Below are 72,089 nucleotides of genomic sequence, written 5' to 3'. Positions count from 1 at the left end.
GTCGATTCCGTCGCTGCCACAAACTCCACGCAATAGTGGAAAACAAAGCCACACGATAGCCCGAGCTGTTCTGCATTACGTCATCCAGCAAATCGAAAAAACTCCTGTGCTTCCTTGTATACAAATTAGCAAAGGTGATATGTGACCTCCAAACCGATTGAGCATGGGGACAAAGCCAGAGACAATGCAGTAAAGATTCAGGATGATCATCACACATCGTACAGGTATCATCCAACGGAATATGTCTGACCTTCAAATTTTGTTTAGTTGGCAGCGAATCCTTTGCAGCTCTCCAGATGAAGTGGCGAATTTTATTAGGGGTTTTAATCTTCCAAATGCCCTTCCAAACTCTCTCAGCATCAGATGGAGAAGACGAACTCGGGTTTTGGCTAATCCCCTCTACTGCCAACATACGATACGCACTCCTTACAGTATAGTTACCATCTGGGGTAAGTGGCCACACCAAAACATCTTCCCCATCCCCATCATGCACATAAATCCATTTGATCATCTCTGCCTCCCATGGTAGAAAGCATCTCTCCAACAAACCCGGATCCCACACTCTTGTATCTGGATAGAATAAATCATGCACTCTACTGATCTCTGCGCCTTGCCGAGGAGAAACAACCTTGCTCTGTCCCTATTCAGGTAGCCATCTATGGTTCCATATATCAATAGATAATCCGTTTCCCACCCTCCATATAGCACCTCTATTGATGACCTCACGGGCTTGCAAAATACTTCGCCATGCAAAGGAGCAATTAGGATGGACCGGAGCATCCAAAATATTACCATGAGGGAAATATTTAGCACTAAAAACTCGATAAAGCAAAGTATCCTTATTGTGAAATAATCGCCAGACCTGTTTAGCCAACAAAGCATTATTGAATTTCTGAATATCTCTAAACCCCATACCTCCAACAGATTTAGAAGAACACAAAGAACTCCAATTAACCCAGTGAATCTTCTTCGAGTCCCCATGCCCCCACCAAAACTTTCGAATCATGGCTTCTATATCTTTACACAGGCTTACTGGCAATTTAAAAACACTCATGGAATACGTGGGAATGGATTGAACTACTGCCTTGATCATGACCTCCTTACCAGCTTGTGAGAGAAGCTTCTCTTTCCACCCTTGCATTCTCGCCCATATTCTCTCTTTAATTTGTGTAAAACAAGCTTTCTTTACCCTACCAACAAAGGAAGGAAGCCCCAAATATTTCTCATAGTGTTGAATGGCAGGAACATCTAGAGAAGATTTAATTGCCTCTTGCATCTGAGCATCTGTATTCTTGCTAAAGAACAGGGTAGTTTTATCCTTGTTGATAGCTTGACCGGAAGCTCTTTCATAACAAGCTAAGATATCCTGGATTTTTTCACACTCCTCCAAGGTGGCTTTACAAAATAACACACAATCGTCTGCAAAAAAGAGATAAGTGAGTTTAGGTCCATTCCTACATATAGAAAAACCATGAATGTCCCCATGTGTGGCTGCACTCCTAAGAATGGCATTAAGACCTTCTGCACAAAACAAAAACAAATATGGCGAAAGAGGATCTCCTTGCCTCAACCCCCTAGTAGGCTGGATTACACCTTTTGGCTCACCATTAACTAGTATAGAATATGAAACTGTACTAACACATTCCATAATCAAAGCCACCCAAGACTCCTGAAAACCCATCTTCAACAGAATACTCTTCAAAAAAATCCACTCCACCCTGTCATATGCTTTACTCATATCCAATTTTAGTGCCATAAAACCATTCTTCCCCGTACAACTATTCTTCATGTGGTACAAAGTTTCAAAAGCAATAAGAATATTATCTGTAATCAATCTATCAGCAACGAAAGCACTCTGAGTTTCAGAGATAATAGAGTTTAGTATAGACTTAAGACAGTTAGCAATAACTTTACTAACTATCTTATAAATCACATTACAAAGACTAATAGGTCTAAACTCAGTTACTCTCTCAGGATTTTTAACTTTGGGAATCAGAGAAATAAAAGTATGATTAACAGATTTCAAAAGTGACCCACTATTTAAACTGGACAAAACAGCTTGAGAGACATCCATACCTACATCAGTCCAATATGTTTGATAGAAAAGTGAAGGCATACCATTAGGTCCAGGTGCTTTTAAGGGTGCCATCTCCTTTATAGCGCAGTCAACTTCTTCAGCTGTGTATGGTTTAGCCAGATCAACCCTCATCTCCTCAGTGACAACCTCGTGAACCCCATCCAAAATTCGGTCCAAGCCTTGTGGATTAGAGGATGTAAAAAGCTCCTCATAGAATCTATTCAAAATTCCTGAAAATACTGTCTCATCCTCCTGCCACACCCCATTCTCATCCCTCAACCCCTTGATAAAATTCCTTCGCTTCCTTTGGGTAGCAGTACCATGGAAAAATCTAGTATTTTGATCTCCATTTTGTAACCACTGAAGGCGTGATCGTTGCTGCCACATCTTCTCTTCTTTATCATACAAACATCTCAGCTCTGATTTCAATCTCTCCATTTCATCTGAATCCCCAGACCTGGTCGCTTCTTCCTCAGCTTTCCACAACAATTCCTTTGTCCGTTTAATTTTATGCACTACATTCCCAAAGTGGTCTCGACTCCATGCTTTTAAGAATTTCTTGCACCTTTTTAATTTTTTAGTTGCCACATACATTGGTGTACCATCCTGACGACACTCCCAAGCTCTTGAAACCACGTCATTACATGATGGTTCTGTCAACCACATGGCCTCAAACCGAAATGGTTTTCTTCTCCATCTTTGTCTCTCACCATTTGACACAAGAGACACCAATATGGGGCGGTGATCAGATGTGAAGCTATTTAAGTGATGAACCCGTCCTGTTGGAAACTTAGTTAGCCGTTCATAATTTACAACACTTCGATCTAGTCTCTCCCAAACCATCTCCCCACCTCGCCGGCCATGCCATGTGAAGTCTGGCCCTGTATAATCCAAGTCAACAAACCCGCATAAGTCCAGAGTATCTCTAAAAGCCTGCATGAGAGAATGAGCTCGTGGTACCCCTCCTTGTTTATCTTGGATCTGCAGCAATTCGTTAAAATCACCAAAACAACACCAAGGCATTTTCGGTTTTGAGCTCAACATCCGAAGCATTGCCCAACCTTCACTTCTTCTACTTGTATCAGGTTCCCCATAAAACCCAGTGAGTCGCCAGGCATCCTCCGAACCACCATGAACAATCACATCAATATGGTACTTCGAGAAACTATCCAACCAAACATTCTCACTAGCTTTCCACAAAAGAGCCAAACCACCACCTCTTCCATCACTCGGAACAGTAAAACAACCTTTAGAGTCTAAACTATCGCCAATGTGCTCCATCTGATCCTTTGTAGACCAAGTTTCAGACAAGAACACAATCTTGGGATCTTGTGCTTGGATAATATCCCCAAGCTCATCAACTGCACAGCGGTTCCCAAGCCCCCGGCAGTTCCAAGCTAAGAGTTTCATTGATTTCGGCGGGCTGGGACCCAGCCTCCACCGCTAAATTCTTTTCTGCCCACCCCTTTCTCTTCTTACTCCCCTCTGAAACTTCCAGATCCTCATCAAAGTCTCTCTTATTTCTTTTTGTTAGTACAATAGACCCCACTCCTTTTAGCAATCCTTCATCTTCCACATTGCCTGCATGTCCCACTTGCTTAGGTTTTCTCCGCACATTCCTGACTCTACCTCTAATATTTGCAATAGGTTTTTATGGTTTTTTAATATGTCAACATTGGGTATTTTGCAATTAAAGGAATAAGGTGAACATATTGTAACGATGCAGCACATGAATTTCACCAATTATTTTCTCCTCTTGATATTTAAACAATTCTTAGCTTATTGTACATAATTTAGTAGGCTACCGTGTACAGAATGAAATATACGCTAAACTTTTCTGCTTTATATTTGGAGCTAGGAGTCAAGAAATTCTCTTCAGGTATGTTCTATGTTGTCAATTTCAAGGCATGGCATATAGCTAGAACCAAGTTAGTTCTTTCAATACTTCACAAGCTGAGCAGTTGCATTGATAAATTATAATATGTTCTGGTTGTTTGCATTTTTTAAAAACAATATATGTTTCGGTGGTTTAAAACCCCATGAACAAGCTTTAGTTTTGTTAAGCAGCTACAGCAGAAGCACAAAGTTTATTTAAATAGATTTTTTATATTACTATATTTTTTGAAAATTGCTTTATTAGCCTCACTTAGAATTACAATATTTTTTTTTAAATGATATGAACAAATCATATACATTTTAAAAAAAAAAAAAAAAAAAAAAAAAACTTCTAATATGCAGTATCCATTGATCACAATCTACGTTCTTGGCAAAGAATGCGACATAATCTACATACAGGTGTGGACATAGAGAGGTATACATATTTGCAATGTTATGTAATTAGGACACATCAAGAAACTCTGTATGCTAGGTTAAAGACCCATTGCTTTCATGTAACAATGATAGAGGATGCTTAGCATATCTTGCCTGGAGTTTCTCAATTTATAGTTTTTTAATGCTTATGTTGCGATTGTTTTATATAAAACGCATGATTTGATAAGCTTTTCCTGTCATGAATTAAGCTTTTAAACTGTTTTTTTCAAGCTGGATTTTGTAGAATCTAAGTGCATAACATTTCATTTGGAATCAAACGACAATTGAGTTCTTGAGCAGATTTCTTACCATTGGTCCATATTTTTTTATAACAATAATTATCTAATCAAAATTAGTGTTAAAATTTGATGTCCAATTTTCTGGACTATTTGTAGTTTTATCTTAGCTTCATTTGATCAATGGCTTCGGATGAAAGTATTAATTCTAAAGATCTATAGATCCAAATCCAGTGAATCAATATCTGCTTCTCTTCGATCGTCCTTGTCACCTTGAATCTTAGAATTCAAGAAAGAGAAGCCACAGAATGGCAGCCTCTGCAGTAGCTGCAGTCAATGCAATTATAAATCTACTTGATAAGGTGCTACAGTTCGTCAAGAATAGGTCTAATGGCGATAGTGCTAACATTGAAGATGTAAAGCGTTTGTTTTGTACTTTGATAGCTTACCTGACCGACACAAAAGGAGTAGAAGCTACGGAAGGTTTGATGGTTCGAGTGGATCAATTGAGGTATATAGCATATGAGACTCACGATGCAATTACAGAGTTCCTGCATCATGTTCCTCAACATTGCCATGAACATTGGTTCACCAAAACCTGTCACGATAATCAAAGGAACTTGTGGGTATTGAGCAAAATAAAAAGGCACTTTTGAGTCTTGTTTGCAGTGAAGAATCAAAGGACATGGTAATTTCAGTAATCGGAGATGCTGGCTCAGTTAAAACCACTCTTATTCGTGAAGTCTATCAAATGATTAAGAAAGTTTTAATTGCAATGCTTGGGTTTCCGTCCTACCCTCTCGTGAGGACTTGTTAGAGAATCTTTGGGAGGCATTGGGTTTACCTGCTGAACCTGCAAAAACCAAAATGAAGAGGTTGCACTTTTATTTACAATCAAAAAGTTACCTCCTTGTTTTTGATGGTATTTGGACCAAAGATGAGTTGGATTGCATTAAAAATATAGTTCCTGATAACAATCTAGGTGGTAGAATACTCATCTCCACCCGTAATCGCAATTTAGCTTCTTATCGTGCGAGATCTAGTGATTGTTTCTATGATCTTAAACTCTTAACAGAGTTTGGGTCTTGGCAGCTCTTTTGTAACAAGACCTTCGGAAAGGATAGCTGCCCAGATTTATTGGTTGATTGTTCTGAGAAAATTGTGAAAAGAAGTGAAGGATCGCTGCATGTAATTGTTGCAGTTTCCAACTTCTTGTCAAAAAAGCCACATACTCCGACGGAGTTCCAGAATGTCCATGATAGCCTTAAGTATGAACCAGGAGATCATGTCGGTCATTCCTGCTATTCAATTTTATCTACGGGTTATTCCCTTTTGTCATCCATTCTTAAGTATTGTTCCTTGTCCTTTCGTTTTTTCCTTGAGGATTACTCTATCCCAAGTGAAGGACTGGTTTGGCTGTGGATAGGTAGTGGGAACATCAAGCAAAAACGAGGTAAAACTCTGGAGCAGATGGGGTATGAGCACTTAGAGGAGTTTGATAGGCCAAAAATGAATTGACCCCTTGTGATGAATTAAACAATTAATTTAGCTAAGTGAATTAATTAAGTTAATTAACATGCAAACGCATGGTAACACAAACAAATCACCAATAAACTAAGTATGCAACGGAAAATAATTTTGACACAGTGATTTGTTTACGAATGGGAAAAACTAACACAGCAAAAACCCCACCAAGTGATTTTAAGGTCATCACTCCCGAAATTTCACTATTATCACAACAAGCAGTTACAAGTAAAGGAATCTCAATACCTTATACCAACCTACAGTTGAACCCTTACCTCAATATCCAATTGGACTTATTCTGTATTAACAATTTCTCCTTTTGATGCACGGCTCCCAAGTACATGACTAACTAATTGCGCGGATCCCAATACGCGACTTCAATCACCAACTAGAGAAGATTGTTGGCTGCAAAGTTCTTCAATTCATCCCAACGATGAAGATCAAGAAGATACTTGGTCACAAAACCCTATGGTGCACAAACACAGCAACTTCTCCACAAGAAAGATGAACTGGGGCAAATTCTATCTCCAGTCACAATTTGCTTGAACAAACTTTGCTCAACACTTGTGCAACTTGTGAAGACTTTCACGGCCCTTAAAATAATCTTTTTATATGTTTAAGGTTGTGAGAAAAGAAAGTTCAAACACATAATCACGAATTAGAGTCAAAACAGAACTAGAATTATGTTTTTCATAAACCTCGATAGATACCCTATTTGTCGAGCTGCTGTCGAGCCACGGGGCTGAATAGCTCTACAGGTCTCGATAGATAGCTAGTTGTCAAGTTAGCTATCAAGCTTCAATGAACAGCACTTCTTCAGCTTGAATCTTGGACAGACTTGTATGACTTTAACACTTGATCTTGAAACATAGTTTCTTGAAGTATTAAACACATCCTAGATCTACCCAATTACAAGTAAAATACGTTTTGTCGAAAGATTAGCCAATTACATAAAATAGTGACATATGTTCCTTACAAGTGAATCACATATGTCCTAATAGAGCTATTTCAGATGAGCTTGGTTCAAGTAATCACAAGGGATTTTGATGGGCATGTAAAATGTTGTCGAGTTTCTAATCTTGCAATAGGTTTCATCATTTCCAAGTTTGAGAAGGATGACTTCTTTACTGTTCTTAGACCTCCACACACTAGTTTGGATGGTGGGAAGACTCGCCAACTATCTCTCCAGAATTGTTCCCTCTCTATATTACAAAACATGGATTTCTCTGATTTTCATACATTATCTGTGTTTGGGGGAGGCGATTCATCTGAATCAATACCCAAAAACCTTTTTTACAACTTCAGGTATTTGTCGACTCTATATTTGGAAAATGTAGCCTTGCATTGTATTCCTAAAAGAGTTTTCAAACTCACCCTTCTAAGGCACCTAAGTTTGAGGAATACCAGGATAAATTCAGTTCCAAAATCTATTAAGAAGCTTCAAAATTTAAGGATTTTCAAACCTGAAGAATCTCTTGTCATCGATTTGCCCAGGGAGATCATTAAAAACTTCACAGCTTGCTCTGTTTGTCTGTTAGTTGCAAAGGCATAATTGATGTTTTTGTAGGAGTGGAAGTGTTTCTAAGAAGTGGGTGTTTTACATCGTTACAAATCTTGTCACTTATCAAGGCAAGCTACAAAAACAAGAGCATTGTAAAAGAGTTGGGGAACTTGACTAATCTGACTGAACTTAGGATCACAGAACTCAAGAAAGAAGATGGAAACGGTTTTTGTGCATCCATTGAGATGATGGAACATCTTTCTTCTTTGGACGTGAACTCAGCAAGCAATGAGGAGTATCTTGACTTGGGCTATGTAATGAAGCTTCCTAAGCAGCTTAAAAATCTATATCTCGGAGGGAGGTTGGAGGAAATTCCAGCATGGATTTGTAAACCTAATAATTTGTTAAAACTAATTTTGAAACGATCAAAATTTCAAACGAACCCACTTAAGGGTGTTAGAAATTGAAAATTGCAGTCAATTAGACATGGTTGTGATTCTAGGAAGAGCAATGCCTAAACTTCAGAAGCTGATTGTAAAAAACTATGGCCTGGCCAAGGTTCACATAACAAAGAAAATGCATGCCAGCTGGAGGAAGTGCTTGTTCCACTAGACCTTCTATGTTTCCCGATTGCAATTAACTGAAAATAAGAAACATTGTGGTTGAAGCACCTTTGTGGTAAGGTTTCAAACTTCAATGTACAAAATTATTATTATCATTTATCCCTGTAGCATGTTGCCATAATTGCAGATCCATATTTTTTAATCAGACACACATACATATACATGCGTCTATATATATATAGATATAGATATAGATATAGAGTTGGCGTTCAAACAAGATGGATTGAAGAAATTTGTCGAATATTTTAGTGAAGCTATAGCCTACAATTATCAATATCATATATTTGAAGCAAAGATAAAGCTCCAGTCACATTACCAAAAAATGACCCTTATATTAGAATGTGGGATAACTATGAATAGACTTTAAAATCACAATCTCCACTACACACAATTCTCCATTTAAGTTGAATTTGACTTTGTTTGGATTTGATCAACTAGGAAGTGCATTTCATGCAAAATTCTAGATTAGCATTTTCAACTATTCATGAATCTTACTGCTTCATTATTTCTTCTATTCAATATAGAATAGAAGTTTAGTATATGTAGGATGGTGTTATTATTTGAATCTGTAAGCCAATTTAGAAGTGAAATTCCCCAATGTGTGTATGGTCCAAATTACTTTATTTGGTTTTGATTTTTTACAAGTGGATTTTGAGGATATTTGATGCTAATAAATCAGCCCAAATAAGTTATTGATTCCACTGGATTGTTTGTAGTGATGAAGTTCAAGACCTAGTTGATTTGGACAGGATTAGGCGATGCTTTGCTTGTAATTTGAGGGCCAAAATTGGGAATTAACATTGGTTTTCAAACAATATAATTAGTAGACAATGTTTTCAAACTATATTTTTTACTAGCATCTCGAGTGTAAAAGACTAGATTTAGGGCCTATAAAATATAAATCGAGTCTCAAAGACTTGGTTTCCATGGTCTGATCATGTTTGATGTGCGTTTTTTCCACGTGGCGCACATATGGAAATTGAGTCTCTAAGACTTGATTTATAAACCAAAAAAAAATTTAAGTCTCAAGTCTCTCATCTACAAGCCATTCACAGAAATACCCAAAAAAAAAAATTTAAGAAATCCCAGAGAGAGCTCGCCTCACCACGTCGGGTTGATGCTTGAGTTGCGCGGCCTAGGTCGCGTTGCTTAGGTCACGCGGCCTGGGTCGCGCTGCCTGGGTCACGCGACCTGGGTCGCGCGGCCTGGGTCGCAGTACTTGGGTCGCGCTGCCTAGGTCACACTGCCTGGGTCGTGCTTCCTGGGTCGCGCGGCCTGGGTCGTGCTGCCTGGGTCGTGCAGCCTAGGTCTGAGGGGAGGGGCTCCGATCTGTCAGAAACGATGTCGGATCCAGTGACTTTTTCGGACGGTGTTGCATTTGGAAGAAAAATATCTGAGCGGTGTTTTCTCCTTCATTTTCTCGCTTTTTATTTTTTGGTTTTTTCTAGATTCTTGCTCTTTTATTTCTCTCTTTGGGCTTATAAATCGAGTGTTAAATACTCAATTTCCAGGTGGTGACCTCCTGGAAATCGACCATGTGGAAAAAATGCCACATCAGATATGATTAGACTATGGAAATCGAGTCTTTGGGACTCGATTTATAGGCCCTAAATCAATTCTTTTAGACTTGAGATGCTAGTAAAAATCTAGTTTGAAAACAGTGCCTACTAATTATATTGTTTGGGAAATGGTGTTAATTTCCAATTTTGGCCTAGTTCGAGATAGAAAGGATTGGTACCCATGGGTCTTCCCACACTCTACAGTCAATTCCATCACCAATTTTCAAGCATGCTCCTTTTGGAGTAGGTATTTAACTCCCAGAATTGCTTTCCACTACCATGAGCTCCTTGAGGTACTTAGTCGCCCTGAAGGATGTGCCTCTCAAGTATTTAAATTTGAGCATTTTCACCCATGGTTTGTCCTTCCCAAGTTGCTCACCTTTGCTATCAGTGCTTTGTTTATATCTTCCATTCGGCAAAACCCCAAGTCTCCCACTACTTTAGATTTACACAAAAAATCTCAAAGCAATCCATTCATTTTAGAGCTAACAGAATTTTGAAAATAGAGAGAAGACGTAATATAAATTGGTGAGGCTACTGCCATTGTCCTTAAAAGACAATTCCCTGCTCTTTGGGATAGCACTTGTCCCTTTTATCCTTTGATTTAACTTTAAATCTTTTCCACAACTTCATTGAGAGTGTGGTTCCTTGACTTGTTATGACATAAGGGAAGGCCGAGCAATTTGAGTAAAATGGTGCTTTTCTGGTGTTAAGATGGGAAGCAAATCTCTGTGGCTTTTGAGGAATTGACATTTTTGCCAAAAATCATATGCCTTTGTCATTAACAGAATGACTCAATGATTATTGAAATTTCTCTATGGATTATGGTTTCTGTCCGCCTTAGCAAAGATTAGAAGATCGTCAGGGAATTTTAATGATTACACTATTGGAAGGCTCATTCCAGGAAGAGAAAAAAAGGACTAGCTTTGAAAGCTAGGGTGTAGGGAACTAGGGATTTTATAATGTTAATTGAATAGAAAGAGAGACAATGGGGGCTAGATGCATCCAACTGATGACCAAGCTGGATTCTCAATCAGGTATTGACTTTATTTATCTCTCTGTGCTCTTTATCTGAATAACCTTTCGGAGCCAATAATGGGTTATAACCACAAAATCTATTGCAAGTGATTAAAATTTTAAGTGATAGTGACTTAGGATTTAGATTGGTAAAATACTGGGCGTTGATAACATGTTAAGCTTTTTGTGAAGCTATGTCAATCTTGTGAGATAAGCTTGATGAAAACCAAAGTGACAACATTGTATGTTTTGGATGTCATATAAACAGCTTTTGGTTTGACAGTGGAGAGTACTAAACATGGTGGTGTTGAATTGTCATATGAATTCATAAATCTAGCTTGAATTTGACTTTTATTTGGATTTGAGCTGTTGGTAAAGCCTATTCTGTGTACATTAGAATTTGATAGAGAACCTTAATGTGTCACCCAGTAATTATATTCTCTTTTGATGACATCATTAGGTGGTGAAATTGCCAAAGACCTTGTAACTGAATTGGCACCTCTTCATGTATGAAGTGTTTAGAGGTTTAAGGGAGAAAGGGTTCGAGTTGCGGGGTTAGCAGCATGTTGTAATTATCTCTCAAAAAAAAAAAAAGTGGTGAAATTAATTCTGTTAGTATTATACCTATGATGTTTCTGTTATTCATATTTGAATCAAAACTTGATCGAGTGTCATCTGACCTTTACAAATCACACACACATATATTTATTTATTTATTTAAAGCCAAAGAGGAGTGAAAATCCATTTAGATTCTAAATTGGATTTTAAATGTGGGCTAATTTTGCGCCACCTGTCCAATTGAACTCTCTTAACTTTGGTGCCAAGGGAAACCGTAATAATAATATTCACTCACCTAGGTAAAATTATCATGCATTAATTTCAATACAATATTTTATTTCTCCAACTATTCTTGAAAGGAGAACCTCATAGCAATCGTGATCCCTCTTTCATTTGTTTATATAAATGGAAAGCATGCAACCCTTGAAAAATATTTAGTCACACTTCAATTCAATCAAGATTTAAGACTCTCCCTCTACCCTGAAAGTATCATTATGTATCGTAAAATTGAGTTCATTGTTTTCCTCATAATGATACCCTTTTTTTGGGGTATCATTATCAGTGTATTACATATATGATATATGTAATACACTGATTTTTTTAGACGTATTTTGAGCTAATGATTTTTTCAGTTTATGTTTAAAGAATGTATTTAAATAGAAATTGTCATTTGTGAATTACTATTTTGATGTGATATGCGTTCATGCTTCTGGGGCCAAACAATTTGTTGATTATACTCCATTGCTAAAAAATTCCCTGTATGACGTAGTAATACATATTTTGGATGTATTTATGATGTTAGAAATATTCAAATATCCATATAATTTTTTTTTCATTCCAATCTTATGTGAACATGTACGAAATCTTTAGACTTTGTTTTGATTATGTACACTAGCATAGTTATTGATGCAGGTGCAAAACATTACTTATTTTACAATTTGCATTTTCAGATTTTTGTATTTATCTCATAGGAAATTGGATAATTGTAGACTATTTGGATAGGAATTATATTTCAGATTATACAGGGATTAGTATTTGAGTTCAATTAGGATTAGTTTTGGTATATTGTTATCTTTATCTCATTATTTTCCAGTTCTAGTTTTATATAAGAGACTAGTTTATTTGTATTGGAAGATAGATGTGATTATTGAAATTCAGATTGGATATTTTCCAATTAGTTGAGCGTTGATTCCTAACAGTGCTGATTCTTAGGTTTATCCATTAATTTCCTTGTTCTTTTATTTTTCTTCTGCCTCAAGGGATTAGTATTTGAGTTCAGTTAGTATTAGTTTTGGTATGTTGTTATCTTTATCTCTTTATTTTCCAGTTCTAGCCAGGTTGATTCATTCAAAAAAAATTGAACCACCATGACCAACCCATGCCAATCACAGATCACCACAACAGTCACCCATTGGCCCAAAAAATTCCTGCTACCATCAGCTAAAAAAAAGCCGGGTTTGGAAAACCCGCAACCACACATGCAGATCAGACCCACAAGAAGTCAGTCCCACCGTCAGCCTCCATCTCCAACCTGCAAATCCAATCACTGATCCCATACTGAGTTGTCATCAAGTACCTGAAATATTGATATAGTCTCACGGGTTTCATACCAAAGGCTGTACAGAGGTATTAAAGAAGACCTGATTCATCGATCCGTGTCCCACAACTTGGAGTTTTCTAAAAAATATATACATACAGCCCAAAGCGTATCATTCCCAGAAGCCAACTTGTAAAGCCACTAGATTAGTTTGAAGATGGGGAAGATAGAGCAAGTCTGTGGCCAGTCCCAGTGACACCTCCACTCTGCATGATCAGGTTCAATTATCAATTTTTTGCTGAGATTTGTCCTTTTAGTGCACAATGGTGGCAGTCCAACCACCTATTTTTTTTATGGATTTTCAAATATTGGATATTTGAGGTGGAACAGTACTGTGCACAAATGCATTTATCAAATGACAAACAAAGATGTGGTTTGCCAAAACAAGAGTTGTTGGGAGAGCTTTAGAGTACTGGAATCATCATGAGAGCCTTCACTTTAGATGCCATTGGTCTCAAATTACATGGGAAGAAATGAAAGATCTTTCTATTGAATATTTCCCACAGTATTTTCACAAGGATCTACAGCAACCTTCTCACGGAAATTTACAAGATCAAAAAACAAGTATGAGGCAGTGCAACAATGCTCAGCTCACTCATGAAGTATCTACCATACGTCAAGATTTAGAAGATCTAATGCAAAAGGTTCAAGAATTGTCTCTTCAAATGAACCAAAAGGAGAATCAACGTGATTCAACTGGGGTATCAAAAATGACAAGTCACAATGAAATTACAGATTCCCACATAGAAGACAATGTTGGAAATGGAATCTTGGTAATGATGGGAGATCAAGTACCACAAGACCCTGATGTTGACAAAGAAGTAGAAGCTTCTATACTTGAAGAATCATCCATGGTGCATGCAGATCTACAGTTTGATAAAGTCGAAAAGGTTGATGTTCCAATTCCACTAATTGAGTTTGTGATTCCAGAAAAGTTTATTGAGGTGGAATACAATGTTTATCTATTTTCAATGCTTCCAAAGAAGACTCATCAAGTTTTATGTGTCAGAGTTTTCATACTTCAACGCGGTCGAGTTTTCTCCAACCAAGGGAGTATGATGCAGGGGAAAAAAATAACTTATTTTAGAATTTACATTTTCAGATTTTTGTATTTATCTCATAGGAAATTGGATAATTGAAGACTTTTATTTGTATAGAAATTAGATTTGCGATTAGATAGTGATTAGTATTTGAGTTCAATTAGGATTAGTTTTGGTATGTTGTTATCTTTATCTCTTTGATTTCTAGTTCTAGCTCGAGACTATTTTATTTGTATTGGAAGATTGACCTGATTAATGAAATTCAGATTGGATATTATTGCTAGAAACAGAGTAGGATTGGAAAATTTGTTATAGCTGGATTCAAGGTCAGCTGGGTTTCCTGTGATTGGAAATTTGTTGTAGCAAATGTTTGACCATGATTGTTTGAATACCTCTCTCTCTATATATATCACTCTAGTTGACAATTGGACTTCGACATTTGAAAGATAATTATTTTGTTTGCAAGTATTCATGTATTCCCTATTTGAAAGTTCTTCTATTTATCCTTATTACACATTAACTTATTTTACTCAATGTTATAAAAAGAAGGAAAAATACTTACTGTTAGCTTGGTTTGTCCTGTTGGGTGATGTATTTTGTTACTAAGTTGTTGAGCTCACCTCTTCCTATTTTAATATTTCAGATTGAGATTTAAAGCTCTGGGGGAAGAATTGACATAACCTTATATTCATGGAGTTGCCCAGGCTGGATTATTAGTTATTTATGCAATGCTGGGAAATTTTCATATTTGGAGACTTTTTGTCATTAGAGATTGCTATTATGTTATTATGTTCTTTTCTATACGGAATTGCTAAGATTACTTGTATTTTAGAGATTTTATTGTGGAGATACTTTGAACTTGATTCTTAACAAGGTTTGGCTTTGCTTAATATATTTGTGTTGGAATGATTTTGTATAGGTACTAGAGGTAGCTTCAGAGCCTTGTCTTTACAAGAGGCTTTCTGTTTGAATCACTAGATTGTCAATCTCCTTCAATTGTTTATCCATTGATTCCATTATACGATGGACATTTTGTTTTCTGTTGAAAATGAGAGAATGAAAGGTAGGTGTGATGGGTGGGGAGTGGCAATGTTCGAATAATATAGATTGGTCAATTTTGTGATGGGTGGAGAAAGATTGGGAAAGGTGAAAAGGATTTGGACCCAAATCGTGGAGAAGGGATATGGGGTTCCCAAGGAGTGCAACCTCTGTAGCTTATGGAACTTCTGCCTCTATGTCAGTGACTTCAGAAATTTTTGCAATAAACACATTCAGTAATAACTCCTATTCCAGTATTAGATAAACTTAATTCATTTAAACATCATTTTGAAACAAACATGCAGTAGTCCGGTGGGCTGAGAAACCCTTGCCCACCTATAAATTATTTGAACAAGCTTAGTAAAACACCATATCATCTCTACCTTTTCCCCTCTCCCGTTTCTGGTCGCCTGACTTTGTCATTCTAAATAGGAAGAAATTAAAAAGAAAAGAAGAAAAGAGTGATGGTCCCATTGGGTTCAACTCCGCTGGTCAATAATGGATATAGATGGCAGCGTGGCACAGAACCATTATCCTTCTACTGCCTGGAGCGGGTGGTAGTTGTTCTAAGAAGCTGCTAAGTCTTTCTTCTTCTTCATCATTTTTTTTTTCTTTTGCTAACTGCAGCCTAAGTCAATTGGTCAGGAATATATTAGCCCCTATATCCCAAGAAAACAGAGGCACCAAGGTCGATGCCCTACAATTGAATGATAAAAATTAAAAGCTATAGTCTTTACATAAGTTATGCATGTACTCTTCAGCCGACCCAACCAAGAGCAGTCTATGCATTGTGCTTACAGTGCCAACAAACCCCAGACTATTAAAATATACTAGTCGATGTCTCGCACAATGCGGATATTTTATATTTTTATTTTGAAATAATTTCTACGTATTTCTTATTGTCCTATAGCACTCATTTTATGTTCAATTATATTATTCATATCGAGGGGAAAAAAAAGAACCAAAAATTATTATGAATATACATAATAAAGAATATGAATATATATATATATATATATATATATATAGCCCAAATGAATTCACAATTTGGCTTCAAGAGTCTTCTACATTAGAAATTAAGACCAAAAAAAAAAAAAAAAAAATGAGGGAATTATTGTTTCTATCATATAAACCATTTATTTATTTTTAATAGATTCTACCATATAAAAGAAGATAGTGTAGAAATAATCCATTTTTGTGCAGATATAACATATTAGGTTGATTCTCTATGGATAACATATTTCAGTTAAAAAAATAGAATTTTTTTTTTTTTTTTGGAAACAATTACATAATAAATGCATAAGTTAAACCTTTAGAAAATAGCAACTTTGGTTGTCTCTTCCTGTGATAATGCTAAGGCAGTAGCCAAATTAGCTAAAACATCAGCTTGTCTATTTTCCTTCCTTGGTATATGCTCCAATGTGATGGTCTCAAAATTTGCTAGCAACTTCTTTGCATATCTGCAATAAGGGATAAGGTCTTCTTTCTTGACGTCATACTATTCCAAGATTTGGTTGATAATTAATTTGAAATCCCTAAAGATCTCAAGTTGCGATATGCCCATCTCAATGGCCATTTGTAGTCCAATAATCAATGCTTGATATTCAGCTATGTTGGTAGACCAAACTTCGATTAATAAGAACGAGTATATAAGTATTTGCCGTTGTGGAGAAACAAACACTACACCTGCCCTCGCTCATTCTTAACATGCAACCTCATTGAAAAACATCATCCATGGTGGCATTACTTCAATGTAAAACACGACTTCATCCGGGAAATCATTAGTGAACTCCCAATCAGATGTAACTAGGTGATTACCTTAGAAATCTACCAATGCTTTGTCCTTTGATAGCTTTCTGCAGAACGTATGCAAGGTCATATTGTTATAGTAGGACTGCCCATCGAGCTATACAACCCAATACCACTGGCCTAGAGAGGACATATTTAATCAGGTCCGCCTTTGCCATCAAATGGACCGTATATGCTTACATGTAGTGCTTCAATTTGTCTACAATAAAGAAAAGACAAGACACGTATTTTCAATAGGAGAATAATTTAGTTCAACCCTATTAAGAGTTTGACTCAAATAATAAAGAGCTTTTTCTTTCCCCTCTTCGTTTTCTTACACCATGAGAGAACCTAGGGATTTTTCTTGTGCCGCGATGTATAATACCAGAGGCTTTCTTGGGATGGAAGCACCTAAAACTGGAGGGTCAAGCAAGTATCTTTTGATGCTTGCTAAAGCATTGCTACAAGCCTCATCCCATTCGAAGTGCACATCCTTCTTCATCAACCTATTGAAAGGTTGGCATCGACCAACCAAGTTCGAGATAAATCATCATATGTAGGCAAGTCTTCCCTATAAGCCTCTAAGTTCTCACAAATTCTTGGGCTTCGGCATTTTTTGGATAGCTTCAATTTTGGACTGGTCAATTTCAATACCGCAATGCCTCATAATGAAACCAAATAATTTCCTAGATGTTATGCCGAAAGCGCATTTAAGGGGGTTCATTTTAAGCTGATACTTTCTTAGGTGATTTAGCACGAATCGCAGATCTACCAGATGGTCTTCCCTTCTTTTTGTTTTAACCACCAGATCATTGCCATAACATTCCACGTATTTATGAAGTACATTATCAAAGATTTTTGCATGGCCCATTGATAAGTAGCATCAGCGTTCTTTAGTCCAAAAGGCATTACTTTGTAACAGTCAATGCCTTTAGGAGTACGAAAAGCTGTAAGCTCTTCATCCTTAGGATTCATTCAAATTCGGTTGTAACTCGAAGAACCATTCATCAAAGACAAAGCTTCATGACTAGTAGTGGCATCAACCATGACCTTAGTGATGGGTAATGGAAAATCATCCTTGGGACATGCATTGTTCAAATCACAGAAGTCAACGCACACCCAGATTTGTCCATTCTTCTTTTTGACAAGGACGATGTTAGCGATCCATTCCGGGTACTGTGTTCATGAATGAAGCCCACCTTAATTAGCTTATTGACCTCGGTTTCTATTTGAGGGATAAGCTCCTGCCAAAAGCGTCTTTGGGCTTGTTTGACAGAGCGCATGCCCTTCTTTACCACCAAATGCTGTAAAGCAATACTTGGATTGAGCCTAGGCACTTCTTTGTAAGTCCAAGCAAACACATCTTTATATTCTACTAGGAGCTTGAGGTATCCTTCTTCTTCTTTAGGAGTGAGAAGCACATTGATGAAAGTTGGCTGGGGTTCTTCAATAGTTCTAAATTGATCTCTTTAAGTTCATCAATTGTAGCCTGTCCTCCATCTTCCAAGGTTGAGGGAGCTTCATCGACCTCTTCATTGGTTGTTTCGGCATCTGACAGTTTATCCTCTTCTACTATAATATGAAACGAGGATGATACCTCTTCAATTTGCTCATTGTGGACGAGTGACTGACTTGTGTGTACAATCATTTTGCCTTTTGACTTTGAGTGATCCTTCAGGGCTAATATCTAGGGTAGAGTTACGTTTCATACATGAAGGAATGCTTCTACGGTTCTCATTTGCTTTCTCCTCATTTTTAATCTCAAAGTTTATTGAGTTTTGAAAGCAACTATCAATGGGCCTTTTTGTTGCCCCCAATCGTTCAAAGACTGATCTACATTCAAGAGTGTCTCAATTTTGTATTAAACAAGCTGTATTCAACCTGTCAAACACTGTGATTTGTGACAATGAGGCCTCGATGCGATCGAACACCGAGACGCGCGATGAAGGGTGATCTTTTCTTTGATTCAAACTTTTACCGACCTCCACTGTTATTTATTGGGAACTTGAAGCATTGCTTCTTTTCTGGAGTATAACCTAATCCGGTCTTTGGGATAGGAATTTCATAGCCTTTAAGCCGCATTTTCCTTTGTATTTTGCTAAGGCCATGCACCTTCTCTCCGGTGACTTCTGGAATCAATTTCCTTAGGTCCCCTTATTTTGTGAAATCGTAGCCTGCTTTGGCTAACAGCCTATATACCTTTGGGTTGAACCATTCTTTCGCCCGTTCACTTGGTAGAATACCATGCTCTGTTAGATTTTGTGAAGACCTTACAAATCCATTTAGTGGCTTCAAAGGCAAAGGATTTGTGGATGAAGTTAAAGGCATGGCATGACTTTCTTTCAATATGGCTACATTCTCCATTGTGAGCTTTGTAGGAGGCCTTCCCATGTCTACTATAGATTGAAGGCATTCCGCGCGAATGGTGATTGTCATTTCTTGCAGCGTGATAATGGTATATAACGGAGGAATGGATGGTTGTTGGAAGGCGTTGAAATTTCCGCTCTTTTTGAATTACTAGTAGATTCACTAGAACAATCACTCCCACATTTTGGACCTTCCTTTGGGGAAGGAATATCCTTTCCAATGATGAATCTAACATGCTTCTTTTCACCCTACTTGCTTTCCATGGACGGGATTTCAACTGAGAGAACTTCATTAGGAGTGTCATCTACTACATAAAACTTTGTGTTAGCAAAGTGAGCTTCAGTCTCAATAAAAGGCTTTAAGTCGGCATTGACATTTTTTGTTTCACTTTGAAGGTACTTGAAACATTGATGCAAAATTGACGGCACTATTCCGTTTCCATGGATCCATGAATGTCCTAACAACATGTTGTAGGTTGTCTTGGCATCAATGACATGGAACGAAACGTTGCTTGTCAATTCCCTAATGATTAATTCCAAGTGTATCATGCTGATTGCGCATTGTCCTCGGTTAAAACCTTGAATGACCAAATGACTATGCGATAATTCCTCCATAGTAAGACCAAGTTGTTTCACTGTCATTTTTGGTATTATATTAACAACTAAACCTCCGTCAATGAGAATACGATCGATCTTTGTTCACGAGCATAACCAAAGACATAAAGTGAAACTTAAGTCTGGAGGGCACGTGTAACATTATTGCATTTGTTGAAGTGTGTTGGTATAAGGGTTGTACATCTTTGGCTTTTCAAGAGCTTGGGTGAGCACTTCTTTTGGTGAGGTGGAGGATTGCAAGGGTTCAACTTCATCAACCTGAGATTGGAGTTCCTTCAAAAATGACAAAGTCTCATTTGGACCACCATGGTCGACATCCTTTTTTTCATCATGAATTTCATAATGAGAGACCGTGTGAACGGCCTCTGTTAAGTCATTTTGAAAGAATTTTCAAGGGAAGAATTTTTCCAATGTGATGAGATTTTGAAGTTTTTGGGTTTGTTCTGAATCGTCATACATTTCTGTTCCCAGTTCTTCTTGCCTTTTATCACTCCTTCCTCTTGACCGAGGCTAAATCTAGTTTTGTGCTTCTCTAGACTCTTGGGTAATCAAATAAAAAGGGAATGTTCGTCTCTTCTTCCATCGTCCAGCTCTCATCCTCATCCATTGTTGACCTTTTATCATCATTTGAGTTATAATCAAATGCTTCTTGTGAGAGTTGAACTTGAACGGTTCTAGAGAACCAAATTGGATAAGAATGGTATTTGCCCCCTGCTTAGTAGTTGGAGTCATGAAACTAGGTAATCTATAAGCAAACATTGCAAGGTTTGACTTGGCAACCTTATCAAAATCCAAGTCGATTTTCCTTTCCTTGGCTAGCTTCATGATGAGTTTTTTAAGAACAAAGCATTTTTGGATTTGATGGCTTATGATGTGACAATACTGACAATAGTTTGGATCATCAACTTTTCCTGTCTCTTCCGGTCGTTTGCATTCTGGCAATTCAATTAATTTCAACTTGAGCAGTTCTTCTAGTATTTCGAGTATATCAACATTTGGGAAAGGATACACCTTTTGTTACCATTCCTTGTGTGACGAGCGACGCGTCTCATGTCGTTGGCCTCCTTCAGGCCTCTTCTCATTAGTCTTCACATTTCTTGTTGAAATTTTGATTGGGGCATGTTGATACCGTATTTTGTCCGCCCTTGGTTTGCGTGTCAGACCCCTGAATATCCTAAAATATTATTTTCTCTCTATGGGGCTATGAGAACATCTAGAATGATGTGGCATAACCCATTCGGGCACCGAAGCACCCGAAGTGACTTTTTCAGGACTTTTTCTACTAAAATGACCAAAATGCCCCTAGTCAGCCCTAGATTTAACTAAAGGTCAAACATGGTCTAGACTCTCACAAAACAAAATTTTTCACAGTTTTACTTCAAACCCGAGCTTCTCAGAGATTTTTAACAACTTTGACTTAGTTTGACCAAGTTTGACCTGAAGTCAATCTTAGTTGGGTCCAAAAACCCTAATTTTGATCTGGTTACTAGAACGGATTAAAAACAATGCCATTTTAAAGATTATCGAATTCTCATTCCAATGACTGTTCATGGATCAAAATCGAAGTTAGAACGGCCAAGATATCACAAAAACCGGGATGACGTACTAATTGTTGCACCTCAAACTTCTGGGAGCCATAACTTTTGATCCGACCATTGGATTTTTTAGTTCCAAACCTTTTTAGAAACTAAAAATCAATATCTATCCAACGGAGTCAAGATTAGCCTGATTAGAAGAGGATTGAGGCCGGAGGCCTTGCAATGCCCATCGCCTCAATTTTCGCACTCGGGGCTATAAATAGCCCTAAGCACGCCCCAGATAGGGGGATAGACATTTTTTTGAAATTTCCCTTCTGCCCAGCCTCCCTCTACATTTTTTTCTCTCTTCCAAACACTAAGAAACCTCCCAAAAACACTCCAAAAAACACATCAAAGTTTCTTGATTTTTGCATCTCCACCAAGAACACAAGGTATTATTTTTTTAACCCAATCTTCCTTTCCTTAGTTCTACATCTTGGATTTGGGGTTTAGGGGTGTGGACATAGCCTTTAACTATCATCCACACCCCTAACCTTCTAAATCTTTTTCCTAGCATGCTCTTGTTCTTTTTGCCATAATAATATGTTTTATTGCTTTCTTTGACATGTTTCTTGCTTTATATTGTTTCTAGCATGTTTTTAGCTTAGATCAATGTTCTTTTATGCTTGTTCACATGTTTATTTGTCCCAATCTACATGTTTTTGTTCTTTTATGCCATGTTTTATGCTTAGATCTATGTTTCTACATTCTTAGATGTTTAGATCTACATGCCTAGGGTTTTATGCCATGTTTCCTTGGTTTTGTCCCTCTTATTGATTTATGTTTATGATTAGGGTCATGTGCTCACATGCTTGATATCATGTTTATGGTTATGCTTTGCTCGGATCTATGTGTTCATGTGCTTTTTGCCATGTTTTATGTTTAGATCTGCATTCATACATGTTTATATGCTTGGATTCATGTTCTACCATGTAGATCTACATGCCTAGGGTTTTATGCCATGTTTCCTTGGTTTTGTCCCTCTTATTGATTTATGTTTATGATTAGGGTCATGTGCTCACATGCTTGATATCATGTTTATGGTTATGCTTTGCTCGGATCTATGTGTTCATGTGCTTTTTGCCATGTTTTATGTTTAGATCCGCATTCATACATGTTTATATGCTTGGATTCATGTTCTACCATGTTTATGTGCTAGCTTTCACATGTTCACACATGCATTGCCATGCCTATGCTTATATCTACATTTTTACTTGCTTGCGTGCTCGGATCTAGGTTTTCACATGCTTATATGTCCAGATTTATGTTTTCACATGCTTATGTGCTTGGACCTATGCTCTACTTGCTTTATGCCATCTTCCATATGCTTGTGTGTTCCATGCCATGTTTGTGTGCTTAAACCTAGTCTAAATCTGTCTTGCCATGTGTTATTGTAGCCCTTTTGTCGCTTTACCTTTCTTTCTTGTGTTTTGACCTATTGGTTAGGACCTGACCTAGACCCTATGGTCTTTGTCACTGTCCGTACACCTTGGCACAAATAAAAGGGTTTGGATCACCTCATTTTCATGTCTATGCTTGCTTGCTTCTATGCTCTATGCTCGTGTTAGCCTTTCTTGTTCTAGGCTTTGCCATGCTTGACGCCCTTAGCGGGTTTGTGGTTGTATGGTTACATCCAATGCCCATGAGACCTTGTTTGGATGTAACCATTCGGGATGCATTGCCATGATGTCAGTTGCTTCGTACATACCTTTCCCCTTTTCCACCCCGTGCGATGATATACTTGCCATGCTTGTTTGTGCCACCCATTAGCTTTCTTTGCATCTTTACACACTTGCTTACATGTTCATGCATGAGTCTTGCTTGCTAGTGTGTCGTCCATGCTTCAACACAATGAAGTCATAGACATTTGATCCAAACCTACATTTGTCCCTCGCGGACACCCCCATTTGTTTGCTTTCTTGCTTTTTTTTTTTTTTTGCTATCTCCTTTGCTTGTGAGTTAGCTTTCTTGCTTTTGTCACATGCTGTGCTTGCCATATCTATTTTGCTTGTTCACTTTGCGTCCTTTTGCTATTATCTTTGCATCTTTTCTTTCCATTGCTTGTTTTTTGGTTTCTTGATTTTACCTTTGCATGTACGCATATGGAGTGAGGACGTACAGAGCTAGGGCACGGTTTCCCAGGCACAAGCAAAAAGGACGAGGATGTGAGCACGTGGTTGAGCCAAGCGGCTGCAGTTAGTAGGTTTGGGGTGTAGCTTTCTCCCTTTTGGTTATCTACTCTTTTAAACCCCTTCCTTCCTCCTCCCTTTCTCCCTTAGATGGTTTGTATTCAATATATCATGCTTTGTACCATTCGTCCTCATCTCTAGAGTATGGTGACCCCTATTTACTTTCTTGCACTTATATTTTAGGCTATGCTCTAGGGATGTAGGCATTTACTTTTCTACTCTATGTGCTAGCATTGTGCATGTATATTTATACCTGTTTGCCCCTTTCTAGTGTGATTTTCAAGATCCATGTCACCTAAGGCTAGCAATGCCTAATTTCGACCACGAAAGTAAGGTGACCTCTCGCCGGATTCTCGTAGTGGAAATCTGGCACTTTGCTTCAATGCCTTAGGAAAGCGTAGATTAGGACCACACCCTTTCAAAACCAAACTTCAAAAGCTCCCATGCATGCAAAGCCCCAAAAACCAATGCCAAAATCATGTTTTACTGCCAATTTCCAAAAATTAAGGTTTTACCAAAACAAAGGACTGTCCTTGGACAGGTGTTGTGGGGTGCCTAACACCTTCCCCACACGTAACCAAACTTCCGGACCTAAAAATTAAGATTTTTTGTCACCCACGTTAGATTAGGAAAATGCCTGTTTTCTTAACCTAGGATCAATGATAAAATCAACTAAAAACACGTGACCAATTACACCTTAGAAAAACCCAATGATTGGTGGTGACTCCACTCACCTTTGTTAATCACCTAAAATTTGGCCCAAATTCCCGCCATAAAACGAAAGGTAGACCTACCTTCCTCCATCAAGAGAGAGAGCACTCGAAACTCCGCACGAACCATACACACACACATTGAGAAGGGCCTTCAACGAGCCCTACGCACATGCAAGCTGTCTCCACGGCAGGTGGTCAAACCATGGCCCATAGTGGTGGTGGTTTTCTTTTCCGCCGCCAAGGATTGAGGCCAAGCATCAACAGACTAGCGACTCCACTAGGGATATATGAGAGTTTAGCCTTTAGAGATTTTGATAGAACCATATTCTTTGGACATTGGGTTTTAAAAACATAGATTTAGGGTCATCAAATTTAGAGAAATGGCAAACCCTACCTACCATTGAGGGATTCACTCCTTTATTTCTTGCCTTACTTGTGGTTATAGGGCTAGCCTCATCATCAGCTCAGGAAGGAACCACTATTGTTCCCACTATCTGAGGTTTCAATCCTCTTATTTTGCCAAAGTCTTCCTTAGGAATCTCTGGGGTATCTAGCTCAAAGGCCCTTAAAGCCATGCTACCAAGTTTGGTGGTCATTAATCCGAAGACGTTCTCTATAGTGCCAAATTTGCAAACATAGGAGGGTGTTATCATTCACATGCTAAAGCCATTCCCTTATGAAGATAGTCATCATGTCCCCTAGAAATACGATGTGTCCTTGATATCCACTCGAACTGGCAAGGAGGAGGTTTGCTCCAATATTTCTTTAAGTTTATCTGGGCTTACTAGGAGTGGCCGCTGCTATACTCCTTAGGAGTTAGAAAAAAGAAGGAAAGAGGTTGGTAAGGGTACCGCCGAACCTATTAGGAACAAGGTCATAACCGAAGAAGCAAAGAGTTCTTGAAAGTCATTAGAAATTTAGAGTACATTGTGATTCAACAGCTAAACAAGTCACTAGCTCAAATCTCCATCTTGGCGTTTCTACTATCCTTTGAGGTCCGCCGTAATGCTCTCTTAAAAGTCTTGAAAGAGACCTGTGTTCCTACAAGTGCTATAGAATCCACCTTTTAGGGTATGGTTTCAACAGTGTTGGCCACCAACCAAATCTCCTTTACGGATGATGAATTACCACCTGAAGGTAGAGACCGCACTTTACCCATGCACATTATAGTAAAGTGTGAGGATATGATCATCGCCAGAGTACTAATTGATAATGGGTTGGCCCTGAATGTTTGCTTGATGTCCACTTTGGAGCGTTCGAATGTGGATACCTCTCTTATCTGCCCTACCACCATGATCATTAGAGCTTTTGATGGCACTTTCAAGGAGGTGCAAGGCGAGATTAAGCTAGCTATTGGAGTTTGGCCCTATGCTCTTCACGGTCAATTTCCAGGTCATCAAGGTGGATTCCCCTTATCCTAGGGAGGCCTTGGCTACACACCGTGCAAGCGCGGTTGCTTCTACCCTTCTTCAAAGACTCAAGTTCCCATCCGAGGATTTGATGGTCACCATTATGGCTGAAGAACCCTTAACTTTCTTTAAGGAGACTTTTGTCACCTACATAGGTGCTAATGCCTTTCCAGAAGCAACCTTTCGCAGTTTCTAGCTAGTCTCCATGATTTCTAGAGTTCTAGAACTTAAGTCAGTATGACCCTTCGCTACTAATGGCCGCCAAGGAGGCGCTCAAATTTGGCCATGAGTTAGGCCAAGGCTTTGGTGCTATAGGACATGGGAAGGCTTCTTTAATTAAGCTCCCTAACAACAAAGGAGGTTTCGGTCTAGGCTACCACCCCTCTGATGAAGAACTTTTTCAGGCTTCTAGGGGAAAGAAAAGGAAGTGCATTGGACAAGAAATGTCTATTCCCTACATTAGGGTCACTTTTTCGGCCCCCGCCGAAATCATCAGATCAAAAGTAGCTCAGGAATCATATGAGGAAGAATTAGATCAGGCTTGTCTCATCCATCTTTGTCCAGAGGAATTCTCAATGAATGTCATCATATTCCTAAGGGATGATCTAACTTCTACTATCAGGCCCTATGTGCCAGGTGTGACAATAGGCTGTTGGACCGCCAAGCCCTACTTTATGGTTACACCGGCTGAGTAAGGAGTATTCCATTATCGTGTGGTTGGGTCCTCTAATTGCCTGAAAGAGTTGGAATAGCGTATCTAGTTTGTTTTGCATGTTTATTTCTGTTTCCTGCATTCCTTGTTCGCATTTTCCAGTTCATTTTCCAAACAAAAATTGTTTTCCCTTTTTATCATTATTAGGCATGAACTTTGTTAATACCCTCTATCTACAATCCACTAATGAAATTATCTAGTGTATTATTCAGGAAATCCTTGCATTTATCTCTTTACTTTCTTTCTTATGAATATGTGTGTGCAAATTGTCTTATATTTCCTTGTATATGTGCCATTCTATAGGATCTATTCTAATTCCCAAGTGGGTACATTGTCTTATTGCCATAACAAGGATATTGATGACATGAATGAGACAATAGAATTGAAACATGGCATTGAAGGATTAGAGAAAATTTCGAGTTTGCCTCATGATATTTTGGAAGCCCTAAATAGAGAGAGCGAAGGGTCCAAGCCCAACATAGAAGAGACAGAATTGGTTAACTTGGCCAACGAAGGCGAGAATGAGAAACCCGTCAAGATTGGGGTAAACTTTCCTAAAGACACTAAGCTCGAGCTCAAAGTGCTACTCAAAGACTTCAAAGAGATCTTTGCTTGGTCCTACAAAGATATGCCAAGGTTAGATACTGAGATTGTCATGCACTGAGTTCCATTTAAACCTGAATGCCCTCCAATACAGCAAGCCCTTCGAATGATGAAATCTAAGATCATTTTGAAGATTAAAGAAGAGGTAGAAAAACAATTGAAAGCCAATTTCCTTAGCACGATAGCCTACTCAGATTGGGTTACCAACATTGTTCCCATGCTTAAGAAAGATGGGAAAGTACGCATGTGCGTTGATTACAGGGATTTGAATCGGGCCAGCCCCAAGGATAACTTTCTGTTGCCACAAATTGATACCCTAGTCGATAATACCGCTACCAAAAGGTTCTTCTTCTTTATGGATGGTTTCTCGAGCTATAACCATATCAAAATGGCTGAGGAGGACAAAGCTAATACAATATTTACCATACATTAGGGAACCTATGCATATGATGTCATGCAATTCGGCTTGAAGAATGCTAGTGCTACTTATTAGTGAGCCATGGTAACCTTGTTCCATGATATGATGCATAAAGAAATTGAAGTCTAAGTAGACGACATGATTGCCAAATCCCGCATTGCTGGGGATCATTTAGTGGATTTGAGAAAGCTATTCAAGCGCCTTATCAAGTAGAGATTGAGACTAAACCCTAACAAGTGGATCTTCAGAGCTAGTTCAAGGAAATTGCTTGGCTTTATAGTCAGCTAAAGAGGAATCGAAGTGGACCTAACTAAAGTCCAAGCCATCCAGGATATGCCGACACCACAAACCGAGAAACAAATTCATAGCTTTTTAGGCAAAGTCAATTACATAGCTCGCTTCATAGCGCAATTGACTGCCACATATGATCCGTTATTCAAGCTCTTGAAGAAAGATGCCAAGATAGAATGGACAGATAAGTGCCAGACGGCCTTTGACAAGATCAAGCAGTATTTGTTGAGCCCTCCTATTCTTGTTCCCCCAACACTGGGATATTCGTTGATCCTCTATCTAGTGGTACAAGAAACCTCCATGGGCTACATGTTAGGACAAGTAGCTAAGCCCGACCAAAAAGAAAGGACGATTTACTACTTAAGCAAGAAGTTCACCAGTTGCGAGATCAACTACATCGCCATTGAGAGGACATGTTACGCCTTAGCCTAGGCATCACACAAATTGCGGCAATGCATGCTCTATTTCACCTCGTGGCTCATTTCTTGCATGGATCCCATTAAGCACATCTTCGAAAAGCCAACTCTTACAGGGAAGATCTCTCATTGGTAAATGTTGCCCTTCAAGTTCGACATTGTGTTTGTAATAGGAAAGGCCATCAAGGGCTAGGCCATAGCTGATAACCTAGCAGATTAGCTACTAAATGATCTAGAACTCTCAGAATCCCTCTTCCTTGATGAGGATGTAATGGCATTAGAGCCAGAATAAGATAGTGTAGAACCGTGGCATTGGAAATGGAGTGAGAGTAGTCTTAGTTTCTCTCAAAGGCCAGCAAATCCTTGTTTCTATCGAGCTGAACTTCGGTTGCACCAACAATGTCACAAAATATGAAGCATGCATAGTCGGCCTACAAGTGGCCCTAGAGTTTAGAGCCTATGACTTGAGCGTCTTTGGAGATTCCCTATTGATCATCTCCCAAATCGAAGGAAAATGGCAAGCCCGAGACACCAAATTGATTTCGTATCAGAAGTGCGCCAGCTGTTTGATTTCAAAGTTCTGAAACATCACATTCACCTTCTTGCCCTAAGCATACAACCAGTTTGCAGACACCTTGGCTACCCTGGCTAGCATGGTCAAGTTATCAGAAGGAAATGATATCTGGCAACTGTGCATAGAAGTCCGTGGCATTCCAGCCTATAGAATAAACATTGAAGAATGCATGAGTGTTGAAGTCGAAGCCAACAGAAAATCATGGTACCATGATATCAAGGCTTATATCAAGAATGGTGAATACCCGCCTGATGCAATGAACAGTGAAAAGAAGTTTATCTAGTGCATGGCCTGCAAATTTTTCCTGAGTGGAGAAGTCTTTTACAAAAGGAACCACGATTCTACCTTGCTCCAATGTGTGGATGCCTCTAAAGCTAATCACTTGATGGAAGAGACGCATGAGGGCATACTTGAAGCTCATGCCAGTGGACCCTTGTTGGCCCACAAGATTATGGGAGCTAGTTATTACTGGCTCACCATGGAGAATGATTGCATTAAACACGTGAGGACATGCCATCATTGCCAAGCCTATTAAGACAGGAAGAATACTCCTTCTTAGCCATTGCATTCTTTAGCAGCGCCATGGCCCATCTCAACCTGGGGTATGGATGTCATCAAACCTATAATTTCGGAAGCTTCAAATGGTCACGAGTACATCTTAGTGGCCATTTATTATTTTACAAAGTGGGTGGAAGCCACTTCGTACAAGAGCGTCACTCAAGCTGTGGTAGCCCGATTCCTGAAACACAACATTATTTGCCACTACGGCATGATAGGGGAGCTCATTACAGATAATGGGATGAACCTAAATGGGAAAATGATCCAACAACTTTACCAACAATTCAAGATCGAGCACATAGATTTAGTCCCCTATCGCCCTCAGATGAATGGTGCAGTGGAAGCCGCCAACAAGAACAAAAAGAAGATCTTGGTGAAGATGATAGATACATACAAGGATTGGCACGAGTACTTGCCATTTGCTCTATGCACATATCGTACTTCTGTTCGTACTTCCACAGGTGCGACCCTGTATTCATTAGTATATGGCATGGAGGTTGTCCTCCTCGCAAAGTTGGAAATCCCATCTCTCTGGAGATTGTCTCAGACAAAGCTGTCATAAGTTGAATGGGCCCATTCCCAATATGAACAACTGAATATGATAGACGAGAAGCATATGACTGCAATGTGTCATGGACAATTGTTCCAACACCGTGCTGAGCAAGCATTCAACAAGAAAGGCAACCTAGTCTTGAAGAAGCACGACCAAGCTATGCCTGATCATAGGGGAAAGTTTGCCCTAACTTATGAGGGCCCATATATGGTAAAGAAGGTTTTTTTTGTGAGTAGCCTTGATTCTAGCCGACATGGATGGGCATGACTTCAATATGCCCACCAACTCTGACGCCGTCATACGGTACTTTGTATGAAAGAGCCTCATAGTGCATCTCATTTTTATATCAAAAACAACAACAACAACAAAAAAACAAAAAATATATGTAAAAAGGTAGATTGAAAACCAGAAAGGGTAGTCTACGTAATAGGAAAGCCAAAAGAAATAGTGCGTGAGAAAATACAAAAGGTAGATTAAAAACCTGAAAGGGCAGTCTAGGCAAAAATTAAGGCAATCAAAAAGTCAGTTGAACTACATGATGACTTGATCCTTCCTCGTGGAGGTACGTCGGCAACCATCTTGGTTTGGTCACATCTTAAAAGAAAAATCAGTTAGTTGTGCCTGCTTGAATTTCTGTTCAAGATTAGAAGATTAAAGGGATCCAACATCCAAGTCAAGATATGAAGACACCTCCAAGATTGCTCTCTATCTACAATACTGCCCCGACCCCGTGGTCTGCTCAAAGATGTTCTGGTTTATGCCAATGGGAAATGTATCTTAATGGGAAAAGGGAAAGATCCGTCAAAATAGGATGTATCCCTGGAAAAATAAGATATTGATATGCATAGATTTTTACATTTATCACTTATTTGTATAATCTCGCATTTTCAAAGCATTAGCCTGCATATTCATTAACATATCTGTATTGTGAAACAGAATGATACCAAAATAAGAAATCTCATCTTATATAAATATCTTTTCTAATGATCATCATAAATATCTCTCTACACCATCTCTCAGTTTCTAAGCATGCCTAGCAAACTAGACTATGCTTTAAGAATTCAAAATAAAAGTGGAAGGCCTTATGCAATTGCCTAGTAATTTACGAAGGACTTTTCCGTACATGGTGGAATACTAACTACCTAACTCATGTGCAACAACAAAGTAAACAAAAAAAGATATCAGTAGATCAAACATGGTCCAGGCGATCGGACATGGCCTAGCATAGCCTCCCAAAACCAGTGTGAAGAATTAGGTCATCCTGAGCATGAATGATGCGAAGCAGTCTGGCTACGTCAAAGCCCAAGTCTCTGGCTACCTCTCTAAGTCTGTCGTGCGAGTGCCGAAGATGGACCAACTTCTTCTCCATTATGGGATCAATAGTAGAGCTCTGCCTCTTAGTCTCTAGCAAAGCCTGCAAGGTGCCCACCTCTGCAATAGCAACTCTCAGGGCCTCCTCTTTCTCGACCAGCTCAGTTTGAAGGAGACGGAAAGCTTACTGTGGTGCTCTAAGCTTGTTTCCCTATCTCCCGTACTCTATGTCCAAAGCAGAATCAATATAAGACTTTGTCTGCAGTAGCTCTAATGCTAAATCTTTAGCCCGGTTGCTAGCCGCGACCTTGCCAGCCTCTAATGTAGCCCTTTCCACATTCCAAGTGTGATCTAAAGTGGAAAATCTCCAAGTAAGAGCCACAAGCTCGTCCTTCAAACCTGTGACTCGGGATCTCAACTACTCACACTCTGCCTCTATACTTGGAAGGGCTGGCCCCCTTTGATCAAGCTCTACCTTGAGAGCTGGAAGCTTACGCACTTGTACACTGCTCATCTTCTTGATATCCTTTATAAGCATATCAACTAGCTCTCTACTGCAATCTTAATCTCTGATAGCCTCTCTCAAGCACTCCCTCAGGTCTGCAAGGGCCCCCTCAACTCTAATCTCAATCTCTAAAGTATAATCTCTCAAAATATCAACCGGGAGTGGCATATTAGTCAAAACCCGTGATGACAAATCAAACACAAAGACGGGATCCCGCATGTCTCACCATACCCTAAACTCAGCGGAGAACCACTCCTAATCGTCCCCAAAATAGAGAGGGAAATCTATACTCAATCTGCGAGTCTCCCAAAACTCCGAGGCATGCCCTACTACTACTATGTCAGTGTCCACCAACCCATACTCACAAGTGATAGCAAAAGGATCACTGAGTCGAGGAATGTGCTGAATGCCCCCAAACTGCCTCATGGCTATACCGGGGAAATACCCAGTGCACCCCCAGATGCCCACCAAGAGAATACTGAGCAAGCCGACACAATAGGTTTGCCCCTACCACCTGGCAATACCCCACTTGACCCTCCAAGTCCAGTCAGTGGGGCTCAGGCTACACAGATATCTCAGCCAGCCATCAGTATCATTGGAAAAAGGAAGATCGAGGAATGCAGTAGACTGAACTTTATTCCTATGCACAAAGCCCATAGGTTGGTCCCTAGCGATGATGCTCAAGTGACTATAGAACCATAACTGTAGCATATGGATGCAACAGCCCAATCTACCCCAACCAGTCTCCCAACATAAGGAAAAAGACCTAATAGTCTTAGAAAGTAAAGCAGGAATGAAAGAGGTACCATGAGGTAGGGCACTCAGAGGAAGAACAACAAAACTGATAGCTCCTGATGGTGAAGGGAATACCACCATGCCAAAAAAGGCCACTAGGAAGGCCTGATGTTGATAGGATGCCCGTTGCTCCTCCAAATCCATAAAATTGTCTCGATGGCCAGCCAAGCACTCTGGTAATTAGAACCGATCATGTAGGAACTCGAAGGACATGCTCCTTCCTACCCTGCTACCATGCCAAGTCAATGCCTCCATAACAGGCCTCTTGAAAGCTAATCAAATCAGCAAGCTTCTTGCGGTATTGTGTCCGCATGAGTGGAATGAGAACAATGCTCACAGGAGTAGCAAAAGAGAGGAAGCAATCGTACTCCTCCAAAGTGGGCACCAAATCAATGTCCCCAATGGTAATGCACCTTAAAGCAGGATCCCAAAAGGAAGTGATGACCTCTAGCAAGTGCCAATCAAGTGTTGTGTGGAGCAAGGTGGTGGCGTTTCCAAGAAATTGCTAGAGGAGAGACTAGTCACCATGAGAAGAAAAGCCCCACCACTTCTTGAGCTTCTTCTCATGGTATTCCTCCCTCTCAAGCTCAACAAGGGTGTTATAGGAATGAGCACCAAGAACCTCCATGAGCAAAAAAAGAATGAAGATCCATGCAAAAAAACAATGAAGAATGGTGTTTTCTAAGTGTTTTGAGTGAAGAAAGGACAGGAGAAGACCCAAAAAAATTATGGAACCTAATGAGTTAGGGTTGGGTTGATACCTAGCTTTTATATACGAATCCCAAGGCAATGGCCATTAAAAGGCTGCTAGCTGCCTTACAATGGCCGTCGGACCTCGAGAAGTATGCTAGGGCTTTTTAGTCCCCCAAGCACAAACCCAGACACGTGCTGACACTTTCCCCCCTATTTGACATGTTTTGAACCACTTTGGTGCAAAGATTCCCTCATTTTAGTGCTCAGTGTAATGCGTAATCGGCCCAACAATGACCCGAATTATCGGAAACTCACATTCATGGAACCGAGGCCACATAAATCCTACACTAGGGTAGTTTATATTTGTGCATCTCATTCAACACCTTTAAACATCTTCAACCTCATTTTCAAAGCCCGACTCACCTGGTTTAAGGGTTGGTTCAGCTCCAATAACCAAAGTTTTCAACGAAAAAATGCAAGAGCCCGATCTTAGTAGTTTGATAGCTTTTCTAGCTTATTTCGAGGATGGAGGGAGTCATTTCCCATAGTGGTACTTTAAGAATCCCGTCCTTGGATTTCTAGCCCGCTTGGGTAATAACAAGAGCAATTAGTGCATACCACCTCGTTTGGAGTGTCCGTGCTCGTCATCAGTTTTATGAAAAATGTTATTTGATTGGCCATTAAATGGGACTGGCTCTGTTGTACCCGCCCTTGTTGGTTACGACCAACTTGTGGAGGAAGTCAACCGACCCCCATGGTTGAAGATATGTATTATGATCTGATTCTATGAATACCTAGCATTGTGGGGAATGTTAGATGCCTAGCACTATGGTGCTAGAAGCCTCCCAAATAAGTACAGACTTATCATATATGGATTAACCAATATGTTATGGACAACTATATTATGTTATTGATCATAAGAGAATTATTTTGTTTAAATGCATTATGAAAAGTTGAAAGCTCTCATGAAAAGAAGAAGTTTATGATGAAAAGAAAAGTTGTTCTTTAAAGATAAAAGTTTCTAAAGTTCTGTTGTGCTTTAAAGATAAAGAATCTGATAAAAATGTTTTAGTCTTCCGTAAAGATAAAGTTTTTTATGAAAGTACAATTTATGTTAAAAAGTTACCAATTATCTGATTTAAGTTAAAATGATTATTTTGTAATGAGAATACTAATATATTGATTTTAAACAACCAATATTATATTTGGTGATTTTGTAAGAAATGAAAGAAACTAAATCCGAAAGGTTTTGATAATATTATTCTGATAAGAAAAAGGAGAACAATTATTTTCCTATAAAAAACATATAAGTTATTATTATGAATAGTATAAAATACTATGCATGAAAAGATGTTTTCTTATATAAATAATCATAGAATGAAATGAATTGATTTACATGCATCCTTATTAAATTCTCATATATCTTACCTTTACTGAGCTGTGTGACTCATCCCTTCTACTTTTTCAGTCAATAGATTTATTTTGGAGCAAAGGGAGCCTTAGTCGAGTTTTGGAATGAGCTAGTTTTAGTTTTAATATATAGATCCCAAATTAGCATTTGATGTTTAGCTTTGTAGTATTGTGCATTTTAGGATCTAATGAAAGTTTTGTACCTTCAAGCATTAAGAGATGTATTATGTGAAATTTAGAATTTGAGTAACTGGTGGATTATGGTATTCTTTGAGTACAATGTAGATGCTCTGAAATATCAAGTGAAAAGTTATATCTCAAAAAGTATAGAAACAAGAATGAAAAGAAAGAGGGAAGCTTTTGTAAAAGTTTTTAAAAGTTAAGTTGGTTTTTATTAATATCAAGTGTAAACTTGATATTAGCATGCCAGTCATGGTTATAAATCCGGGTAACAAGTTTAGAGCGTAACATGTGTCCCCAGAATCAATTGTGAAATTTTAATTAAATCATTTTTGAATAGTAATTTTCTTTTGCATATCCATAATTACAATCTAACCCTCCTTAATATGCTCGAACAAATCTCTCTCTCCATCTCCTTATCAAACCCAAACGATTATCTTTGTAAGTTCTTCCTTTCATTGCTCTCTCTGTTAGCATTTTTTGTATTATTAATGTGTTTTATGATTAACTATTTGATTTAGTTTTACTTATTATTTCATTCAAAATGTACCTCCCTTTGTTTCTTTTCTTTTTTTCTTTTTTCTTTTGTTATGATGGTTTTTAAGGCAATGTTGTACATGATCTTAATGTTATTTGAGGATTTGGTATTTTTTTTATTGTTAATGCAAGTTAGACATGTATTTTTACCAGATTATCCTTGAATTTTTTCTCTACTTAAACTTAGGGGTGTAGGGGTATTTTGGAACCAAAAAAAAAAAAAAATCCAGTCCAAATAGGGGAACCTCTTAAATAATAGTATAGATAAAGACACACGTGTCCCCAAAATCAGTTGTGAAATTTTTACCCAAAATTAACACATTTTTGAATAGTACTTATCTTTTGCATAACCGTAATAATGGTCTAATCCTCCTCAATTTCCTCGAACAAATCTCTCTCTCCATCTCCTCTTCAAACCCTAACGATTATCTCTGTAAGTTCTTCATTTCATCGCTCTCTCTATTTTCTATTTTTGTATTATAAACGTGTTTTTTAATTAGCTATTTGATTTAGTTTTTCTTATTATTTCATTCACAACGTACCTCTCTATTGTGTTTTTTTTTTTATCTTTTTTTATGATGGTTTTTATGGCAATGCTATACATGATCTTATTGTTATTTAGGATTTGGTATTGTTTAATTGCTAGTGTAAGTTGGAAATGTATTTTTACCAGATCATCCTTTAATTTTTTCTCTATTTAAACCTAGGAGTGTAGGGGTATTTTGGAACCAAAAAAAAAAAAAATCCAATCCAAACAGGAAAAGCCCCTTAAATAGTAGTATAGATAAAAACACACATGTCCCCAAAATCAGTTGTGAAATTTTGACCGAAACAATTAACACATTTTTGAATAGTACTTTTCTTTTGCATATCCATAGTAACAGTTTGACCCTCCTCAATATGCTCGAACAAATCTCTCTCTCCATCTCCTCTTCAAACCCTAACGATTATCTCTATAAGTTCTTCCTTTCATTGCTCCCTCTGTTCGATTTTTCTATATTGTAAATGTGTTTTTTAATTAGCTATTTGATTTAGTTTTTCTTATTATTTCATTCCAAGATGTACCTCTTTTTTTTTTTTTTAATTTTTTTTAATTTTTAATTATGATGGTTTTTAAAGACACAGGTGTCCTTGAAAAAATTAACTCATTTTCAAATAGTACTTTCCTTTTGCATAATCGTAATAACGGTCTAACCCTCATCAATATCCTTGAACAAATCTCTCTCTCCATCTCCTCTTCAAACCCTAACGATTATCTTTGTAAGTTCTTCATTTCATCGCTCTCTCTATTTGCTATTTTTGTATTATAAACGTGTTTTTTAATTAGCTATTTGATTTACTTTTCTTATTATTTCATTCACAATGTACCTCTCTATTGTGTTTTTTTTTTTTTTTTATGATGGTTTTTAAGGCAATGCTATACATGATCTTATTGTTATTTAGGATTTGGTATTGTTTATGTATTTTTACCAGATCACACTACAAAAAATAAGCTTATTTGCGATGGTCAAAGTTCGTCGCAAAAGCACAAAAAGCCGTCGCAAATTTGTATTACTGACGACAAAAAGCCGTCGACGTCCGTCGGCTAAAGCCTTGTCGGTAATACTATATTGCCGACAAGGCCGTCGCTAACACTTATTTTCGACAGCAAAACTCCGTCATAAGTACTTAATAATTGCCGTCGCAAATTCAACTTTATACGAGGAAGTTGGATGACCAAATAGAGTTTGCGACGAACTAAGACTGTCGTTAATTTATTTTTTTCGACAACTAAAAGTTATCACAAATACTTGTCTTGTCGTCAAAAATAGAACTTCAAACGAGGAAGTTGGTCGACCAAATACCCTTTGCGATGAACAATGACCATCGTTAATGTATTTTTCGACGACTAAAAGCCATCGTAAATACCTAGTTTTTCATCAAAAATATAACATTAATGCAACCAATTACTTTTATTTTTTTTTATGAACTTTAGCTGTTATTAAAAACTATTTATCTCGTCACTCATACATTATTTGCAAAAAAAAAAAAAATAGCTCCGTCGAAAAAAAATTTATGATATTTTTATTTTATTTGATAATATCAAATATTTCTGTATATGGAATAATTAATATATAAATTACAAACACAAATCCATAATTGTTCATAAAAGTTTCTCCATTCAAATAACAAATACAAATCCATAATTGTTCAAAACTAATAAGTGCATTAAAAATGAAAATATTAAAAGGTCTACAGAATAGCATGTTGTTCAATAAAACATGAAGGCTTTATCATATCCTTTACTAAACTTGAAAGTATAAATATTGGAAGATCAATTATCATTTGAGTTAGTGTCATCCTCCATCTAAAAGTCATCTTCCTCCTCATAGTCATCTTGTGTCATTATTTACATTGTGATCTCCTCCATTCGCATTGGTCTGCAATATTTTAAATTAAACTAAATAAATATATAAGAACATTATAGTGCTCCAGTTAATGAGAACTTAAAAGAATACATCTGCCACCAATAACCATATTAATAGTACATCTCCATCACCCTTAACAATATATCCATCACCACAACAAGTCACATGAAATCACATATGTACCAACAATAGCAATTAATTGAAAATTATAATGAGCAAATTTATCACTTATTTTGACAACCTAAATAAAATAGCAAAAAAATTTAATGTTGATTATACTGAGAAAATATATGTGTAGTAGTTGCTTGCATATAATTAAAGCCCATCGATTTCAAAACATTTTTTATAATAAAAGCTATCATCTCGTTCAATTGACTGATTGTTCCCTCCAATAACCACTTATCATATCATAAGTTTATAGAAAATTTGGAAAAAAAAGTTTATAACTTTAGTATTTTTCATTTTTAATATAAATATAAATAAAATAATATAACTCTAGAGATTGTTAAAGTTAATAAGCCTTTTATATATATATATATATATATATATATTTATGTCTGAACTACATGTATTCGTTAGTCTAATATGATCTATCAATATATATTGCATATAAATAATAAAAGAATAATATAATCACCAATCCTATTATATAACTATAAGCTACTTTTGTCTTTACTTGGAACTTTACTAACAAAGAAGAGGCAAATTCAAACAAGGCAAACTCTAAAAGGCTAAAACACAAATTGAACAAAGCACTATTATCAAGTGAAAAACGCTTCTCATGAATCAACAGATTGGTTGAGGCCACCAATACACACAAACATTACACTATGGGCTAGTACCAAACTATCAAGAACTTTGCCTATAATACTAGATGATATATTATGAAAGAGGCATATCTAAACCAAACCCAAAATTTAGATAAATGAAATAAACAAGCAAATACATTTACAAAACCACAATACATTATCAAAAAAAAAAAATTTGGAAAAAAAAATCAAAAGATAAGGATCTAAGAAGACCAACCTTTTGGGTTTGATTATGATTGGGAGAAAGAGAGAAAATGAACAATAGATGGAGATAAGGGTTTTTTTTTTTTTTTTTTTTAAGTGAAATAGGAGTGTTAATATAGTGAGGGGGCAAGGGAGGGCGGAGGATTAAAAAAAAAAGGTGGGGGCGCTTGTTTTTTAGTAAAAGGGAGAAGGAAAGTGGTGGGAGCTAGGGTTTTGTCTTTTCCTCCCTTTTTCTTTTTTCTTTTTAAAATAAAAAGTGGGGGCGTTTGTTTTTTAGTGAAAGGGAGAAGGAAAGTGCTGGGAGCTATGGTTTTTGTCTTTTCCTCTTTTTTTTTTTTTTTTTTTTTTTTTTTTTTTTTTTTTATTTTTTTTTTTATACTTTTGTGAGAAACCAGTAAGAACATTTATTAATGAAAATCAAACTGAAAAATATCCTCCAAATCATGTGGTAGCTCTTCTAACCACACATTAGAATCAGCAGATGCAACTGCTCTACGAGCGAGGGCATGAGCAAGTTCATTTCCCTCCCTCTTAACATGACAAAAACTACAATCAACGTTAGAAACTAAACTATGAATATCAGTGATAACATTACCAAACATAGTCCTCGAAGGCCTATCATCAATTAAAGCTTGAATAACCCGTAAGGAATCACCCTTCACCACCATAGACTGAAGACACAACTCCTTGGCAAAGACAACGGCCCGACTAGCAGCAAGAGCCTCCACCATGTCCACAGAACTTGGGTATCTAATTTTTTGGCTCAAGGCAGCAATGATCAGTCCAACTGAATCCCTTATTACCACACCGAGCCCGACACAAGCCTGCTCCTCAAATAAAGCTCCATCAAAATTTATTTTATACACACTAGAAGCCAGCGGTTTCCACCGAGAATCACTGCTGCAGACAGCCAGTCGGGGAACCTTTTTATGCACATCATGGAATTCTTTCAATAGATCAGAAGCATGCCGACACACTCCCCAATCCCCCAAGCTTTCTGCCCCAACCTTACCCTGTTTCGACGCTCCCAAATGCACCATGCAACCATAGCGAAAAACTCCACCAACCCGTGAGAAGCATCCTTACGCAGAAGCAAGAGAGCATCAACAAAACTAGAAAAACGCTTGGAATGCAGAAATGAGAAACTTTGATCAGACATCCAAATGGCCTTCACCGTATCACATAACCACAAAGCATGAAGAGTGTCCTCATTTGACTCACGACAGAGCTCACACACACCATCAGCCGCTACATTCTACTTCAACAGATTAATTTTTTTTACTAAAAGATAATAATGATATTGTGGGGTTTTCTTTTTTATAAAAAAAAATAATAATGATAATAAGGCATGGCTGGGTTTGTTTGAAATCAATGTAACCTTATTTGTTTATTTATTTTTACAACAAAAACCATGTATTTCATTTATGACAACCACACCACTTTTTTTCTTCTTCTTTTTTTTTTTTTTTTTTTTTTTTTTTTTTTTTTTTTTTGTCATCACTTTGAAATATCACTTTTTATTAATTATTATTAATAAAAGATAGAAACACTATGAAATCTCACTTCTTGCAATTTTTTTTTTCAAATCAAGTTTTCTTTTTTGATAAAAGAAGATAGATGATTTATTTATTTAGTATCTCAATTTAAAATAGGAAATAGAGATGAGAGACATTCTTCACATCGGCCAAAGCTTGAATGTGAATGTGACTTGTAGATGATTTAAGAAATGAGAATTTGGATGTAGTGAAGGGGATTACTTACTATGTACCCACAATTTTTCAGTTTTCCCATGGGTCATAGATCCAACTTCAATATTGACCATGTTTGACCAAATTTTGCAAATTTTGACTACTCATTTTTCACAATCCAACCGTCTGATTTTTGTCATACTTTACAAACACTAATATATCACCACATTCTTCCAATCCAACGGTTAGATTTTGGATTTAAGTCTAGAACATTATGGACATGTGTCATTGTACCAACATATCAAGAAATTTTGATTAGTCACGTTCTCACAATCCAACCGTTTGATTGAGCTCAAAGTTCATCAAAACAAATATTTTATCTCACTCTTTCAATCCAATGGTCAAATTTTAAATCTGATTATGGCATAAGATGGAAGCATGTTGTTGTATCCACCTATCATGAAACTTCAATCACTAAAAATATTCAATACTCTTTCAAGAGAGTTATATACTATATAAACATTACTAAGAATTGATAAAATGATCTAAAAAACACAACCCAAAATCTACAAAATGACCATAATGGATTTGTATGTGACTTTTGACTACCTTGTTTTGCTATTTTAAAACTTAAAATTGATAAAAACATGAAAATCAATAAAACCTTAAAACATTGACTAATACCCAAAACCCACGTAAAACCTCCCTGATCAACCTAATTTGATCAAATCTAGTGGTCCTAAAACCAGCTTTGAAGTTTGACCAAAGATTGAACAAGTTTAATAGACTTTGACGAATTTTTGCAAGATTTGACTACTCTATTCTCACAATTTGACCGTCTGATTGTCACTGTAATTTACAAACACAAATATTTCACCACATTCTTCCAATCGAACGGTCAGATTTTGGATCTCTATCTGGTTGCATGATGGACACATATTGTTGTACCCATCTAATGAGAAACTTTGATTAACCCTGTTGACACAATCCGACCATCCAAAATGGCTGAAATACGCCATCAAAGCTAGGAGATGACCGAAATACCCATAAACTTCTAAAATAACCAAAACACAACCCAAAACCTACAAAATGACCAAAGTGCCCCTCAAAGCTTTAAGATGATCAAAATACCTTTTAACTCTAAAATGACCAAAATAGCCCTTAAGTACTTAGAGGGTCTTGAAAGATGTTTTTGTGCAGCTTTTAAAATTTAAAAAAAAAAAAAAAAAAATTCTAGATCTTTGAGACAAAATTGAGGAAAATTCACCATTCAAAGAAAATAACCATTTTTTATGGCCATGTATGTTGGAAATCACCTTTACTGGGATGGATTTACCTTACCGTCACTAATACTTTCTTTTCTTAAGAAAATTTTAACTATTAACGACAACCAACATGTTCGTTGTAAATAACAAATGCAATATATAGTGATGGAAAAAAAAAAAAAAAAGGTTAAAAAATTACCATTGTCGATGGCTTAGGTCCGTCGCAAATCTTATTTATTGCGAGGGATCCAAGTCCATCACTAATACATTCTTTCTTTTAAAAAAAATTAACTATTTATGACAGTCAACATGTTCGTCACAAATACAAACTCAATTAGAAAAATAAAAAATAATAATTGCGATGGATAAATGTCATCACAAATATGAAAACTAAGGAGGGAATTTTCCCTCCAAAATATTTTACTACTTTCGATTGCTTTATGTCTATCGCTAATATTCTCTTTTATATTTACGATGGAAGAATGTTTGTCACAAATATTGCCACCATAAAAATAATATTTTTGGTATTTTCGACGCATGAAAGCCGTCACAAGAGTTAATAGTTCCAACGGTTTTTCTTCAGTCGTTGTAAATAATACTTTATTAGCAACAAATATTTTTATTCCGTCGCAAAAAATAAGGTGGGAACAATTCCCTCCAAAAAAAATCATATTTTTGACAAAAATAATAGCCATTTTCGACAGACTTATTTTGCCGTCACAAATGTTTTAATATTTGACGAGTAATTGTCGACAAAAGAGACTTGCCGTCGAAAAAGCTAGTTTTTCCAACAGCTTTTTGTAGTCGTCGAAAAAGTTTCGTTGCAAATAGCAATCTTTTTTGTAGTTTCATCCTTTAATTTTTTCTCTATTTAAACCTAGGGGTGTAAGGGTATTTTGGAACCAAATAAAATAAAAAAAATCCAATCCAAACACGAAAAGCCCCTTAAATAGTAGTATAGATAAAAACACACATGTCCCCAAAATCAGTTGTGAAATTTTGACCAAAACAATTAACACATTTTTGAATAGTACTTTTCTTTTGCATATCCATAGTAACAGTTTGACCCTCCTCAATATGCTCGAACAAATCTCTCTCTCCATCTCCTCTTCAAACCCTAACGATTATCTCTGTAAGTTCTTCCTTTCATTGCTCCCTCTGTTCGATTTTTCTATATTGTAAATGTATTTTTTAATTAGCTATTTGATTAGTTTTTCTTATTATTTCATTCCAAGATGTACCTCTTTTTTTTTTTTTAATTTTTTTAATTTTTAATTATGATGGTTTTTAAAGACACAGGTGTCCTTGAAAAAATTAACTCATTTTCAAATAGTACTTTCCTTTTGCATAATCGTAATAACGGTCTGACCCTCGTCAATATCCTTGAACAAATCTCTCTTTCCATCTCCTCTTAAAACCCTAACAATTATCTCTATTAGTTCTTACTTTCATCGCTCTCTCTGTTCACTTTTTCTGTATTATAAATGTGTTTTTTAATTAGTTATTTGATTTTTTTTTCTTATTATTTCATTCGGAATGTACCTCTCTTTTTCAATTTATTTATTTATTTATTTTTATGATGGTTTCTGTACCCCTACATCCTTATGTTTAAGTAAAGACAAAACTGAAAGATAATCTGGTAAAAATACAACTTTAACTCCCACTAAAATATTGCCAAAAAAATAGGGTTACTCTTCTGTTAATTTTCAAATTTCTTTATCTACTTATAAATTAGATTCTCAAAATAAAAATTATATATATAAAATAAAAAAACACAAAATTTTTTTTTGCTATGAACACTAAAAAAAAGGCCTCATCCCATGCGAAGCGGCATGTGATGATGTCCATTAATAAATAAATAAAAAATGGCAGCAATCTCAATAAAAATGTGCCAATTTATAAATTTTTTTTTAAAAAAAAATCACAATCTTGAGTCTTTCCTGTATGAAAGAAAATTAATACTATTTAAGAGTTAAAAAATAACCCATAAAAAAAGAGTTAAAAAATAACCTTTCTTCCTCTCTCATTTTCTTCCTGGAGAATTATTGCGCGGTTATTATTATAATTTTTTTAAAAAAACAAAGTTTTATGTATTGTAATATTGTAATCAAATATTTTTTTAAAAAAAAAATACAAAGTTCTACATACTTTAATATCGTAATGAAAGAAAAGCATTAAGTATTCCATTTTTTTAAGGTAATGAGTAAGCTTATGCCCACAAACACATATCAGAAGAGCAATTTAAACCTCATCCAAAATGCAGAACACTCATCACACCCCTATTTTGTAGGCAACGTTTTAGTAGGAGTGAAAATTATATCTACTTATCAAAACAAAAAGGTTTATATATCTTTTTCTTTTTCTTTTTTCTTTTTTTTTTTTTTTTTTTTGATAACTATTAGTTTTATTTTATTTTATTTTATTTTCTATTTAATTTTTTTTTTTGGATGAACATGAGGTTTTTTTTAGAGGAAAAAAACAGCAAGAACGTGAGTTGTTTAACTTATTTTTCTATTTAAAAAATAATAATAAATGTATAGTTACTTTGAAGAAGCGAATTAGTGGAAGAGAGTTCCTATTTTGTAGGCAATGTTTTAGTACAAGTTAGACATGTATTTTTATCAAATTATCTTTTAATTTTATCTCTACTTAAACCTACGAGTGTAGAGGTATTTTGGAACAAAAAAAAATTCAGTCCAAATAGGTACAACCCCTTAAATAGTAATATAGAGATAAATAGTAGTATAGAGAAGAAGAAGATAAAAACAAACGTGTCCCCAAAATCAGTTGTGAAATTTCGAACAAAAAATTAGCTCTTTTTCGAATAGTACTTTGCTTTTGCATAACCGTAATAACGGTCTGACCCTCCTCAATATCCTTAAACAAATCTCTCTCTCCATCTCCTCTTCAAACCCTAACCATTATCTCTGTAAGTTCCTCCTTTCATCGCTCTCTGTTCTCTTTTTTTATATTATAAATGTGTTTTTTAATTAGCTATTGGATTTAGTTTTTCTTATTATTTCATTCAGAATGCACCTCTCTTTTTTTTTTTTTTTTTTTTTTTTTTTTCTTTTTTATGATGGGTTTTGAGGCAATGCTATACATGATCTTATTGTTATTTGAGGATTTGGTATTGTTTAATCGTTAGTATAAACATAAATAAATTATGCCAACCATTTGAAGCAGTAAGAAAGTACCATATAAGAACCAATGAATTTTTTTCTATATCAATTACAAGGATTAAGCATAAGAAAAACCCCAAAATAATAATAATAATAATAATAATAATAATAATAATAATAATAATAATAATAATTCGTGCCTCATTCATAGCCACATGAACATCTGTGACAATATTAATAATCCCCTTGTCAATACTTATGCTAATATTCTTCCTCTTGTAATTGATGCCTTCACTGATTCATGGAGTAGATATATAACTTGAAACCGTTGGCAAAGTTCACTTTGCACTAGTTTATTGCTTACAACAAATGGGTTTGGGTGAATGAACCAGTTTCTCCTCATGCGGTTTGTTTTTTCTTTTTCTTCTTTGAGAAACAGGTAGAAAACCTCTGTTTATTAGTTTATATTTATTTTTTAAATGAAGGGGGGAAAAAAAAACGAAGGCGAACGACTAGTTAAGCATGTCATTGTTGGTGTTTTGTTGGATACTTTAATTGTTGAAGCTTATGCTGCCATAAATGACTCTTATTTACCTATTATTTTGCCACGTGTAAAATTGGTCATACCAATTGCACAAAACTCCCATTTTTGTGGAGCAGAGGAAATGTTACAATGGGCAAGTTTACCCCCAATTTATTGGATAGACTAATTCCCATACTCAAACCCACGATTTGTCACTTTTGGTGGAAGACATTTGCTATCGCACCAAAACTTGACCTCTCTCTTGTGTAAATTTGGTAATAAATAAATTTTAATTTGTGGAAAGTTTGCGGCAATTGGTACCTAATAAAAGTTTTTATATTTTAACACCAATAAGAACTCCTCATAGGAAATAATGCTTTAGAATCTTGATTGGAGAAGGCTAAAGAAACTATTATATAAGAAATACAACAATCTAGTCTATGTTAAGAGTTATGATGGACAAGGTTCAAGCAATTGTCACTTTGGAAAAATTAATGAAATTACCTTGTTGGATGGAGAATGGATGTAGGCCAATAACAATGTAAGATCTTGTATTCTAAGGATGTGTTATTTGCTATTTTCTATTTTTTACATGTACCTTTATTTTTTGACCCGGGGGTTCTATTCTTGCACAAACTCTTTAGAACCTTGAGAATTAGCATAATTAAGAAAATTCTTAGCATGTATACTTGACTTTGGCTATCTGTGACAGGTTTCACTACAAAACTATACATGTCGTTAAGATCCATGATTTTAAAATATCTGAATGCCAATGCTTTTGATAATTATATACAGGAAAACTACAATAATAGTGGTACTAATGAATTCAGTAATTTTAACTGTTTATTTATTTTTATTATTATTATTATTTATTTTTTTGGGCTTCATGTCAGTTCAAATGCTAACCTTATTGTAGAAAATTTAATGGTCTACAATGCAATTCTGCTACTTTTCTTTGGATATTCAGACTAGTTGACATGTTGGAAATTTATTATTATATATATATACTCACAGAAGGTATGATACTTTGTGAACACAGTATTTCTGTTATGTACTATCATTTTATTGACAGTCTCTTACCTTAGTTCATTTGCATTACAGGAAATTTGATTTATCACACTTGATGTTTCCATATCCCATTTAGTGGTTTGACTTAAGCTTACCATAGAATTCTAACACTCCAATATGATGTCAATGTAATTGATGATTCTACAAAATGTTTGATTGCGGTTACAAGTCCCGGTACATTGGTGGCCAGAGGGAGAAATTTGTAAGGTAAAGAATGTACACTGCATATGTTGTTCCTTGCTATAAATGATTCCCATTGCTCTTCTATAAAATTTAAAGATTATCGATTGATAATATATATATATATATATATATATATATATGGTTCTTATTTGATACTTTTAATTGGATTAGCAAGGAAAAATAATTAACTTCAGTTCAATGAACTCAATTTTAGGTAAAATGAGGCTACTGGGTTTTGTTGCTTTTGACTTTAGGAAATGCAAATTCTCTTTATGTTGGATGCTGAATATTGTATTGTATATTTGTCACAATGCCTCCCTGATTAGTTCATTGATCAATGGAAGGGATGGAAATAATGTTAGCAGGCTGGAAGAAGTTGTACTTTCAGAAATGAGCAAGGGTTACTTTGAGTAAAAGTAACCTTTCTAGTTTACCAACCTACTTCATGTCACCCTTTCCTACAGAAGATTCAAATAGATTTTCTGTTGGGTGGTATAGAGGAAGAGAGGAAAATTCCTTTTGTAAGTTGGGACATGGTTTGTCCCCCTATTAAATTAGGGGGAGTAATTATTCAGAAGCTTGGTATTTTCAGTTAAGATTTATTATGAAAGTGGCTGTGGTGCTACACAACCGAATGGAATGCTCTTTGGAGAAGGGTTGTTGGGGTTAAATATAGAGAAATGAGATCAATGGTGTTCGATGGATGTAGTGGTACTCATGGGGTGAGTGTGTGGATAACAAGACATGATTTAATGAACTTTTAGAGTTTTCACTTCTTCTTTTTGCGTTTTGTATATAATTTGCATCAGAGATGGACATAATTTTTCATTTTTTTGATATTATTTATCCTGTTGCTTTATATATAATACGAATATTCATTTTGATTCAGAAAAGATAAAGCTAATGAGTCTATGACTCACATATAGTTTACAATCAATGATATATTTGTTAATCACAATTTTTTATACAAATTGTTTTTAAATGATCTTTAGTATATAGCACCTTAAATAATAGTAAGTTGCACAATGAACTAGTTCAGTAGATAGTATAAAGGTGCTTCTAAAATATTAGATACCACATTTTTTTAGCATTATGTTCAAAAGAGGCATAGGAGTAGTTTACATTTTACTTGCAATGATTTTCATCAGTAGTTCTTCTCTATATGGATATACAAAAGCAGTAGCAGTGATTGATTTCAAGGTTGTTGGCACTGTAGGTTGGATGACCTTGATTCTATGTTGTCAACGCCTTCTGGTGCTGTTGGAAAGAAGCGAGCCATATTTAATTTAGAGGGGCTAAACCTTACTGGTCGTGCAAAGAAAAATTCATCAAAATCCTTTAGGTATGGAATGAAAGTGGGATCAGATGGACTAAAGACAATTGGGCGATCACTCAGGTCTGGCGTCACCCGGGCAGTGTTCCCAGAAGATCTTAAAGTATCTGAGAAAAAAATATTTGACCCTCAAGATAAATCCCTCTTGTTATGGAATAGGCTTTTTGTCATATCTTGTATTCTTGCAGTTTCTATTGATCCATTGTTTTTCTATCTTCCTGTCTTCAATCATGCATCAAATTGCCTTGGTATGGATACAAAGTTGGCAGTCACAACAACTACTCTGCGGACAATTCTTGATTCTTTCTATCTTATTCGTATGGCTCTTCAGTTCCGCACAGCGTATATTTCACCATCTTCTCAGGTTTTTGGACGAGGTGAACTTGTGATAGATCCTACACAGATAGCCAAGCGATATCTACAACATTATTTCATTGTAGATTTACTGTCTGTGCTTCCTCTACCTCAGGTTTGAGAAACCATGCACAGTTTCTTTGCTCTACTAGCTTGCATGCCTATTTAAATCTATAGACTTCTGTGTCTTTAGAATGACTTCTTTTACTTTTTTTTCTCTCAATAATGATATCTTTTACTTTTATTGTATTAGAAAACTATGGAACTTTTTTTAATATACCTTATTCCATCTTGCAGCATCATTTTCCATAAAATTTAATGGAATAAAAATATATGTTATTCATTTTGTGTTTAAATTGTTGAGTTTGTTGCTTTCTATGAGTTCTAAGTCTTAAACTGTGAAAATTTGAAAGCATATGGATGCAAAATACATCTGTCAGCAAACGATTACTAATTACATCATACATTAATTTTTTAGATTTTTATACGTCCAGATCAAAGATTTTTCACTTTGTCTAAATCATAGAACAGATATATGCCATCTAAGTTTTTAATAATTCTTGAAAACCAAGCAACCAAATTATCCAATGAGATCAGAACCAGTGTTGAAACAGATATGTATGGTTTACAAGGGATTTTTTCTTTTTCAAATTTTTCTGAATAAAAATTTATGGATTCCCTATGGTTGAGGGAATTGTTAGTAATATTTGTAAAGATGACCTCTGGATATTGTTTTTTACAAATTACAAGGCATAATTCCTGAAAGTTTAACTAGAAGATGTAAACTGGAAGAGCTAGTCATTATGCATTTTAGTAGGAGCATTAAACTGAATGTCTTTCCTATCTTATATTTATTTTAGAGTAAAAATAAGTTAAAACCATTTCTTGAAACAGTGATTTGTGCTGCCTCACTTGAGGCAATATCCCCCCCACCTTTATTTTGTCTTTCGATAAATATAGCACTATCCATTGTTATGTACAAAATATTCAGCTCTTTTTTTTTTTTAGTATTTCCTTGCACAATATATGCTATAAAAGAAACTGCAACTCCTACTTTTGTTGGGCATGACAAAATATTTTTCCCTTCTATTGTGTTGAAAATGATTTTAAATTTTTCACTGCAAGTTAATGAACAAGGTAAAATAAATCACTGCAAGTAAATGAACTAGGTAAAAAAAGAATAAGAATACTTGAAAAGTAGAAGTGGATGAGTTATACTGACCGTCAAAAGTGTACTAGAGAGAAAGGATTGGATTCCACTACATACAATTACATCTTTGAGAGGGGTGGACAAATTACACACAGTGAACTACATACACATAATGCATGCATTGCTTTAGTGAAAGGAAATGCTAGCAATCTGTTGTCCAGTCAATACTCACATTTAACTTACAGGCCTCAGCCCATGCATTTTTCTCATGGAGAGAAAATAGATGAGCTCTGCATGAGAGAATACTTAGACAAGTAAATCTATAATAAAAGAACTTGGAATAGGCCAACATACTATATTTTACTGGACTTTTACAGGTAATTAGGTATGTTATTAGCAAGAATCAGAACTTTTTGTCATTTCTACTACCAGTGACCCTTAGTTGAAATGCTACAGATATATGCCTACATGATTAGCTTTGTGGCACTTTTTTTTTTTTTTTGGCATCCTTAAAATTGAAATTATATGATATATAAGATTTGCATCCTGCATGCATAACTGGTCATATTTGGCTCTGTTGGCCAATTTTTTTTTCATGAAATTATGTGATTATATATAAGATTTGCAGTTTTGCATGGTAGTAAAATGACTATTTGAAGACTGGTCCTATGCTATTTATGATTTTCCTTCAGCATAATTGTTCCATTTTGCAGCCTTAGTGCTGAATTCTTCATTAACATAGAAGTGTTCCACAAGTTCTGGAATAGGAAGAAAAGCATCATTTGATTTTGTTTTATTCTCATTATCTGCAGATTGTAGTGTGGAAATTCCTCCAGAGATCAAAGGGCTCAGAAGTATTGGCTACAAAACAAGCATTACTACATATTGTCTTGTTTCAATATGTTCCAAGATTTGCCCGCTTTTTTCCTTTGAATGCAGAACTTAAAAAGACTGCGGGTTTTTTTGCTGAAAGTGCTTTGGCTGGTGCTGCATACTATTTGCTTTGGTATATGCTTTCCAGCCATGTAAGTGTTCATACTTCTTTTTTACATATTAGGTGAAGCTCTCATGAGATGTGAGTGTCATGTCTAGTATGACACAATAATTAAAACTTGGAAAGGGAAAAAAAGGTGCATAGAAGAATAGTGAATTGTAGATCAATATGTCGCCTTTCTTATTCTGATGAGCCCTAGATATCATGTTAATATCTTTGTTTAATAATGTACATAAACAAAAATATAGGAAGGATTTCTAAAGAGAATATTCTATACCTCCCTCCCCCTTCCATGTTAGGAAGAAAATAGTTTTATGAGATCAAGCTGCCCTTATTTTAATTTATATATCCAAGGCATTTCATAAAAGAGGAATAAATTACTTGAAGTGATTGAAGATATTTATGTCGCGCATGACCTTTTTTATATGGCTGACAGTCTGCTTTGAATTGAATTTTTCATCTCTCTCTCTCTCTCTCTGATTGTTTCAGAGTTCAATTTTTTGGTCTTGAACTCAATTTTCACATTGAATAACTTTTGGATGAAAATTTTCAGATAACCGGGGCCTTTTGGTACTTATTTGCTGTTGAGCGAAATGACACTTGCTGGCGGCAAGCCTGTAAGGATAGTGGAAAATGTGACATAAATTACTTGTACTGTGGGAATAAGCATATGGAAGGTTACAGTAATTGGGAAAAGATCAGCAAGGGTGTTCTTGGTAGTCGTTGCTCTATTGTTGATGAAGATTCACAATTCAATTATGGAATTTACACAAATGCTATATCATCTGGTATTGTTGCATCTAGGACTTTTTTCTCTAAATTTTGCTACTGTTTATGGTGGGGCCTGCAAAATTTGAGGTATCTTACTTTTTGCTAGTAGATATATGTGCACAATACTTGCTATTCTTGATAGGCTAAATGCTATTTAGTCACTTAGCTCTGTCACAAATTATACAATATATGCATGTGTAACTTACCCATCAAAAAATAGATAAATGAATAATTTAAAATGATTTTCCTTTTTCTACTTTTTTTTCTTTTTCTTTTTCTTTTGGGCTTAGGCATCTATTTATATATATATATATATATATATATATATATCATTGAGATACTTTTTTAATTGGTAGCTTTATGATAAGGATAGTACATCCATGAGCAGATCCATTAGATAAATTTTCTTGGTCAGCCAACAAGTCGAGCACTAGCTTAATAGGTTCACAAGCTAGCCAAAGTCAGAAGTTTTTAGATTTTTATGAAAGGCACTGATAAATTCTACTTTCTCTAGAATTGAAGAAGTTAGTATTTAAACTCAACTTTGGCTTTATTAGTTATGCAGTATTTTTAGACATTGTCTATAAGTCCTTTTATAGTGCTGATCATGGATATTTCAAAATGATATATACTAGAAAGTTCATAAGGAATTTCCAATATGTCTTAAGTTACTCTTGTTCCCAATATTTTAACATGTTTGTGACTCAAGAGGTAATGGAATTCTTTTAAAGATCAGCAGCTAGCCAAAATTATTGGCCCTTATGGATAACCAAAATCTCTATATTGGATTTGTACCATAGGAAAAAAAAAATGTGCAGCCACAATAACTTGTTAATACAATTACATAATTTTCAAATATGCAATGATATGTGGTAGATTCCTGCATCATGCGATAATTATCATTGTCATAATTATTAAGTTTAGTAAAGTAAAAAATGCTAATTTCTGAGTTTATTAGCTCCCAACATCTCCGTTATTAAAGCACATTGCTATTTCAATTTCTACAGTACACTTGGTCAAGGGCTTGAAACCAGTACCTACCCTGGAGAGGTTCTGTTTTCCATTCTAATAGCAATTTCTGGGCTCCTACTCTTTGCACTTCTGATTGGAAATATGCAGGTAAGTTTAATACTACAATTTATAACCACTTCTTCAGATGATTATTTTGGGTTGCACACGAGGACGCTTGTGTTAGTCAATATTATTACATATAAGTGCTGAAACATATTTGGATATTCTTTTTCTGATAATTAAAGCAAAATAGTAATTGGAATTGCTCCTATATCTTATTTTTTGAGAATAACAATGCTTGACAACTAATTGTTGTTGGCACAAATGGACGAAGCATATGCATTTTAAAGTTTTCTTTTTAAAGGAAAGTGGAACTATGAATATAATTGAGGGAACAGTTTAAATTTTGTATGCAGATTTTATGTTTTTAAGGAAGTACAAAGATTTTACAATAGTGCTGACCTCTAAGGTATCCTGTTATTGCAATAGACATACCTCCAGTCTCTTACAGTTCGTGTTGAAGAGATGAGAATCAAAAGGCGTGATTCTGAACAGTGGATGCATCATCGCTTACTTCCACAGGATCTGAGGGAAAGAGTTAGACGTTATGACCAGTATAAGTGGTTAGAAACACGAGGAGTAGATGAAGAGAGCTTGGTCCAGAGTTTACCAAAAGATCTCAGGAGGGATATCAAACGACATCTTTGTTTGAATTTGGTGAGAAGGGTAAGTATATAAAAGTAATTATATTATAACTTGAATCACCAATAGGATATCTAGCATTCTTTCATTTGTCTTAAGCCTATAGAGCATTCTGTTCATTTTTTAAATAAAAAAATTCCTTTGCTATTTAATCTCAATAGCACTTTAACATCAGTCTTGTATCCTGCCAGTGTCCTATCTTGCTGATGTTTATTCAAAGACTCTGAATTCTATATGATGGTGTATGCAGGTTCCTTTGTTTGCAAATATGGATGAGAGGTTACTTGATGCCATCTGTGAGAGATTGAAGCCCAGTTTATACACCGAGAGAACCTACATTGTTCGGGAAGGGGACCCAGTGGATGAGATGCTCTTTATCATTCGTGGGCGCCTGGAGAGTGTCACTACAGATGGTGGAAGGAGTGGATTTTTCAACCGAGGTCTACTGAAAGAAGGGGACTTCTGTGGAGAGGAGCTTCTAACTTGGGCACTGGACCCTAAAGCTGGTTCCAACTTACCATCATCAACTCGGACAGTGAAGGCTTTAACTGAGGTGGAAGCTTTTGCCTTGGAAGCAGAAGAGTTGAAGTTTGTTGCCAGTCAGTTTAGGCGCCTTCATAGTAGGCAAGTTCAGCACACCTTCCGCTTCTATTCACAGCAGTGGAGGACCTGGGCTGCCTGCTTTATCCAGGCTGCTTGGCGACGGAATCTCAAGAGGAAAGTTGCAGAACGTCATCGTCAAGAAGAGGCAGAAGAAGAAGAGGAGGAGGAAGCATTAGACTATGGTAAAGAATATGATGATGTAAGGGCATTAGTTTCTCGAAGTGATAGTACATCTAGGCTTGGTGCAACTATCTTAGCATCCCGATTTGCAGCTAATGCCCTTCGTGGTCATAGGCTTCGGAACCCAAGTGCTGGAGGCTTGGTGAAACTGCAGAAGCCCCCGGAACCTGATTTCACAAATTATGATTCAGAGAACTAGTTTTTTTATTTTAGATGTTGAAAACCAAGGAGCTGATGCTGCTAGCTCTTGTTGTATACTACGGTCATTGCTCATTCCCAGTTGCAAAACAGTATTCTTCAACTTATTCTAGGTGATGACAAAGAGTGAAATTTTTTTCTGAAAGGCGGATTGGTGCAGGTCTCTGTATGGTCTGAGTGGCAGACCATTCACTCTCTTCTTCTTCTTGATGGCCCATTAGACTCAATGGTCCTTTCCTGGCAAAGGTTGGACTACGTATAAAAGGCTTTTTACCATGTAAAGAGACTTATTGCAAAGCATGGCTAGAAGGATAGGACCAACACCTTGTCTTTGCCATGACTTTCATGTGTTGTGTTTATTTGTTTTGTAAAAAGTATCTCAAAATTTGAATGCAAGAAATTTGTGACATCAAAAAGCTGCTCTACACGAGTTAGTTGAAAGTTTCAATAGGGATTCTTCATATTCTTGAATAGAAATTTCCTGTTCTTTAATTTTTAGGTTAACTTTGGGACAAAAGGAATATTTGTTTACTATCTAAATATCATGCAAAAAAGTTTTGAATATATATATATATATATTTTTTTTTTTTTCAAGGCGTAATAATTTATTGAAAATCAATTCTTTAGAATTGTTCTTTAGTTGGAAATTGTGTTACAAGTACTGTTTTGGATTTCTTGAATCATGGGATCAACACCCCCCCCCCCCCCCCGGGGGCACCCAAAAATTTGATGAAACTCATTATTATCATTCCCAAAGTGAAAAATCCAACAAAGATTACCCAATACAGACCTATTAGCCTTAGCAATGTAATTGTAGGATTGCTTCTAAGGTCCTTCCTAATAGATTAAAAACATTTCTACTACATATTATTAGTGAGAACCAAAGAGATTTTATGTCTTAGCGTCTTATCACAGATAATGTTCTCGTTGTTTTTGAAACAATGCATCATATAAGCTAGAAAAAGAATGGAAAGGTGGGGGAGATGGATCTTAAATTAGACATGAGTAAGGCTTATGATAGGGTCAAATGGGATTGTCTAGAAAAAATAATGATCAAGATGGGCTTTCATACACAGTGGGTTGACATAATGATGAAGTGTGTTTGCTTTGTCGCTTATTCAGTCAAAATTAATGGCCAACCCCAAAGTGTCATTACTCCTACTAAGGGATTACACCAAGGGGATCCCCTCTCCCCTTATCTTTCTTTCTTCTTCTTCTTTCTTCTTTTTTTATTTTTATTTATTTTTTATGCAAAAGGTCTTTTAGCCCCTATAAGAAAATCAATGGAACTTGGAACTATAAAGAGAATTGATGCATGTGCCAGAGGACCATCAATTTCACACCTGTTCTTTACTGATGACAGTCTAATTTTTAATAAAGCTATAGGTGAAGAATGTTCTAACTTGATTGGTATCTTGGAAAAATATGAGAAAGCTTTAGGCCAGCAGTTGAACTGATAAAAGACTTCTCTCTTCTTCAGTCGTAACACACCACAAAATTTGCAAGATGAGATCAAGCACATATTTGGGGCAGATCATTAAGCAACATGAGAATTACTTTAGGCTTCCATCATTGGTATGAAAAAAATAAGTGTAATATACTCCATCAATTAATTGAGAGGTTGAATAGTAAACTTTTAGGGTGAAAAGAGAAGTTGTTATCCAATGCAGGAAAAGAGATCTTGATCAAGACTGTAGCACAATCGATGCCAACGTATACTATGAGTGTCTTTTAAACTCCCAAATGCTCTTTGTGATGAGACGACTAGTATGGTATGTAAATTTTGTTGGGGGCAAACAAATGAGAAAAAAAAAATGGCCTGGTTGAGCTGGGACAAGATGTGTCTACCAAAGGAAGAGGGTTGTTTGGGTTTTCGTGATTTTAGAGCCTTCAACCTTGCTCTTTTGGCAAAATAGGGTTGGAGATTGCAAACTAACACTACCTCACTAGTCCATAAAGTCTTCAAGGCATGGTATTTTCCCGATGGAGATTTCCTTTCGGTTGAATTGGGCGACCATCCTTCTTTCGCTTGGCGTAGTATTTTGGCAGCCTAGAAAATTGTTTAGAAAGGGCATCGATGGTAGGTGGGGAATGGACAATCACTACATATTTGGAGGGATAAATGGCTTACTAAACCATCTACTTTCAAACTCACATCTAGCATTGCCAATGTCCCACATGATGCAAAGGTTTCCTTGCTCATTGACCCACACATAGAGGCTTGGAAAGCTGATATGGTTCAATAATTTTTCTTACCAACAGATGCCTTTGCAATTCTAAGCATTCTCCTTAGCTTTTGACTTCCTTGTGATCGAATGGTTTAGGCATTTACCCCAAAAGAGGACTTCATAGTGAGTAGTGCTTACAAATTAGCCTTGGAAATGGTGCATGATGGGAATTCTGTGGAAGCATCAAACAACCAAACATATAAATTGTTCTAGAAAACCATATGGAGGCTCAATGCTTCAAACAAAGTCAAGTCCTTTGCATGGTGTGCGAGTAAAAATACCATACCAACAAAAGCCAACTTATGTCACTAGAAAGTAATTGATAATCCTACTTGTAAGGCATGCAATTTGGGGGCATGTACAATGGGATTGTGAAAAAGTGTAGGAGATTTGGAACCTTTCTGGTATTCCCTTTAAAGTACGCGGGACCAATTTTCTAGAATTTGTGGATTTTTTATGGCACTTGGAGTTCAAGCAAAGAATGGGGGATGACTTGCTAGAGCTTGTCCTTATGGTGGCTTGGTGTTTATGGTTCAACCGTAATGAAGTCAAACTTGGTAAGGCAAGACTACTAGGTTTAGCTATTCTACAAAAGGCACGATACATGCTAGATGAGTTCCAGATTGCAAATCTGAAGCTGTCCCAGACTAGTCCTAAGGAAGAGGTAAGTTAGGAGCCCCTAGGTGACCTGTGGTACAAAATTAATAGTGATGTTGCATTATTGTTAGCAACTATTTTTTTAGTTGGCATGTTTTGGAAACATTTTAACAAACTAGCATCTCGAGTGTTAAAGGGTCGAGATCAATGATGAAAATCGAGTCCTTCAAACTCAGTTCAAATCCAATGTGGAAGAAAAAAGTCACATGGAAATCGAGTCTATAAGAATTGAGTTCCACAGTGAGGAGAAGAAGAACAAAGAAGGAAACCCAACAGAACAAAGAAGATAAACCCAGTAGAAGAAAACTAGTAGAAGAAAGAAGAAGAAACCCCAACAGAGCAAGAAAAAGAAACCCAGAACATCACAAACCCACATGATATCTTTTTCAAAACCCAAAAAAAAAAAAAAAAAAAAAAAGAAATAAAAGAAATAAAAGAAAAGAAAAGAAAAGCATCCCCAAAGAAAAAAAAAACCCAACCTTAACGATGAAGTTATGGACAAATTTGGCCTGGGATTGTCTAGCCATTAACCAAACTGATTGAAAATCAAACAACAATGGCCTCAAACAAATGGATCCCAAAATGAAGAAGAAGCCTAGTAGAAGAAGAACAAAATGAAGAAGAAGAAGAAGAAGAAGAAAACCCCATGAAAATGAAGAACCCAGAACGAAGAAACCCAAGTGAATGATATTTCTTCACAAAGGAACTCAAGTCTTAGAGACTTGAGTTCCATGTGGATTTTTTCTTCCACCTCAAATTGGAACTCAAGTCTTAATTTTCCAAAGTAGCTTTCTTTTTACCCCATTTAGGTGCCTCCTATCAAGGAAAAGATAAGAGAGAGTCACTTGAGATGGTTTAGTCATGTACAAAAGAGAACAATTAATGCGCCAATGAGGAAGACTGATTTAATTCATATCAAGTGAACAAAAAGAGATAGAGGTAAACTTAAAATAACACTAGTAAAAGTAGTAATAAAGGACATATCAATATGGAGGTGACAGAGTATGATTTTGGAGGAGATAGAATGGTGGAGAAGAATATACGCGGTTGACCCCAATTGGTTTGTTGAGGATCCATAGTCAACTCCTATAGCTTTGGGACTAAAGCTTTGTTATTGTTTGGTTGATTGATCCAATGGTGTAGGGAGCCATGCAGCACAACTTACCCAACCAAGCAATGGGCATTTAGAACCATGGGATAATCTCGATGGATCTTGTGATCATCGATTTTTAGGATATTTATTATTTTGGTTTTGATATTTTTAGGTTAATTGATTAAATTTACAAAGACTCCAAAACGAAGAGATTTATGGCCTGTTTGGATGTTAAAAAATAGACGAGGAGTAGATTAGAGTGAAGGAGAGTAGTTTAATTACCTTGTTTGGGAGTTTTTTAAAGAAGGAGGGGAAGGGGTTTGGAGGGGTTTCAACTACCTCTAACCCCTCATTTTTAATTCCCCCAAATTGGAGAGATTTGGAGGGAGAGTAGAGCACATAAATTATTAAAAATGTAAATTACCTAATTTACCCTTGTTATATTAACAAAATTACAAAATGAATTTGTTTGTTTCCCTAGAAAATTTAAGGTGAATGAAGCAATTTCTCTTCACACTGTTTTTGTTTAAGCTTCACCGTTTTAGATTTGAGCTTTGTGTAAAAAGTGTTTGGATTTTGAGATTTAGGTTGGATTTGGCAGGAGAACATGGCGTCGTCGTCGTCGACTTCGGTGAGAGCTGGAGGATGCTCCGATCAACCTTCGCAGCTGCAGCAAGTACCCGACATGTATCGGAAGTCTCTTTCCACGTTCAAGGTCTCATGGTTACCGTTCATGGCGATGACTTCACTCGCCGTTGAAGTCTCTTGAGAAAATAGAGTATTTAATCTCACACCGCCACGATCAAGTTCATCGCCAACCTAAACCACAGTCATTGACCCGCCGGTCCAGTTGTCGATGAAGCACGACAGCGACTCTTCCCCTCTGATTCAGGTGAACTATTCTGATGACGATGAGGATCTCGCTTTGCTTGCTTTTCGTTCTCCAGGATTTCGCCTTTTTTTTTTTTTTTTGGTTGTGTGCTTTTTGGGGGATTTGGTTTGTGTTTCTATGAAATTTTTTTTTTTCCCTCTACTTGTGCCTGTGTTTGGTTGCTCAGAAAATGTGGAAAAGAAATGGGAATTTGGATTTTGGTTAGAGTTTTAAAAAACCTACTAAATTTGGCAATGTTTAGTATTTATTAAAATTGATATGAACGCTTTGTTTTCAAATATTCAGATAACAGTTCAATTTTGACTGATTTTTACTCTTTTTTTTTTTTAGTTTTTAGGTATATAAATTGTTTTTTTTGGGAAACATTTTTTATTTATTTATTCTTCTCAAAAAACAAATCACTAACATATTTTATGATTTGAAAAAATGATAATCAAGTTCAAAACTTTACAAAATTGATAAATTAATCATAAACTAATGTTACAAGTCTATTTTCAAATAGGGATAAATTTGTCTATTTTAATCATTTCCTCTCCTCTCTATTCTATTTTTTAAAACATCCAAATAAGGGAAAGGGCTAATTACTCCCTTCCCCCTTGCTAATTTTAAAAACATTCAAACAAGATGGAGGGGAATTATTCCCCTCTACTCTCCTCCCCACTACTCTCTTCTCCTCTACTCTCCTCCCTCTCTAAACTTCCAAACAGGCCATTAAGCAAATCAGAATAAATCTTCTTAAGTCATCCACTAATTTATAATCATAACTCAGCTTAATTAACCCATAATCTCAACTAACAGAGGTCAGCTACATGTATCCTTTTAAACCACTATTAGGGAATCCCTCGCCCTAACTCTTATACCAATAGGATCTATTAAGATTTATATTCATAAGATACGAAAAAAAAAATTACACAAACTGACAACCGACGATAACCTCCCTCCTCTATCTTGTCTTGGGACTAGCCATGCAAAAGAATATGATAATAAAGTACTTCCTAGTGGATTCTATAAGTTCTTGTTCTTAGATTCAACCTTTTTTCTCACCACCATTCACACATAGCTATGTGACTTAATGCTACACCAACATGATGGTGCAGACTTCTTAGCAATCAAATAAAAAACTAATATATCAGACATATGTACTACCCCTGCTTAGCACAAAGTGAAAATGTAGTACTCAAGAAATGCAAGAGTGGATCAGCATCACAAGAATATTATTTTTCTCCCAAACTACTGAAAATGTCAAAGGAACTCTTGAGTTCACAAAAATTTCTTTTATAGACATCTTTTCCGCAGCTTTCTTTTCATTTTGTTCTCAGCAAGAACTCACTCAACATTAGATGATGTTAGACATAAGCTCCAATTGACACAAAAATAGACATGGAACCTAGAAGGCAGATGTAAAGTACTGAAACAGTACTTAATATTAATGGCATAGTTTTAATTCTCGCAGGGAAAAATTTAAATACCAGGGTATTGGCGAAACAGAGCTCCATTGTGATTCACAATGTAAGGTGCTACTGCTACTGTCTTCAAATTAAAAATCAAATGTTTACATAAAACTTGGATTAAAAAACAATTAATTAATATAGAAGGTTGACAAAAGAAGAGGTACTTTTGAGTACTCTCTGATTCGAATATAGAACACTGGAATGAATTGAGAAAGAATCGGTAATGCAAATCTTTCGTTGGAAATACCAGAAGGCCCAAGTCAGCACTGCCAAGTTAACAGCTTTCATTTAACAATGAAACTTGAATTCAGTAATAACAGAATTAAGTGACCATTAAAGCTCAAGAAGGCACAAATCATACCGCAATGTGTTAAGTTCCAGATTAAATAGAAGCGTAGGAGTTGATTGAGCAAATTTTTCCTGCACATCAAAATAGAGGGGAAAGGAACAGAAACCGCAGCTCCAAATGCTTTTGCAAAATGAATAATGTCTAAATGGTTATGATCACCATGTAAATTTCTAAAGCATTACTCCTAAACTTTGGTGACAATATGATGCTGTCAGACTACATTCAAAGTGCAGATAGTAATTCAGTGTACTAAATCTATATGTTATGGTGAAAAATACCCAATCATTGTGTCACTCCCACCAGATTAGCACTGTGAAAGTCAGCATGCAATCCATTACCCTATGTTTGGAATGGAAGATGGGGAAAGAGAAGAGAAGAAGGGAAGGTGACTGGAGTATACTAAACTTTAGTTTATTCTTGTAAATTCTGATTAAAAATAATCTTGAAATAGGTCGGCAGATTTAAGTTACAGAAGTAAACCTGTTCAAACATATGTTTACACCTCAATTGACATGAAAACATGTATCTGTGTAATTATGTTTTTTTCGAAGTTCTTCACATTTTACAGTGTCATTGTCAATGTCCAATAATGTATAGCGTTTAACTGATTAAAGACATATACAGAAGTTACTAGTTACTAATCTTTTTTTTTTTTGTTTGTTAAATTACTGATTACTAATCTAACTCTTTAAAAGAATATGACAAATGACACTAGATATAAAGTTTATAAAAAAAAAATATTTAGAACCTGTCATGTACACAAAATCAACAGAGTATGAATCAAGTTGTGATAGTATAGTTAATACAAGGATCAAGTAAAAGACCAAAATGAATAGAGATGTTATGGACAGGTGGATAGAGGTACGCTTATGATTTTTTTTTTTTTTTTTTTTTTCCTTTTCCCTTGATGCTAGAATCCAGTTATGTGTATCCATAAAGTGATATTGAAATCAAGTTTGCATGCCAAAGATTCAAAAGTCGGTAAGAGAATTACCATGAGTAAAGATGCCATATCACATACTTCTCAATGGTTGCAAGTTCTCGTGTGCTACAATTAATAAATATATACAGTGATGGAGGCTCATTGAACTGCCAACGACCTGCATTTGTAAGAGATGCCAGAGAGTGCAAAGTTAACCTATTCATCCACGTGATGTACAAACAATGCAATTAACATGGCCTTATAAAAATATTACATATGATGCATAGGACCTTAAAACAACAAATTGCATCTTATTAAATAAACAAGACTAATGCTAAAGGTAAACAGCAAAGAGTTTTGAAGATTATAGCTAATCGTATCTTTTCAATTCAGAACTAAAATTTCCTTTTTCTTGAATACCCCGTTGCTTTGCAGATATTGATTAATATATATTCCAAAAGAGACAAACACATGTAAGCATATAGTTCCAAGTTTTCTTTTATGGTATAGCATTAATGGTAGGAAAGGGTTCAGAAGCAGTCCATTAGTAAAAACCTTTCAAAATAATTGGGCCCATGTGAATTCTTTACATCATTTGATTGTACAGAACCAACCTTCATTGTCATCTTCAAAATCAAAATCAAGTGTGTTCCTTATAGATCTGAAGAATGTGCTGACAGGACCACTAGGGATGTCATCTAGGGAACCTATGGTTATACCATCAATCTGAAGCAAGAAAGAATAAATATATTACAATTAAATAAATTTTCAGGGAATTTAAAATATAGGTAAAACTTATAATAAATTGTACAGTCTAACCAAATTAAGAAAAACAAGCACTTCCTAAATGAATATTTTAACTTATAACTAAATTGGTAATATGTATTAAATTTTTACTTTTCTTGGTTATATGTTTGTTACTTTCTTATGTTAAAAATTTAAATATATGTATCACTATTTGTGAATCAAATTTCTTCTTTTATTATAATTTTTTGGTACACTTTCTTGATCACCAAACCCATATCCCGACCCCAGGCTAAGGCAAAACTAGCGAGCACATTCGTGGTGGACTCAACACTAATTTTTAACTATAGAAAAAAAAGTCCTAAAGAACAATTGATCCTGCCAAAATACAGCAGCACAGCAAAAGAACTGGTAACTTCATTATAAGTTGTTTCTTTACCGAGTCAAGAGCTGCTTTGAAATGCTGCAAAAAAACATTTTTCTGGCTTATCAGGAAACACCTAAAATCAGAAACAAAATGTTAACATTTTTTTAACCAATTCATAGATATACATGCAATATGAAATGAAGTCCCTTTCTTACAATGCAAGCTCTAGTTTCCTTTCGTTCTTGAAGCTTCCTCACGACAGCCAAGGCTAGTTGAATGTTGGCATCAATGATCTCATCTGAAGATCCCTTTTACATAATTAGGTATTTGAGAAAATCATGTATTACGTATTCAGATTAATTTGTTTATTCACAAGACATATTGTGTCTAATAATAAGATTTTTGTTAGGGTCTAAGACTTTAGGATCTAAATGTATTAGAACTTCAATATGTAATGTTGGCAATCCATGATCAAAACATTTAGTTTAGATTTAAGCTGCTCAAAGTGTGGTTATGTGTAAAGTTGAAATCAAGTAATTGCAAGAAATTACTATTCAATTTCTACAAGGCTTGACGATCGAAAATTAGACTCGATCGATCGAAACTCTTTCAGATTGTTTTTTCTGCAGAATTTTCCAACTCAGCCCAAGCCCATATGACGTGTAGGGTTTTATGTATTGCTTCAAGTATTAAAGGAAAAATCTTAGCCACGTTTTAGATGTTGTTGATATGTTGTGTGTATGAATCTCTTGTGAGATCTAAATGTGTTTACCTTCATACACACTTAGGGTTATCAAGATCAAGATTGTTGTTAAGAGCTTGGTGATCTCTTCGGTTGCTATTTCAAGAGCTTAAAGAAAACACAAGTAGGAGTACTTGTGGTTGCTGTGGATCAAGGAAAGAAGTAGTCTGTAGACTCGAAACTATCACGTGGTTATGATAATAAGTTTTCTACTCGTGATAGTAAGTTTTCTACTCGAGGTAGCAATAGGATGTTAGTGGTTTGAGTCTTATTATAAAACTTCAATTCTTTCATAATGAATCTGTTTTACCTTGAGGATAGCTAGGTTAAATCCTCTTTAGATTTTTTACCAGTTTGGTTTTTCTAGATTATCATATCATTGTCTTATTTACTTTTCCACACTATTCACATAATATGATTTGAATGTGTTTAACCTAGATCTTATTAATGAACTTGTTAATAAACTTGGCTTAATATTAGGTTAAACAACTTGTTTTAAGGGTTCTATAAACGTACAAGTAGTATCAGAGTGGGTTAGCTCTAGTATTTAGATCCTTAGATCTAAGAGTTGATCCATGACCCCTGTTGTCATGGATTCTCGGAAGTTCTTATTGCTAAAAGTCCAACTTGTCTACTTTTGGTTTGTGTCTCTTATTGCATTTGTTAAGTCTTTCCCTGAGTATCTTGGTATAATTACATGTGATGATAATTATGTGTGCTATATTGCTTTAACTACCTTAAAGGCACATGATTCTTGTCTTTGGTATTTGGATAGTAGTTGTTCCAGGCATATGACAGGAAATAAAGCTTTATTCAAGACACCCTTTGAAGGAAATATTAGGATAGTCACGTTTGGAGATGGAAGCAAATCTATGATCAGAGGCATTGAAACTGTGGATATTCCAGGGTTGCTAGTTTTTGAAGATGTCTGGTATGTTGATGGGCTGAAGGCTAACATACTCAGCATCAGTCAGATTTGTGACAATGGACTGAATGTCCTCTTCACCAAGTATGAATGTGAAATACTTGATGGAGGAGGTGACTGCATGTGTGTTGGTGTTAGGACAGCTGACAACTGTTATGGTATAACACTAAGTATAAGCAACAAGTGTTTTAGTGTAAAGATCAATCAAGTAGACTTATGGCATCAATGCTTGGGACATGGAAGTCACAAGCAATTAGAGAAGATTTCTAAGTGTGATACAGTTATTGGTTTGCCCAAGTTTGAAAAGATAGAAAAGTACATATGTGGACCATGTCAGATGGGTAAACAAGTGAAGTCCAAACATTCGTCTGTAATTGAAGTTCAAACTTGAAGACCTCTAGAGTTGTTGCACATTGATCTCATGGGTCCTGCCAGAGTTTAGAGTTTAGGTGGAAAGATGTATATTCTAGTTGTTGTGGATGATTTCACTAGATATACTTGAGTTGTGTTTTTGAGAGATAAAGCTAAGACTCCTGAAAAGATGATACACTTATGCAAGAAATTGCAAGTTAAGAAAGGTACTATGATAGCCAAAATTAGAAGTGATCATAGAAAAGAATTTGAAAACACAAAACCAGCTACCTTTTACAATGATCAATGCACACATTAAGAGTTCTCTTCAACCAAGACACCACAACAGAATAGAATAGTGGAACGGAAGAATAGGGTCATTCAAGAGATGGCTCGTGTCATGCTACACAACAAAAAGATGCCCAAGTCCTTTTGGAGAGAAGCAGTTAACACTGCTTACCATACACTCAACCAGGTGTATTTCGGACTAATTGTCCACAACTCACAATCTTCTAGGTAGAAGTGCAATAAAATCTCCCTCATCCCGCGCCACCCTCCCATGCAAGCCGGAGGTACATATGGCAGCAATGCAGTTCTTAATTGGTCCCCTTCTTTGAATTGGTTCACTTAGCCTATGCACCGGCATGGGTTTTAGTCAGTCGGTGTTCAAAAAGTAGAAAGTTGATAGCAGGAACCCATACATTTTTATTTTATAGTGTATAATGTACAACACTACAACTACAACCTCATCATCGCTTATGACATAAGTCCAAAACCCTACTGGAGAGGACCATATGTAATAGTCACCATATAATTATAAACCTTGCCTTTATTTATTTTTTATGAACCGTACCCTTGCTTTTAGTTTTGCATGAGGTCCACTTTTATATGGAAGCAGTGAGAATAGAAATTGGAATGTCCAAAATTATTACTGTTCCTCCACACCATCAATAGTCACGGTCATTTAACGTGCAAACTGTGACAAAACACTCATGTGTGTGGTGGACCACCCATTACTTGTTACTCGCGTGACAAAAATCAAATTATTCATTCATACATACACACATTTGGCACCATCTCTCTCATTCACACACCTCACGACATCATCATTTAATAATGCACAAAATAATACTATATCCTTCACACTCCCAAGTCCCAACCCAAAGAGTAAAAAATACTTCTTTTATTACTGAACAAATAATGTATATCTATTATCTATCCCTTCCTTCCACTCTCTTACAATTCATGTGAATACATTAGTAACACTAACTAACACATATAGATATGTATATATAATTAATTATCGGGGTAGGGCTTTCGTCATGTTACAAGAACACTGGACGCAAAGCCAGAGCCCATAATTAACATAAAAACAAACACAATCAGTTAATCAAACTTTGTAGCACTGCCTCGCTGGCCTTGAGATCTGTGATCCGGCACTGGCTGGACACGCTGTGACCCCAACAGGTGGTGGGACCATGCAGTTATACAGCAAGCACAACGACGTCGTATCCGGCAACTTCATTCTATCCTCCAAATTAATCCCTGTGAGATAGTTGTGTTGCAAGTACAAGGTCTTGGTGGTACCAAGGCACAAGCTCTTAGTATACTCCTTAGGCACTGTACCAATCAGACGGTTGTTATTCAAGAACACGCTCTCCACCCCAACCAGAACCGTCGATATCTCCCCTGATAAGAAGTTATGACTCAAGTCCACGATCGAACCATCACCGTAGGATGATGATTTGGTGGGGTCCGCTTTTTGTGGGAGCCCACCAGATAAATTGTTCCGTTGTAATAGTAATGAAGAGAGTGTGGGATTGAAGAGTGAGGTCGGGATGGGCCCACTGAATTTGTTCATACTTAAGTCGAGGTACACTAACTCGGAGAGTGAATCCAAGGCGTCGAGTGGGCCCCACATCGTATTCTCCGAAACCGACAAGTAACGTAGGGATAACGGTAGTAACGGAAGTTTCCCGTTGAGTCTGTTCCTTTTCAAATCTAAATGTAACAGCTGGGTCGACACGGTGGGTAACTCGCCGGATAGAGAGTTTGAGGCTAGAATGAGGACTTTGAGTCGGGCTAACTCAGTGAGACCCGGTGGGATTGACCCAGTGAGTTGGTTGTAACTCAGGTCGAGGGTGTGGAGGTTTGTTAAGGAAGAGAGAGAGGTGGGTATGGGACCGGTTAAGCGGTTGTTAGTTAAGGAGATGACTCGGAGGTTGATGAGTTTGCCGAGTTGGGATGGGATTGGACCGGTGACTAGGCCTGGGAAGAGGACGAGTTGGGTTAATTCGGTGAGTTGAGAGAGGGCAAAAGAGAGTGACCCAGCAAGACCCGGTGAGTCGGAGAGGCCAGTGCCGAGTGAGAGAATAGTGACTCGGAGAGAAGAGGAAATGAGAGAGCAAGTGAGGCCAGAAAATGAAGAGCAGGGATTGGGTGCGGTGAAGTCCCAGGAGGAGAAGAATGTGGAACGAGGGATGTCTGTGAGTGAAGCTTTGATGGTTTTTAGTGCATTGAGATCTGAGATACTGAGCTTTGAGTTTTGTTGTTGAAGTGATAGAGGTAGGAAGAGAAGGATGAAGAAAATGAGAGAGGTGTAATGTGGTTGGTCCATGAGGAAATGAGAAGAGTGTTTTTTAGACAATGATGGGAGACTGTGGAGTTTGTCTTTTGACAGACTTAGGTAGTTTACCTAGGTATATTATAGTATTGTAGTAGTGGCATAGGAGTGTGAGATTCGATGATATTTAAGAGGAGAGAGATGCTTGGGTTGAGATGTAAATGAGAAATTCTTGTGCACTTTTCAAGTATAGAGAATTGTGCTTTTTCTCCTCATATTTATATCGGGGTTAACTCATTAAATTTATGGTCAATTTTATCATGAATATTAGAGGAGGAAAAACTATTCTTTATACTCCGAAAGTATCTAAATTTTTTTTGTAAATATAGTGTGCATTTGGGAAGCGCGTTTTGCACTTTCCAGACACATGTTTGCGTTTCAATTACATTTTTTTTGGGAGTAGAAATGTTTGACTTTTTCGTGAATAGTGCACAGATATACACTGTTTACAGACCCACGAATTTCACTTTTAAATTATTTTTTTATTAAAAAAGGATTCCACGTAGTATTCACACATTTAAAAATTATTTTGCTACAGTGTTTTTCAGTTTTCAATTTTCAACTGTATCCAAACAGACCCATAATCTACATAGTGTTATGGGTACAACAATTTCATGGCAAATTTTATTGTTAATAAAATTGCACCTTTTTATTTATTTACCATTAACAGTGTCATCTAGTTTTTGTTTTAGAAATTTTCTGGAAATATTGTGGGTATGGCTTTATTCAATATAATTATGTATTTCTGTTCCAAAGTTTTGGTTAAAAATGTACAAAGTTTTGGTGGCCACCGAGAAGGGAACATGTCAGGACTGCTGAGCAAGTCAAGAGTATCGAGATTCGAGAAGGACTGATGATAATATGCAAGCTAGGCATGCAACTTCGAGTACATACGAAGCAAAGTTTTACGAATGACTTTCCATTCTAGTGGACAAAAAAGTTGGCCAAACTGATAACGTAGCTCAAACTCTGCTCTGATTCCAATCTTATATGGTCCTCATCACTGACCGGTCCATGCTTGAAGTAATTATAACGGCAGTATGTATGGGACTTGTGTATCTAATCTAGCTAAGCCTTACAAGTTATGTGCAGTGCTTATATTTTTCCGTATATGACTCTTTTTTTTTTTTTTTTTTTTTGGAGAAACATATATGACTTGTTATGATCCATAATTCATATTCTAGGAAAAAAACAAAAAACATATTTGGCTTTATGTCGGCATTTCAAAATTTTAAATGTTAACTCTCATTAATTAATTTGTCGTGATCTCAAAATTTTCACGTCGTTTACACATTCTATCAAGAAATCTAATAAGCAATTAATGAATGCAATGTTGACAAGAAGTGCATTGAAGAAAATGGTAGAGCTACAAAAAAATAATTCTTTAGGGCTCGTTTGGTAGAGAAGTTGGAGTAATTTTGTTTGTAGTTTTTTGAAATACATGTAGGTGAAAAAGTGCGTAAAAATATGTGTAATATTGTTTAAAAACTGAAAAATAGTTGTTTAACGACTCTATCAAATGGGGCCTTAGTTTCTTTAAAGATTGACGAGTCATTTTATGCATATTTAAGGGAGTTGTCCAGGGATGTTTGGTAAAGAAGTTTGAGTAATGTTGTTTAAATGTTTTTGATATACGTGTAAGTGAAAAAATGTGTAGAAACTTCAGTTTATTTTTATACTTATTTTTGGCAAGAAATTTAAATTATAAACATCGATTGCTATTTGTTTCTTATAGACTAGTGTCAGTCTCAGCACACTAATTTAAGCAAGTGGAAATGACAATGTTCTAAATTCAGTACAGCCCACATTCTAAGATTATTTTGGATTTGAAATTAAGGCACATGGGATGTGGGTGGTACCCATCAATTTGCAATGCAAAATACAAGAAGATGGACAAATATATATTTTATGTGTGCCATAATAAAGAAGGCATTGTACAGTGTTTTTTTTTTTTTGGGGGGGGGGGGGGTGGGGAAGGGGGGGTGGTAATCATTTTTATTTTCTAGTACATATAAGCCAAGGGATTGCAATTGGATCTACACGTAACATAGGTGGAAAGTTCGTGACGTTGCTACTAAAAGATTCTGCTCTCTTTGCTTATTTTAATTGGCCCACCAAGTGAATATTAAAATAAATAGAAGTATATGTAGGTTCACAACATATTTCAAAATGGTGCAACAAATGGTGTTTCACGCATTATAAAATAACAAGTAAAAGTGATGTTATTTTAATTCCGATAATTTATATCACATAATAATAAATTTACCACTAAAGTAAATAGGTAGAGGAAAGCAACTTGAATTTGGAAGAATGAAATTTAAATGAGCTATAGTTATGCATTCAGTCCTATCAAAGATGTTAATGAACATAAACTGAGAGTTTTCTATTACAGAATTCGAACTAAGAACCTCTCACTCCCAAACCCTTAAAAGTGAGCCCATAACAATTAGTTCAACTACCCTAATGCGAGGATCAGGGTTATTCAAATCATAATATATAAAATTATTAATTATATAAATAAATAAATAAATTACAGTGAAAAATAGTGTATGTCCAACATTACTCATCTTCCTAGCTCTCGTCAATGACCGTGAGGCCCACCATGCAATTAATGAAGGTTATCTAGTACTAATGGATCACAACCCATGCCATATATTCAACCTGATGTCATTACTGTTGGCATGTGGTTGACACTCGACTCTGCCTCCCCTTCCATTCCATACACTGATGATATAATAAGTGGGTATAGATGACAGGGCCGTTGAGGCCGGCCCTCGTGGCTGAAAAGGTTGTGCATGCCATAAAAGATCGAAATGAAGGTACCACCAACCTTTTTCTTCTTTTGGGAAAAATATTGGGCCACCAATATTAGCAAATAGAGTAGCTACTATAGTATAATTAGTAAATATCAACACAAATTTCTTAAAAGCAAAAACATCCTTTAAAGTTAAACTTCAGGCTAAATCATAGTCTTATTTAGATCTTTTCAAATTTGTAATTAGGCGGTTTGGAATCTAGGCTGTTGATTGGGGTTCAATGCATGTTGGTGGCTAATGGGATATTGTGGCGTTTTCGATGGAGTACGTTCAACAATAATTCATGGTTGTGTGTTGTGTTCACTTGTAAGGATTTGTAGCGGATTTCCTGAATAGTAGTGGTGGTGGCCTTATGTGTTTTGGCAAGGTGCGTCTTGATTATGAATGATTGAAAACCGACAAATCTAGTACTTCTTTTGTCGGAGAGTTGCCTTGTATGGTCGTCTCGTCTTGATGAGAAGAAGTAGATGAAAAGAAAAGAAAATAATAAAATGTATTTCTAAACGAATCTTAAACTAACTTTTAGTTTTAAATGATTTATAATAAATTATTCAGAAATGAACTTTTACTTCAGAGATGAGAAGTATGCATTTAACTTCAAATTAAAAAGTTAGCTTATTTTGCTTATTTTTGCTATTATTTATAGGTTCTACTGTACTTTTTAGTATTATTCATGAATTTTACTGTACTATTTTAGCTAACTTTTAACTATATTTACAGTACTTTCAGTAAAAAAAATTTCAATTTCAACAAAATAAGCGAATCCTAAATAGTGAACTAATTTAGCATTTCTTCAAATAGTGGCTTCGAATTTTAATTTCAATTTTTTTAATAAAAAGATGAGATCAATTTTTTTTTTTATATAATTTTATATCTCAATAGTTAAGGAGGAGAATATGAACCTGAATGTGTCATTTGGAGACACTAAAAATTACCAATAGGATGAAGTTCGAGACGCATGACAATTTAATTTTGAATCGGTTTTAGTATTTTTTTTTGTATTTTTGCGTTCTGACCCTTTGAAGTTTGAACATACTTTTGGGTTTCAGCATTTTGTTTCCATTATTATTATTATCACTAGCGACATTTAAAGTGAAGTAAAGCCAATATAAACTCAACTTGTTTTTTACTCGAATGGAAACAAGTAACTGACCTCCAACAATAATTTAATAATTACTCAAGCTGTGAACTGAATTTACTTCAATGTACTCTGCTAAATAAATAAATAACCTTTAACACTTGCCCCGTGAGCTTCGTATTCTCAAATCCTATGAGAAGAAAAGAGGGATACTAAAAATTGGCATTAATTTGTAAGCCAGCATTTTTAAAAAAAATTTATTTATTAAATTTTTACCTATTATGTATAAGTTTTTAATTTATTTATTTATGGGCTCCATTGTAATTTTTTACACTATTTATGGTCTCACTGTACTATTTAACTAATTTTTACCTTTATCTATAATACTTTTAGAAAAGAGTATTCAATTTCAGCAAAATAAGCAGATCCCAAACAAGGGGTGTCCACCCAGACCTAAACCCAACTGAAATTGAGACCCCGTGACTGACCCAAGAGCTCCGACGGGTCAGCGGCGGATTACAGAACCCAGACACCAACTTCGGTAGGTCAGCTAGCAAGTTCTCTCTTCTAAACCCACCTCAACCAACTCAACCGGAACCTTACCAAAATCCGACGAAACAAGAATTTTTCGATGAGTTTTTGGTCAAATATACTTTAGATTTTTATGAGATTTGTGTCGGATTTGTGAACATATCATCGAATCTAGTGAGATCTCAGCCAAATCTGGTGAAAATCGCACTGGATCTAGCGAGATCTCACCAAATCTAGAGATTTCTTTCCTAAAATCAACTATTTTGGCTAGATTTTTCACCATGGATGGTTTCGACCGAATCGATCATTTTTCAGTGCAAATGCAACCGCTTCGATCTGATTCCCTCGCCAGTCGATAGTGAGTCAGAACTTCCTCCACTCGATTCTGTCGAGTCCCTGGACCAACCCATGGACACCCCTATCACAAACATTGGATTAATTTAGCATTTCTTCAAATAGTG

General features: G+C 36.1%; 2 protein-coding genes and 1 pseudogene across 2 annotated transcripts; 1 reads left to right on the top strand and 2 right to left on the bottom strand.

Moving 5' to 3' along the window:
- The first annotated feature begins 44,445 nt into the window (after window positions 1–44,445).
- On the top strand, window positions 44,446–54,307 carry LOC115983526 (putative cyclic nucleotide-gated ion channel 8). The gene is made up of 8 exons (XM_031106233.1): window positions 44,446–44,596; window positions 46,414–46,587; window positions 47,780–48,365; window positions 50,213–50,425; window positions 50,948–51,252; window positions 52,173–52,284; window positions 52,666–52,902; window positions 53,129–54,307. Exons 2-8 carry the CDS (start codon window positions 46,529–46,531, stop codon window positions 53,858–53,860), a joined length of 2,244 nt encoding a protein of 747 aa, XP_030962093.1. The 5' UTR covers window positions 44,446–44,596; window positions 46,414–46,528; the 3' UTR covers window positions 53,861–54,307.
- Window positions 54,308–60,190: 5,883 nt separating this feature from the next.
- LOC115985573 lies at window positions 60,191–64,352 on the bottom strand (annotated as a pseudogene).
- Window positions 64,353–65,748: 1,396 nt separating this feature from the next.
- LOC115987059 (probable LRR receptor-like serine/threonine-protein kinase At1g34110) lies at window positions 65,749–67,319 on the bottom strand. The gene has a single exon (XM_031110505.1). It carries the CDS (start codon window positions 67,195–67,197, stop codon window positions 65,971–65,973), a length of 1,227 nt encoding a protein of 408 aa, XP_030966365.1. The 5' UTR covers window positions 67,198–67,319; the 3' UTR covers window positions 65,749–65,970.
- Between the last annotated feature and the right edge of the window lie 4,770 nt (window positions 67,320–72,089).

Source organism: Quercus lobata, chromosome 4 (assembly GCF_001633185.2).
Source record: "Quercus lobata isolate SW786 chromosome 4, ValleyOak3.0 Primary Assembly, whole genome shotgun sequence".
NCBI lineage: Eukaryota > Viridiplantae > Streptophyta > Magnoliopsida > Fagales > Fagaceae > Quercus > Quercus lobata.
The sequence above is the reverse complement of the archived record's forward strand: the minus strand, read 5'-3'. Positions and strand labels throughout refer to the sequence as shown.

What these genes read in the sequence shown, in the direction of transcription:
- LOC115983526 (XM_031106233.1), top strand. Translation starts at nt 46,529, where the DNA reads ATGTTTGATTGCGGTTACAAGTCCCGGTACATTGGTGGCCAGAGGGAG. An exon ending in TTCTGATTGGAAATATGCAG is followed by an intron (nt 52,285 to 52,665) that starts GTAAGTTTAATA and finishes TTATTGCAATAG; the next exon opens with ACATACCTCCAGTCTCTTAC. An exon ending in GTTTGAATTTGGTGAGAAGG is followed by an intron (nt 52,903 to 53,128) that starts GTAAGTATATAA and finishes TGGTGTATGCAG; the next exon opens with GTTCCTTTGTTTGCAAATAT.
- LOC115987059 (XM_031110505.1), bottom strand. Translation starts at nt 67,197, where the DNA reads ATGGACCAACCACATTACACCTCTCTCATTTTCTTCATCCTTCTCTTC.